We start from the raw sequence: 55,959 nt of genomic DNA, 5'->3' as shown, positions 1-55,959 counted from the left end.
TGCAACTGACTGAAGACAATATAATTATAGAACATGCACAATGTCTTTCACAGAAACACTAAACACCATCATGGTAACACATATGATACAAAAATAATGCAATAAATATTAATTTAACAAAAAATGTAAGAAGAAACAGTTATTTCAATGAAAAAACATAAAATGTGAAATGTAACAGAGAATTCTGGGAATGTCAATTTACATTCACTGTAACTTATACATTCTTTTTCACTTCCAAACACTGTTTTACTGCAGTAAATACAGTAAAAACCTGTATTTAACTGTAAAAAACGTTTTTCACAGTGTATAGTAAGGTAACTTACCGTTAACCAATTAATAACGTTTTACTGTACCATTTTTACAGTCTTTTACTGTTAAATTCACAATCATTTATTAGTGTTGTGAGGCCAATAAGACAAAGATAGGTTGAAAGAGAACAAACAAAACTTTTGAAATAAATAAATAAAAAAAGATGTGTAAGGTCAGTTCTTGTTTTTTAGCCAAGGACTGATCAACAATGCTCTTTTGAGTCATGCTGTTGTAATGCCACCAGTGTAGCGAGGTGTTCAAAGAGGTTCTGTTCATTGGTTAAATCAGTGTTTCATATCCTCAGTTTTCATTAAAAAGACATATGAATGAAATAAATGTGCAGATTAAGACAATTGTCACTGTTTTCATTTAGAACATGGAAAAAATCTAGGCATAATTACATCACACACAGAACACAAGTTCACTAACCAGTATTTTCAGGTTCAGCAGTGGTGTTAAAGCTTAAAAGAAAATGACCCAATTTAAGATTACAACAAGGAAATGTTAAGAGGAGGACGCAATCGAACAAGGTCAGCTGTGTTAATTATACAGCGGTTAAACGGCGTTTGTGAATCTAAAGACAATTTTGGGACTTTGAATTATTCAATAGTTTTAGGCACACAGTAGTGACAGCCACTTGAACACAACACAGAGTACAGCCCAAGCTCTGGAGGTCTTTTGCTTCTTTTTCTTGTGAGGCTGTGAGAGCGAAGGATGGATGGTTCACAAGGGACAAGGAGGAACATATCTAAACCGAAAGGAATGAAGAAGCACACATGGAGAGTGAAATGAGAGTGACAACAACAGAACTTATTACATGGGTTCGTGCTGATGAGTCTCTGGGTTGGAGCAGAGAGCGAGAGCCATATTGTGTGTGAGCGATAGGAGGTCTATTTTGCCTACAACAATGAATCTCCATGCAGTACAGATTTATGGGAGCTCGATGCTATTAGATCAGACATAACTTGGGAGTGTGAAGAAAAAAAGCCTAATAAAAAACCCAAAAGAACTAGGTTGCACCGTATTACAGAGTCCAGATAATAGGGAAAATGTGTCTTTTGAGAGCGAAAAGCATGAATCATAGGTTCAAGTTGACCGGAGAATAGCAAAGCTTTGATGGAGTATTTCTTGCTGACCGGTTGTCCTTGGCAGTTTGCATGCACACTCATTTCCAACTTTATGATCCATTAATCTCACATGGCACATAGGCTTTGGTTCTCTTTTGTAGAACCCTAGTTTAAACTTGATCTCTTTGCTTCAAACTAAGCCTTCAGCTTGAAGAGTTTTCTAGGAGTTAGGGCAGAAAACAGACACATAATACTATAAAAACACAGCAAAACATTTGTAAAATTAGTGCCGACACAATGTATTAAAACAGCAAATTTCCACATAAACAAAGAAACGTCTCAGATGACTAAAATCTTTAAAATAATACAAATTGACACATTGTATCTGTTAATGTTGCTCATGCTGAGCAGTGTCAGATATCTTTAGGCCCTGCTGAGACAAAGCCTGTGTTTACCTAAACGAAAGCAAAGGAAAAGAATACAAAGGCCTCAAATATAACCACCATCCCCCTCCCATTGAGTTAGACATCATAATAACATTATTGCTCAACTACAACATGCCCGCGGCTGTACTGTGTTTATGTCAAATGCTCTCATCCAGTTTCTTCTTTCCTATGACTCTCAGATATGCATTATTCAGTCAAGCCCATTGAGAGGATGAATACAAAAAGATCTCATCCTGTATGTGGCCTCCGGTTACTCTTGCTAAATAATTTAAAGACTTCCACCCACTCACTCATATAAACAGAAACATTACAGAAGGAAAGAGAGAAACTGACAAATACGCCCAATAACAGAACGAATGAGTGAGAGATAAGTGTCTACAGTAGTTTGAAAAAGTTGAATGTATTGGTGATCTTTTAACAAAACTAAAGCACATTCAACAAACCAAACCAAAAGGTGATTTCAACTGTTTCACATTTAAACTAATCTATTATATTAAAAACAATTTGACTATTCAGTAACAGGATTATACAATATAGACAAATAATAAAGGTTCTTTATTGGCATCGGTGGTTCCATGAAGAACATTGAACATCCATGGAACCTTTCAAATGCAGAAAAGGTTCTTTATAGTTGAAAAAGGTTCTTTAGATTTTTAAAATGTTCTTCAAAATGGTTCTTTTAAGAACTGTTCACTGAAAGGTTCTTTGGGGAACCAAAAACAGCTCTTCTATGGCATCACTGCAAAAACACCCAATTCAAGAAAAAATATAGCTGCAAGCAGCGATTACCGAGGTTCAAGTGCTTTAAGGCATTTAAGCACATATGAAAAAAATATTACAAATCATTTATTAAGCATTTTTGGCAAATATAGGTACACTCTTAAAAATAAAGGCGCTTCACGATGCCATAGAAGAACCTAAATGGTTCCATTAAGAATGTTTAACATCTGAAGAACCTTTCTGTTTTACAAAAGGTTCTTTGTGGCGAAAGAAGGTTCTTCAGATTATAAGAAGGTAAATGATGGTTCTTTAAAGAACATTTGACCGAATGGTTCTTTGTGGAACCAAAAATGGTTCTTCTATAGCATTGCTGTGAAGAATCTTTTAAAGCACCTTTATTTTTAAGAGTGTATACTGTAATTTGCCATAGAAATATGTTTTTTCTTTTTTTACTTTTATGACTGTTATAGTGCCAGCTGTGGTTTGATCTCCTAAAACTATGTTTTTTTAGAATCACCTGTTGCATGTGCTTACCAGGTTTTGTAAAGTTTTGAGTTTTTATTTAGGCTTTATATTATTTTTTTGATAATGATTGACTTAGAGAGTCCTGAAAATTTCACCACAGTGTTTTTTCCATATTGAGTGAAAAAAACATTTTCTTAATCATTTAACAAATGGTTTGATTGACAGCAGTGGTTCTAGAGGCAAAGTTGTTCAGAATGAGAAGGTCTAATATTTAATATGAATATCGTGAAAAAACGAGCAATGTACAATCGTTTACGCCCTTGAAAAATGAGATATCAGCCCCCAGTGGCGAATTTCTTTCAAATTCCTCCAGACCTTTAGGGCCATGAGTCAAACAGGCCCACCAAGTTTTTTTCCCATCGACCTTTTCTAATAGGAGCTCAAAATTCTCAAAATGTCCTTATAGGCACTTGGGGCAATTTGGACCAAGAGTGTGCACACTGGTTTTTTACATTGATAGGACAAACTGTTTTATGTTTTTTCCCCTCTTGTGCACCAACATGTGGCAAAGCTACTTAACTTTTTCTGACATCTGACCTCAGATTCAGCTCTTACATACGTGTTGTAATGTAAGTTTGCAGATGATATCATTCCAGTCAAAAGTTATAGCTGTTTTAGTCAGCCCTGCCCCTTTCAAACGTTTTGGCATTCCTTTGCTACGGAGAGTTGAAACTTTTTTTGAGAATGATTGATATCCACTCTCCAGAGAATCTTTCTGCACTGGTTTGATTCCGATCAGGTGAAAACCTGAGATTAGTTTGCAAAAGTGGGTTTTTCAAAAAATGCAGAATACCTGAAAATTTTGCCCAGGGTGACAGATGAATCCAAGGCATGCATTTTGATAAACAGGTTTAGAGTTACAGTATGAGCGATTTCATACTTTTGATCGCTGTAGCGCCCCCGTCAGGCCGATTGGGGCAAGCTTTGGTGACGTTGTAGACCATATGAGTACTACCATCTCTCCAAGTTTCAAGTCTGTACGACTTACAGTTTGGTCTGCCCAACCAGTTTTACATGGAGATTGCTGATCCTTGGCCATTCTAACAATTACAATGGGGTTTCAGCGCTACAGGCTTGAATTGGTATGTCATTCCTGAATGAATCAGCATTTTTTGAACGATTCCGTCGACAGAATGAATCATTCACTCACTCAACCATTGCTGAATGAATCAATGTTTTTAAACAAATCAGTTGAATGGTAAACGATTTACTAATGAAAACAGTCAATTGGCACCACCTACTGGTATATTGATGTAATCTACTGTAAGAGTCCATGGAAAATCCCCACTAACAAACCATCTGGCAGTTTGATTGGAAGGAGCGATAAACAAGTAAAATTATACAAACTGAGAAAACTTAGTTGTGGTTTTGGACTGTTTTATCACCAAGAAATTTGAGAACTGGAACTAATGTGTATCTAAATCACTGAGAAATTCAAGAACTGGAACTAATGTGTATCTAAGTAAAGATGGCTACTGATTGACACCTTGGGAAATCAGCAGAAGGTAGGTACAGCAACAGAAAGAGAAATAAGAAAGATGAAATGCAGTTCTGGCAATGAGAATCCAACTCTGTGATGTAAGGTGGGTCTTAGAGCTTTCTTGGTGGGCTACATGGTGGGTTTTAGTTTAATGATGGGGCCAAGCTCATAAATAGGTTGGCCAACCCCTCCTGTGGAGCTGGGCTTGATTTCAAACAAGCTTTTGATGAAAAGAGTCACCAGTCAATGGCACATCTTTCAAGCTTTTTACTTTGTAAAGGCTACCAAGTAAATGTCTGGCAGGCATAAACACTAAACCATCTATCCTTGTCACAAGTACAATCACTTTAAACTTTATCCAGGGCTTGGGACAAGAAACCACCAAGTAATCCAACATTAAATGCATTTTGGCAGTGAATCAGACTGAATCCCTGGACATGATGGGTAGGATACAAGGATTCAGTTGCATGGCTATCTAGATCTGGATCGAAGTAGGCCCTACTGACAGTAAGTAGTTCCTCAGTTGCCAATGATGAATGAGTGATCTGAGATTGCTCTGAAAGGTCTGTTAGGTGGTGAGATCAAACATATTAGTTAGACACTGACAATAAGAGGCTTTTTTTCTGTGCTTGTCTAATTGGAATGAGCTCATGGCTGTTTGCCGCTGGCTGAATGCTCAACTAAGGGTCAGTCTTGGAAAAGGCCACTGGCTCTGGTTCAGTCGGCGGAAGGGTAATTCTTTAGCCTAACCTTTTCTTTCCGTAACTGGAGACGCAAACACACACCCACAAACACTCATCAACTGACAATTTTGCCTTTGACTGTAATTGAACTTGGCTGGCGATTTATGCTTCTGACCTTTTGAAATAACACAGAGAGGCATGAGAAGGAGGCAGACAGACTGACAGAGAGAGAGCTGAAAGATTTACAATGAGCCATATTCTGTTCACACTGATTCTGAGAATTTCAAGCATTTGTACGTACATCATATATGTTACCCATTTAAGTGTTGGCAAACTAGAGGCAATGTCAAAACAGCTTTGTGCTGAAGGCTTAATTTGCTAATTTAATTTTACACTGTCATATCCGCTTTGCTACTCACACCAATTTGATAATCATGGCTGGATAGCAGTCCTGTGAGATCCATTCTCCATGTGAAGTGACACAAGGCTTTAAACAGTCATGATTTACATAACATAGGATGACATTAGATGTCTAAAAATAGTAGAGGGTTTCCATAGTGATACACTGCATGCATTGAGGAACCTGTGGTCCCAAGTTCAGCCTCCTTTGGTTTTTGGAAACTCCCGCACTCTGAGATAATTCTTCCTCCAAATTAATGAACTGATTTGCACGTTTTGTTTCCTCCTTGAAAATTCTGTTTTCTTCCAACATCTGAGGCACTGAGGATGCAGTAGATTACTTTTTTCACTCCAGACTGTTTTGTGAATGTCATGTCGTTATAGTGCTTAGCTAACATTTTATCTGTATTTGTGTGCATACGTTATAGAAGTATTTTAACATTGCAGTGTTTCATCCCTCTTTCAGTGTGTTTGGTTTCCCATATGTTTCTACTGACTGTTTATTGTTGTAGGTATGCAAAGAGATGTATCCACCTTATTTTTTCCAACCTGGTCTCATTGCGAAAATGCACCTCGAGGTGCGAAATACATGCCAATAAGTATACAGTCAAGCCCGAAATTATTCAAATTCTGACTTAAAGTTACATTTATTCAACCAGCAATTATTATTTTTTTGACCGAAAATGACAGGCTTCTCCCAAAAGATAATAAGACGATGTACAAGAGGCATCATTGTGGAAAAAAATATTTCTCAGCTTTTATTTACATTTGAACAAAAAGTGGCATGTTCAAAATTATTCCTACCCTTTGCAAACTGTCACAGTCTATGGGAAAATCCAAAGTTCTATACCATTCCAAATAGTCCAAGCTTTTCTAAATTCATCCTAATTACCCTGTTTCATTGGGAAAAGCTGTTTTAATCAACTCAACAGGTGAAAAACAGAAGCTATCTGCTGTTGGTTTGTGGACAGTCATGGCTAAGAAAAAGGAGCTCACTGAGGACCTGCGGCTGCGCATTGTGGCTGCTCACAAGTCAGGAAAGGGTTATAAGACCATATTTAAATGTTTTTAAGTTCCAGTGGCTACAGTGCAAAGTATTATTAAAAAATACAAGATGTTCCGCACTGCGAAAAATCTCAGAGGATGTGGTCGGAAGTCAAAAGTGACACCTGTGCTGGCCAGGAGGATAGTGAGAGAGGTAAAAAAGAATCCAAGGTTCACCACCAAGGCCATCCTGATGAATCTGGGCTCTGCTGGTGGCAACATCAAGGCAGACAGTCCAATGGACACTGCACACTGCTGGGTTCCACGGACGATGTCACAATGATGTAGCCTTCATTTGGCGTAAAATAGTTGAAGCCTTCAACCGTAAGAACACCATCCCCACTGTCAAACATGGTGGTGGGAACCTAATGTTTTGGGGGTGTTTTTCAGCCGGTGGACCAGGGAACCAAATCACAGTAAACGGCACCATGAAAAAGGAGCAATACATCAAAATTCTCAACAACAACATCAGGCAGTCTGCAGAGAAACTTGGCCTTGGGCACCAGTGGACATTTCAGCACGACAACAACCCAAAACACACAGCAAAAGTGGTGATGAAGTAGTTAGCAGACAAAAACATTAACGTTTTGCAGTGGCCCAGCCAGAGTCCTGACTTAAATCCAATTGAGAATGTGTGGAGGGAGCTAAAGATCAAGGTGATAGCAAGGAGACCCTCCAACCTGAAAGAGTTGGAGCTCATCGCTAAAGATGAATAAGCAAAAAGTACCTGTGGAGACATGCAAAAAGTTGGTCAGCAATTATAGGAAGTGTTTGATTGCTGTAATAGCCAATAAAGGCTTTTCTATTGATTATTGAGAAGGGTATGAATAATTCTGGACATGCCACTTTTTGTTCAAAATTAAAAAAAAAGCTGAGAAATATTTTTGTCCACAATGATGCCTCTTGTACATCATCTTATTATCTTTTGGGAGAAGCCTGTGTCATTTCCGGTAAAAAAAAAAAAAACTTGCTGGTTGAATAAAAGTAATTTTAAGTCAGAATTTGCCAGGGGTATGAATAATTTTGGAATTGACTGTATATCATTGGAATTTTCCAAAACAGAGAGAACTTCTAATCATTTTTGTACACGGTTATGATTACAGCTTCATATGTTTTGCTTTCCGGATGCAACAAGTTTGCTCTGTAGCTCAGCTGGTAGGAATTGGATTTAGGATGCAGAATCCTTGGGTACAAAATCCTGTGAAAAACATGACTCACGATGAAAGAGCTGAAAGATGAGAGATCGAAAAACTGCACTTCCAACGATTTATTATCATATAATCAATTTCATAAATATTAAACCTTTTTTAGATTATTAAAACTACATACTGAGTGACTGATATCATCTTTGTTATGGAAAACACTTGTTGGTTTGTATTGAGTTAGCAGTTTTATACCCTGATAGCACACGTACATCTCGGAGACGTCTGCATTTACATCTGCAAGACATCTGCAAGATGTAGTTTTCTCATCTGCAAGACGTCTATTGGATGTTTCCTATCAGATGTCAAATAGATGTCTATTAGATGTCTTTAAGATGTTTATGAATTAGAATGTATGTAAAACTGACATCTTACAGACGTCTGCCAGATGTTTGTACACAGCAGATGCTTTCCAGATCAAGAGGTCTTTAACAGACATCTTGCAGACGTACGTGTGCTGTGCTTAAATGTATTTTTTAAGATCTGAGGTAAACTATCTGTTGTTGCTTTCAGTATGGCTAAATGTGATGCAATATGATATTCAAACTCACATTAGACAATTTTAACATTAAATAAAGTACATAATCAGTACCTGAGATTATAAATGCCATTTGTATGTTGTTGCTCCAGCCGTGACGCAGCAAAACTTTGCTAAATTTCGCTAGTAGCGGTCGCGGCTAGTTAGAAAACGTCTCAGGTTACGTAGGTAACCCTAGTTCCCTGAGGACAGGGAACGAGACGCTGCGTCCTGGTTAGGACACTTTGGGAACTGCCTTCAGCGTGACTGGTTCTGAAGCTCTTATAAAACAACGGCAATGAACTTGACATTGACCGGCGCCAGCCCATGACGTCATTAACAAGGCGCCTACTAGTATAAAAGGGCGCTTGTGAATACAGCAACCATCTTTTTGTCTGATGGAAAGTGGGGGCCCGATGCATGGCTACGAGACGCAGCGTCTCGTTCCCTGTCCTCAGGGAACTAGGGTTACCTACGTAACCTGAGACGTTCCCTTCCGGAGGGAACTCTACGCTGCGTCCTGGTTAGGACACTTTGGGAACGATATACCCACGCCGCCATGCTGAGGAGTAAGTGAACAACTGACTGATTGAGGAGTCAAGAAGGAACATCACTCCCCACTACTTGGGCCGACGTCACAGCTAGCTCGGCCACCCAAGCACGGAACTCCTAGGAGTGGAGGCCTGATACTTCTAAGCGAGAGTAGGCCTACCTACACTCACCGCTAGTAGTGAAGCTTACCCTTAAGTCTTCATACTAGGCGGGGGTTCTGAAGAGCGGAGGCTCTAAACCAACTCTCTAAACGAGAGGAAGCCTAGCAACACTCTGTGCTTGCGGGGAACTCTGGGAGTGGAGGTCAGAGACCTAACTACACTCAACACTGGAGGTGATCCATGAGGCTCCAGGAGCCTAAGCAATAGAACCACCTAAGTGGAGTTCTCAGGAGAGTGGAGGCTTCTGCAAGAAGACTCTCTAGATGAGAGGAAGCCTAGCGACACTCGATCCTATAAGAAGTGCTGTCTGCAGTGGAGTTGGAAAAACCCAGGGTTTTTTAGAACCAACTCTAGAATGGGAACGGAGAAATACTGCGTAACCCATACCGTGTAGGATTTTTAGAAAAGAACCCAACCTTCGGGGGGAATCTTTACCACTCATGTGGATTTCAGAAAGTGCCCAAGGACTTGCGTGTGCACTTACCACTTCACGTGGGTTTTAAGGAGTGCTCAAAGCTTCGCGTGAGTACTCACCACTATTGTGGGTTTGAGAAGGTGCCCAGAGCGTAGCGAGGGAAACACCATATAATTATCACAGGCGACAGCAAAGCCTGGAGCTTCGGAGCTCTGTAAGAGTGGAGGTCTCAAACATAACCCATGCATGAGGGGAGACCTGACTACACTCACGCTTGTAAGTACAGAGGCGGAGCTTCTGGAGAACGGAGGCTTCACAGAAGACTCTCTAAAAAGAGAGGAAACCTGACAACGTTCAATCCACTAGCTCTTAGGAGTGGAGGTCTCAAATAACCCTTCAGTGAGGGGAGACCTAGCTACACTCACGCCTAGAGGTACTGGAAGCGGAGCTTCTGGAAAACGGAGGCTTCACAGAAGACTCTCTAAGGAGAGGAAACCTAGACAACGTTCAATCCACTAGCTCTTAGGAGTGGAGATCTCAATAACCCTTCGTGAGGGGAGACCTGACTACACTCACGCCTGGAGGGAAAGACTGGAAGCGGAGCTTCTGGAGAACAGGGGCCTCACCAGAGGGGAAGCCCCGACACGCTCAATCCGCCAGCTCTTTACGAGTGGAGGCCTCAACGCTCTAAGTGAGGAGAGACCTGGCTACACTCACGCCCAAACTTATTTTCCCTTTAGGAAGAGTGGAGGCTTCTGCAGGAAGACTCTCTAGATGAGAGGAAGCCTAGCGGCACTCAAACCTATAGGTAGTGCTATCTGCAGTGGAGTTGTAACCACCCAGGGGTGTTTAGAACCAACTCTAGAATGGGAACGGAGAAATACTGCGTAACCCATACCATACAGGATTTTAGAAAAGAACCCAACCTTCAGGGGGGAGTCTTTACCACTCATGTGGATTTTAGAAAGTGCCCAAGGACTTGCGTGTGCACTTACCACTTCACGTGGGTTTTTAAGGAGTGCTCAAAGCTTCGCGTGAGTACTCACCACTATTGTGGGTTTGAGAAGGTGCCCAGAGCGTAGCGAGGGAAACACCATATAATTATCACAGGCGATAGCAAAGCCTGGAGCTTCGGAGCTCTGTAAGAGTGGAGGTCTCAAACATAAACCCTTGTGTGAGGGGAGACCTGACTACACTCATGCTTGTAAGTACAGAGGCGGAGCTTCTGGAAAACGGAGGCTTCACAGAAGACTCTCTAAGGAGAGGAAACCTTGACAACGTTCAATCCACTAACTCTCAGGAGTGGAGGTCTCAAAATAGCCCCTCTAGTGAGGGGAGACCTGGCTACACTCACGCCTAGAGTACTGAAGGCGGAGCTTCTGGAGAACGGAGGCTTCACAGAAGACTCTCAAAAAGAGAGGAAACCTGACAACGTTCAATCCACTAGCTCTTAGGAGTGGAGATTTCAATAACCCTTCGTGAGGGGAGACCTGACTACACTCACGCCTGGAGGGAAAGACTGGAAGCGGAGCTTCTGGAGAACGGGGGCCTCACCAGAGGGGAAGCCCCAACATGCTCAATCCGCCAGCTCTTTACGAGTGGAGGCCTCAACGCTCTAAGTGAGGAGAGACCTGGCTACACTCACGCTTGGAGGTACTAAAAACGGAGCTTCTGGGGAACGGAGGCCTTCATAGAGACTCTCAGAATGAGAGGAACACCTGACAACGCTCAACCTCCCAGCTCTACAGAGTGGAGATCTCATACTAAATATACAGTGAGGGGAGATCTAGCTACACTCACGTCTGAAAGTACCCGGAGCGGAGCTTCAGGGGAACGGAGGCTTCACAGAGACCCTCGGATGAGGGGAAACCTAGCAACGCTCAATCTCCTAGCTCTATGGAGTGGAGATCTCACCCAAATATTTTTAGTGAGGGGAGACCTAGCTACACTCAACGCTTTAGAGAATACCAGGACTCACAGCAGGGCCTAAATGCAGAAAGCAGGGGCCCCGTAGAGTGGAGGCTTTGAAACGAATCTTACAGAGAGAAAAAAGCCTGACAACACTCGGTCTTGGTGAGCGGTATTCTAGTAGTCTAGCAGTCTAGTAGTCTCTAGCGAGAGAGATGCTCAAAAGTGGAGGTCTCGGTGAAACCCCACTGAGGGGAGACCTGGCTACACTCAACGCTACAAGTACATGAACCTACCTCACAGGATACTGTGGAGAGGAGGCTTCAAGTCTGAACGAAAAGAGCCTTACAATACTGGGCTTTGGCAAAGAGCACAAAGCACATAGCCGGCAGTTAGCGAGGCCTAGCAGGCCTACCAGCTAAAAACCACGAGTATGTACTTGTCAGCGGAGCACTGAGGGGAGCGAAGGCTGCAACTGGACGGTTCTCAAAACAGGGGAACGCGTCTAAGCATTCTAGGTCTAAACCGTGGGGGAAGACCAATGGCCTGACCTACATCATGACGCCACTAGGCGAAAGGAGGTCTTTGAACAGCAGCAGCGAAGAGCGGAGGCTCAATACAGAAGAACTCTCGATCGAGAGGAAGCCTGCAACACCCTGACAACGCTCACCGTGGCAGGACAGTCTGGGAGAGGGGGTGCTAACCAACAGAACTCATGCTAATGAGGGGAGCCCCACTACACTCAAACCCCTAAGTGCTAGCTGATAGAGCTTGTGAGAAATCAGCCTAAACAAGAGCCTGCATGAAGGGGAATCTTGTCGGCACAACTCTCAGAGAGAGGAGGCCTGAAAATCCCTACACTTAGGGCTTCACCTTCTTAGGGGGGTTCCTAAACTGCCCTCTCTCACTAAAGAAACTTCTTTCTTTCCCTTTTGACAGGGCCCTGGGGAGCGGGGCCTATAGTGCACTGACTCACCAAGAGAGGCAGCCCATGCGCTCAACCCTGGGTTGCACCTATCTTCTAAGGGTGGGGAACCTACCCAACCTCCCGGTCTTCACACTCAGACGAGCGGAGTCTGGAGAGACTCTTACCGCGGGGCGGGGTAGACTGCTGCCCCAGTGGATGGGTGAACATGCGTATGCAGGTTTGCCACATTGAGCTCCAACGGCGGAGGCTCCGGGCGAGAAACACTCGGTGGTGCTCGCTTAGGGGAGCCTAACAACGCTTCTAACCCCACAGGAGTTTAACAGAAGTGGAGGTCCAGACACTACCTCAGGAAGAGGGGAGACCTAACTACACTTGGCATTCGGGGACCAGGGGGCTCAGATTAAGGAGCCCAAACTAAGTCTCACCCAAGCGGAGCTGGAAGACAAACATGTACACACACATATAACACCCAGATATGTCAGTTCGTATACCGGGCCTGTCAGAATGCGTTAGTAACTTCATCATAGGCCCGGCCCCGGAGTCTAGGAGTAGGACAGGAAGGCAGGCGGCCGAGCGGGCGCGAGGGGCGAAAGGGAGGGACCTCAGGTACCCGACTCCTGCCTGCTTTGACGCCGGCGCTGGATCGTCTCCCTGAGATCCGGCTTCCTACGCCGCGCATCGCGCCTCCTCTGAGACCTGCTCCGTGAAGGTGGAGGGCCTCGAGCGGCCACACTAGCCACCTGGCCCTGTCTCCGGCCCTGGGGCCAGGACGGGCCAGGCTGTCTATGCTGGTCGGGTGCGGGCGTGGACCGGCGAGGGATGAAGGACTTAAAGGCCGCTGAGCGCGCCTTCGCCTCCCTGAACTTCTCCACCACCGTCTGTACAGACGTGCCGAAAAGTTCGGAAGGCGAAACCGGGGCATCGAGGAGAAAACGCTTCTCTTTCTCCCCGATGCCCGTCAGGTTCACCCACAGATGTCTCTCTGTGGCCACCAAAGCAGACATAGCGCGACCAACGGCGGTCGCTGTCTGTCTGGTGGCCCTCAGAGAGAGATCAGTGGTGCGGCGCAGCTCAGTCATCTCCTCCGGGGAAAGCCCCAGGCCCTGGTCCAGATCTTTTAGTAGGTCGGCCTGGTACGCCTGCAACACCGCTACAGTGTGCAGGGCGGCACCAGCCTGACCTACTGCCGCGTATGCCCTGCCGTTCAGCCGCGATGTCTCCTTGAGCGGCTTATTCGGCAGGGTTGGAGCCGTGAGTGTCGACGTCCCTCCCGAGGAAAGATACGCAGCCAGGGTATCTTCCACCGGGGGCATCGACACATACCCGTGCTCACGCATTCCCTGGACGTCAGCATAATTGACATGCTGATGTCTGGGAATGCGGGCCGAGTAAGGTTTATCCCATGCCTTCTCGACCTCAGCATGGAGGTCGGGAAGGAATGGGAGGCTCAAAGGAGGTGGCCTGACATGGCCAGGAAGATATCTCTCACCAGGCCTGCCGTGAGAGACCTCTTCCTGCGCGCGCCGCCACGGCAGATCTAACCTCGCGGCGGCGCGCCCCATGACGTCCATCAGCTCCTCATACGCGGGGCAGGAGGGCTGGATGGGCTCAAAAGACTCATCTTCGCCCATCTCAGCCTCTTCCTGCTCGCCCTGGCTAGCAGCCAACAGCACACTCGCCGCTGGATCTGAGGATGTGAGAGACAACACATCCTCATCCAGCAGCGCGCCCTCGTCTCCCGCTGACGAGCGCGAGAGAGACACTCCTCTCTGAAACTCGTCAGCGAGCTCCACCTGCGAACCCCACGATCTCAGCCGCCGGGCAGCCTCAGCTGCCGCGGGACCAGAGCCGCGTGGGGGAGGTGGATGTCCTGATCCCCTCGAGAATAAGGACAAACGAGAGCGGAGCTTTTTGATAGAAAAGCTCTCACAGTGTACGCACTCCGCCCCCTCAAGGACGGAGCGCGCGTGCTGCTCACCCAAACATATCACGCATAAATCGTGCGAATCATCCGGTGTCAGACTCCGCGGACACGGATCAGCACACTTCCTAAATTGCTTACCTCCGGACATTGCCATCATACTCACGCTTAGAACAAGGTGATCTGAAGAACAAAAAGATGGTTGCTGTATTCACAAGCGCCCTTTTATACTAGTAGGCGCCTTGTTAATGACGTCATGGGCTGGCGCCGGTCAATGTCAAGTTCATTGCCGTTGTTTTATAAGAGCTTCAGAACCGGTCACGCTGAAGGCAGTTCCCAAAGTGTCCTAACCAGGACGCAGCGTAGAGTTCCCTCCGGAAGGGAACTCAGATTAACATGGATGGATAACGTACCTTTTCACGTGTTGCGGCGTTGTACTGTATGTAGTTAGGACACGGTGTTAGAGAGCCACTCAGCGGACATTTCAAGTCAGAACTGCGGTGACATACAAAACGAACTTCACATAAAACGTGGTTGATACAGATGCTAACAATAAAACTAACAATAAATACATTTTTATACCTATAAGATAAGGTATAAGAGTGGGCACGTTACATACATGTATTAAACTATATCTACAACTACATTTACAAAGTACTCTTTCCAACCCTGCACATGGAATTAACCAGCTGATAAAAATAAAAACAACAGTCATGCAAGGAGTTTATTAATGAGCAATTTGCTATAATATACAAAGGAATTTCCTCTCAAACATTTCATTCACATTCACCCAGTACTTCAAATACACAAGTACTGAGGTGCACAGTAAATACTTCCCTTTCTGTAAAATATTCAAAAAATAGCTTGTTTTGAATTTAAATATTGTTCAAAGCTTTTTTGAGCTGGATAAAAATGTGCACAATGTAATATAATGAATATATTTTTAATGTAGTACCAAATGCAGTATGCAAAACATTTTCCTGACCCCAGTTTACATCTCGTATATCATGCAGAGAAGGCAAATCAATTCCAACCCAATACAAAATAATCATGTACAGTTTCTGTATGAAAATAGAAAAAGATATTAAATGCCATATACGTTATATGCAACAATATAATCATCCGTTCTGAAAAACAAAATTGTACAAAATGGTAGAAACAATCAAGGAATACTTACAACAATTATTCGATTCTAACTTACAAAAAAGGGTGATGAATGTTATGTCTTATATTTTTTTCTAACCATCCACTGACTACAGAACATCTATCTGCGTGAATTCATAGTTTGGTATAATTAAGCTTATAAGAACATATTGACAATAATATTACTAGAACATTATGATATTGCACTCTTTATTCATATCAATAACTATATTCAAAGTAAATGGAAGCAATGACTTTTCTATAGTTTTTGGATGTGCTAATTGCTAAATTCATTTTAGTGCACTTTGGACTGCATTTATAAACTCTGTGATGAACTTTGAGGAACTGTGTCCTAACATAAAGTAACCAAGCTACAAGGGTTAAGTGGTTAACTAGCACTACATCCCGTAGTTAAGCTTTCAGAATTAATATGGATTTAAGATGCAGAATACTTTGTATGTGCATAAAGAAACACATAACACTTTCTGACATTTGTGCAACAAAAAGCACGCCACACGGCACAATAAAAGAATCATTCATTGTCCGAGTAATACAGGTTAATAGACATATTCAGATATGAAATATCCATAATGATTGTAAGCAAGCAAACAAACTCACTAGGTAAAATAAAAACACTTTTTGAATATATTTTCATCTGTACAGATTGTTGATAGCTTGATAAAAATAAATACATTTTTCTTTTTTCGATTGCATTTAGTGATGAGATGAGATACATTATCAGATTTCCACTCTGAAAAGCTCAAGCTCAAAATTATTCATACCCCTGGCAAATTCTGACTTATAGTTACTGTTATTCAACCAGCAAGTTTTTTTGACCGGACATGACACAGGCTTCTCCCAAAAGATAACAAGACGATGTACAAGAGGCATCATTGTGGAAAAAAATATTTCTCAGCTTTTATTTACATTTGAACAAAAAGTGGCATGTCCAAAATTATTCATACCCTTTGCAAACTGTCACAGTCTATGGGAAAATCCAAAGTTCTATACCATTCCAAATAGTCCAAGCTGTTCTAAAGCATCCTAATTACCCTGATTCATTGGGAACAGCTGTTTTAATCAACTCAACAGGTGAAAAACAGAAGCTCTCTGCTGTTGATTTGTGGACAGTCATGGCTAAGACAAAGGAGCTCACTGAGGACCTGCGGCTGCGCATTGTGGCTGCTCACAAGTCAGGAAAGGGCTATAAGACCATATATAAATGTTTTGAAGTTCCAGTGACCCAAAACAAACAGCAAACGTGGTGAAGAAATGGTTAGCAGACAAAAACATTAACGTTTTGCAGTGGCCCAGCCAGAGTCCTGATTTAAATCCAATTGAGAATCTATGGAGAGAGATAAAGATCAGGGTGATGGCAAGGAGACCCTCCATCCTGAAAGAGTTGGAGCTCATCGCTAAAGATTAATGTGTAAAAATACCTGTGGAGACATGCAAAAAGCCGGTCAGCAATTATAGGAAGCGTCTGATTGCTGTAATAGCCAATAAAGGCTTTTCTATTGATTATTAAGAAGGGTATGAATAATTTTGGACATGCCGCTTTTTCTTCAAATGTAAATAAAAGATGAGTAATAATTTTTTCCACAATGATGCCTCTTGTACATTGTCTTATTATCTTCTGGGAGACATCTGTGTAATTTCTAATAAAAAAATTAAAAAAAACTTGCTGGTTGAATAAAAGTAACTTTAGGTCAGAATTTGCCAGGGTATGAATAATTTTGGGCTTGACTATATATATATATATATATATATATATATATATATATATATATATAAAAAACTCTTGAATGAAGGAACTATGGAAACTATTGAAGACTATTGAAGATTAAAGATTAAAGTTGCTGGAGACCAAGACTTCACACAAAATATTCTTAAATCTTTGCTTCTGTTTAGCTTTCTTCTTAGCTGCCTCATTTGGGTAAAAGCAGCCTATTCCATTTGCAAAAAAATATTTCGTATTGCAGTTTTACCACAGTGACATGCATGGTTTCTCCCACCTCTAAACAGATTATCACCTTTTCCTTTTATCATTTCTTACAAAAATATTCTCTGTGATTAAAAGCACAGTGTAATGTCACTGATTCAGTTGCTACCTCACAAGTCCAATTCATTGCTTTAATACATCAAGGCCTCTTTCCTTTCTATCATTGGTAATACTGCAGAAAATGAGAAGTGCAAGCTTTTGTGTCTTTCTTGTCGCTGTTGGCACAATGACACTGTGTTCTGTGAAAGTCTGACAGAACTCCAGCATTTGCTGGTGCAGAGAAACTTTAGAAAATTATTACAGATTGATTTGTAGCTATTTTTGTAATGACTGAGCTTTGCTTGATATACATTATACATTCATATCTCATTGATAAACAACTTAGCTACTTCATCCATCAACAGGCCATAGAAGTTCTGAAAGTTAGTCTTAAAATGCGGCATGAAGTCCATCCGCCTGCTTATGAACTTCTGTGAAGTATTAGTAGCTTGAGTCTAAGCCTGCATCTTGTTCAGTTGTTTATATTGTGTATTCCAGTAAGATCACAGTTTGCTCTGACAGTGTCCAAGATCAGACTCTCTCCACACGACTGGGGTCATATGCATCTGAAGACAAACACAAGTTATATTAGCCATTTTTGATTGAAAACCACAACAAGAGAATGGACATATCAAGGACCATCAATATGTCTAGCAGAAAAGCAGATTGTACATATCAATTTAGTCTTTTAGACTTTTTGGGAGAGAAATAAAATAAAATAGAACTGCATTGATTGTTTTGATCCATTATCTATTCTCTGCTAATTTGTGACGACAATGAGTATGATAAATCAGACCACGCTTCCCTCTTGTGGTGAGAAAACTCATTGCCCTCAAGTATTAAAACCAGTTGTTGTGGCTTGGCAGCTCATAATATTCATTAAAAAATTCCCTAATTTATTATCTTTACAACATTCTGGTACAGATGACCTCTCCTAGGGCACTACAGAGTGGACTTCACACAATACCAATACCACAATAGCATATAAACAACACTAATTTTAAAAGCAGACTAGTAAACAACAACTAAGCTATATACACATTTCTGAGCACAAAAAAAAGTGTAGAAATATCGATGGTTTTAAACATTTCCTGAGTAGTTGAAAAATGTCTTGGTCTTCAAAGGTATAGTTCACCCAAAATGAAAAATACTGGCATTAATTACTCACCCTCATGTTGTTCTAAAGACCTTCCCAGTAGGCACTCAATGTCATAAGATGTTGATATTTGGTTCAATTTCGGTTGCAACGTCGGGTGACCAAAATTCAATGTGTAATGTCAATCGTTAATTTGATGTCCAATGCCAACGTCAACTGACTTTAAGTAATAATACTGACGTCAATCTGATTTTCTTTCTCAAACCAAAATGCAACATTTGCCATGTCCAACGTCAAACTGACATTGCTGGGTTCATTCATCCTTAGAACACAAATTAAGATATTTTTGATGGAATCCAAGAGTTTTTGACCCTGCATAGACATCAACGCAACTGATACATTCAAGGCCCAGAAAGACAGTAAAGACATTGTTAAAATAGTCTATATGACATTAGTGGTTCAACCGTAATGTTATGAAGCTATGTGAATACTTTTTGTGCCCAAAGAAAACTTTATTCAACAGTTTCTTCTCTTCTGTGTCAGTCTTTAGAAGAATACCACGACGGATGTGTGTAGTGCTGCTGACACAGGAGGTGGCATTCAAAAATCTTAATTTGTGTTTTGAAGATGAACAAAGGTCTTATGGGTATGGAACAACATGAGGGCGAGTAATTAATAACAGAATTTTCATTTTTGGGTGAACTATCTCTTTAAGTATTTGTATAGGGTTCAAATTTAGACTCTGACCAGGACAAAACATGAGCCTGACGGACTTGTTCTCAAGACGCTTCCTGGGTTCTTGGGCAGAATTATTTTATTGTTAAAAATGACAGCTTCAAAGGCACCGCTTAGGTGCATTACCATGCAAGTCGTATTCCCGTATTCTGACAAAAACATTTTTTTTTGCTCTAAAACAAGCATTTTTTTAGGGAGTGCATTTGCTTAATTCTTGCTAATTTCCTTACAAGTAATACAGTTGAATCTTGCAAGAATCTGCAAAATGTTAATTATTTTACCAAAATAAGAGGGATCATACAAAATGCATGTTATTTTTTTCTTTAGTACTGATCTGGATAAAGCATTTCACATAAAAGACGTTTAGATATAGTCCAAAAGAGAAAATAGTAGTTGAATTTATAAAAATGACCCTGTTCGAAATACATACACTTGATTCTTAATACTGTGTTGTTACCTTAATGATCCACTTTTTTTTTTGTTTAGTGGTAGTTGTTCATGAATCCATTGTTTGTCCTGAACAGTTCTTCAGAAAAGTCCTTCAGGTCCCACATATTCTTTGGTTTTTCAGCATTTTTGTGTATTTGAACCCTTTCCAACAGTGACTGTATGATTCTGACATCCATCTTTTCACACTATTACAGAAGTTTCAAATGCTTACTGATGCTTCAGAAATAAAAACATGTATTATGCATTAAGAGCCAGGAGTGTAAATTTTTGAATGGAATGATTATGTGTACATTTTTCTTATTTTGCCTAAATATCATATTTTTTCATTAAGTACTGCCCTTCAGAAGCTACAGAAGATATTTACATGTTCCTCAGAAGACAAAATAAGTTAAATTTACCCTGATCTTCCAATTCAAAAAGTTATCATTCATGCATCATTCCTTCTTAAGCATCAGTGAGCGTTTCAACCTTCTGTAATAGTTACATATGAGTCTCTCAGTCCCTCAGTGTGAAAAGATGGATCTCAAAATCATACAGCCATTGCTGGAAAGGGTTTAAACACAAAAATGCTAACAAACCAAAGAATTTATGGGACCTTAAGCAGTATCTTGAAGAACAGCGTGCAGGACAAACAAGGAAGTCATGAACAACTATCACTAAACAAACAAACAAAACAAAAAAACAGCTGTGGATCATTTAGGTTACAACACAGTATTAAAATTCAAGTGTATGTAAACTTTTAAGTAAAATATCTTATTCAGGTCAGAACTAAATAAAAATTATCATGCATTTTGTATGATCCCTCTTATTTTAGTAAAAAAATAACATTTTGCAGATTCTGTAAGGTGTATGTAAACATTTGACTTCAACTGTATGTGCCATTTTTTGTGCCCAGGAGTTACTGTATATGCAGTCTTAAGCCTTACAAACTTGGCTGGAGTTCGGAGTACTCACCTGAAATAAACAGCTTGTCGTCATCTTCAGTTGCAGACATTGTATTATCCATGTCGAATCCCTGTGGCAGAGTGATCTCTCTCTTTGCTACCATGCCACTACGGGGTTGTGGGATTGGACATGCCATTGACTTTGGTGGCTGCCTTGATCTTGCTACTATCACCTCCTCAGCTGAATCTTCCTCCTGAGCACTTTGTTCATCCTCTTCTTGCATATAACTGGTCATGTCTCTGACTTCTCTGTTTTCTCTGACTTCATCCTCACTGTATTGGTTTTCTTCTACAAATGTTTCATCCTCTTGAGCTGATTCTTTTAGTTCTTCTTCCTTTTCTTCTAACTCTGTCTCTTTGGCCAAGGTGATCCTGGTGATAGTTCTCACTAATGAGTGAGAGCTTTCTTCCTTTGCATAGACGGTGTACTCCAGGGATGCTTGATCATTTGTGGGTGAGGGGGACAGAGGAGGTGGGCAATATGCCTGCAAGTCCTGTGGCGCTTCTGTTATTTCAGAATTAGCTGTCTCTTTCCTGTCTCCCCCACTTACACTAAGAGTCAATTCCTCATCCTCGGTCAGAGGAAGCGACAAACATAAGTTGCTTGGAGGAAACTCTGGCAGCTCCAACATTGAGGAGACTCTCTGGCTGTGCTTTTCTGGGCTAGGTATATCTTCTCCTGACTCTGGATCCCCTCCAAGTTCTACTTCTGACATATCTCCATGACTTTCCATAGACCTATCTGGCACTTCCTCACACTCTCTACTGACATTCTGTTTCTCCTGATTTAAGCTCATCTCTTTGGTTTGTGCTGCCAATTCTGGAGCATCTGTGGTTTTCAAATTTCTTTCCAACGGTTTGTCATCAACCAAGGCTTCAACTGGCACTGCAATGCCAAGTATTCTGGCAGCCCGTTGTTCAATGGATTCATTTTCAGGAATACCTTTGGCACACTGGACTTGGTACAGGTTACTAAGGTCTTCAGTCTGCATACTATTGGCCTTCTCTTGACTCAACAGAGTCTCAAGGTGTTCATCTGCTAAGGTCTTTTCATTACTCCAGCTTAAATAATCTGAATAACAATTGTCATCATCATCATCTTCATAATTAGCCTTAAACCTACAATGAAGACTCTTGATCACGTGGATACGCGAGGACTTCTCAGATTTAGTAACGTCTGTTTTTCCTCTCCCAGCTTCCTTCTTGTTGAGGGCCTTTGAGTTCAAGGCATTATTATTGTTCAAGCTTTGAGTACCTTCAGCAAACTCAGGGCTGTGCCTGCTCAAATCTCCGCTACTGTCTGATGACGTAATCTGCAAAGTCTCACACATCTCTGAGTTGTCTGAGGGGCTGGTTAGCATAGGTGACTCAGGACTCAAGCATGTAGGGGATCCAGAGGTCACAGTGTCTGGAATGGCAGTGTATACCGTTAAACCAACATCCTTAAGCAAGCACTCCTTTGGCACTGGGATATCCTGGCGATGTACTGCTGGATCATTGTCCCCCCTCTGCAGAATTTCAAAGTTGACATAATTATCAGTTTTGGTGACAGGTATCTCTTGCATCTGGCTGTCCAAGTTTACCTTTCTCTTGGAATTTCTTATACCTTTGTATTCTGGATGGCCTCTGTTCCCTGAATCAGATATTACATTTAAGTTATTGCTTTTCATTTGCATCTCTGTGACCTGTACTATATGTGACTGCTGGTCAGTTTCCTTCTTCACGTGACGTGGGGTGGTTTCCGATCTTGGATTATTGACATCTTTGTTTGTGTCGCTCAGCTCCAGAATACTGTTCAATGCCTCATCCAGCTCCTCTATATTCTGATCAACATTTGGATACTTCCCAGTATGATCCTGTATCTCCTTATTAAAAGACTCAAGCTCCCCAATAGCATCCCATTTGCGTCTGTTTACTGGTTTAAGCAAGAACTGTCCAAAAACTTCTTGAGCATCTGCTGTTTGGTTTGTCTTTCTCAGCAAAGGTTGACGGTCTGGAGATGCTGGAACTGATGCTGATTGTGGTAGAGTTGGGCTCCTTATACTTGAACTACTTCCAGTCCTAGTTCTGGAGAATGCACTGTTGCTGGAAGGGTTGAGATCCTTTTGACCTATCATGGGATATCCGTAGTTGGCACTACAGTTGGTTTCACCATCATTATCAGTGATCGTGTAAGAGGAAGAATGCTCATTTGCTGGAGGATGGGTATTTCTGGAAACTTCTGGAGAACCCGTCTGAGTTTCCTGGTTTCTGTACTGATCGCCAGGCCAGGATCCTGCATAGAACAATTCATTGTCTTGGCTTGGATTAAGTGACCTACTATCTACAATCTCTTTCCTCAAAGGGGAACTTTTAATGGATGGGGAGCTGCTGGACTGTATTTGTGTCTCTTTGCTTAATGTGTTTAAAAGGTTTTGGTTGTCATGCTGCACCACTGTGTTTTCTATTGAATTAGCCACTTTTTCATTGTTATTTGGGTCAGAGACGCTTTTGTTAGCTTGCATACTAATAGGAACAGAAACCAGGCAAAACATTGTCTCTTTGAGCTTCTTCTTTGAGTTCTTCTTGTTCTCAGACACAGTTTTTGCCTCAAATTTCTTTACTTGTGTCACTGTCTCAATCAAACCCTGGTTTGAGTTCTGTTGCATCGTCATCTGAAGAGCGACTATATTTCCATGGGTAGCTGGATGTCTGTTGCAATTTTGGTCAGGTATTACGTTTGAACTTTCTGTCTCTTTCAGCACCTCCTTGTGTATACTGTCCTCATTAACAGAGTCACTAATATTGCTTTTACTTGGTTCAGTACGGTCAAAGGATTTCTCAGTGAGAGGAAAGGCACTGTCATTAGACTTCTCAGATAAGAGGTTGACCGGAATCTCATTTCGGATGTTTCTGATTTTGTCTGCATCCGTCAACGAGTTTCCATCTATCCCTGCTCCTGAAATGTGTCTGACACGGGGGTCGTCAAAGGGAATGTACTGAACATTACCCATCCGTTCTTCACTGTAGCCTGGATACGCCTGTCTCCTGCAAGGCATACTTCTTCTTCCATCCCTGTAATGGTCTGGCCAAGCCATCCCAGTCTGCCTGATAAACCATTCCTGCACTTCTGTCATTGCAGTACCCTGCATATATGGGTCACCTCTATATTGGTGGTTACCCATAGAGATAGGATAAGTTCTGTGACCTCTATTAACTACAGGCTGCCTCCTGTAGGATGGAGGAGGGATATAACCTGGGGGCTCCACACCAGATCCAGAAAGCTCTTGCACAAAGTACTCTTGCCTTGAGAAGGGCAGAGGAGTTCTGTCTCTGGCACGAGGGGCAAGCTCCCCTGTGAGCATCTCTGCACTCCCACGCATCTGCTGGTGCACTTCATAAGATGGAGGTCTAAGCGGTCGGCTGAATCTGGGTTTTGACAGCGGTGCGGACTGTGCACCTGATCGGTCAGTCCACCGCTGCCTGTTCTCCCCATCACTAAGATGCCGTCCATGAGGGTCTCGTGCATGGTGGCCATTTAACTTAAAGCCTCCACATGAATCTTGCCCAGCAGTTGGTATGCTAAAGTACTGGAGGCTTTCAGATTGCAGAGCCATTCTGGGCAATGACTGGGACTTGTTTTTGGTTCTGGGTGGAACGGCTCCTTCTGCAGTCCGTGGCCTGCGTTGCTCTTGTGCCACCTCGTTTTCAGATGGCTGACGGCTTATGCTGGTCATTGGACGCCACTCCTCTGTTCCCAAACTTTGGTACTTCCTTTCAGCTGCAATTCTCCACTGGTGCAGAGCCATCTCTCTCTCCCTGGCACGTGCACTCTCTGCCCGTCGTTGTCTTTCACGGTTATGCTCCTCTGTGCTTAAGGCAGATTCTGGTCTCCGTTGCATGCCTTCTGGTTTGTTGGGAACCCCTCCTCCGCTTCCACGTGGGTCCCTGAAGTCTGCATAATCCAAAAGCACACTAAAGTCCTGACCTCTTCTTCGCCAGTAGGACACATCCTGCTCAGATCTAGGCTGAGAATGTATTCCTCTGTGGGTCTCAAAAAACCTGCATTAAAAACATACAGATGGAATTAGAGGTCAGTTTTGATATTTGATACTTTAACAGGCACTATATATATAAGACTTGAGGATGTCGGATAAAGGATTTAAGGGTTAGTTTACCCAAAAATGAAAACTGTGTCATTAATTGCTCACCCTCATGTTATTCAAACTCACAAGACCTCTATTCATCTTCATAACACAAAAAGATATTTTTGATGAAATCCAAAAGCTTTCTGAGTTAAGGCTTTAGAACGACATGAGGGTGAGTAATTAATGAAACAATTTTCATTTTTGGGTGAACTAATCCTTTAGTTTACTTCAATGATTTATAAGAAACATTCTTTAGGTTGGTGATCCCACTATGCAAGCACACTGGCAACATCAGACCAACACTAAAAAAAGAGGGGAAAGTGTATCTTGCCAGAGTTGTCAACAAAGCAGAGAACCTCAAAGGGGCAATAAATTGGGAGGCTTTAATGGTGCAAACAAACCAAGATAAATGAGCATTTTCTCTTAAGCCGGAACATGACCAACTTGTGTGGCGCAAACCGTTGAGTCAGCACTGAAGGTCTGTTCTCTCATCCAATATCAGCAGAGAACATATGATCTGCATGTTAAACAATCCTGACCTGCACTCATGGAAGGATAATCTAGCTTAGTAACAGTCGCAGCAGTGGAGCTACTTCCTGCCCTGAACTGCTGAGTCTCAAACCATGTGACATGCAATTACTTTAAAGTGCAAAAATGCACTATAGCTTGATAGTATGCCAATAATGCTGTCAAAAGAAATTAGCATCTATCTATCTATCTATCTATCTATCTATCTATCTATCTATCTATCTATCTATCTATCTATCTATCTAATCATCATATAAAAGAAAAAATGAAAATTCTTGTGTAATCTATTTCAAAGCAAATTAATGTCTGAAGCTGCTCTGCGACAATATGGCTGGCAAATGCAGATATTCACATTTATATGCATCATGTTTTATTAATAATGGTGTTACATAAGAGATTGTTATAAGGAATGGAATATTGATCTGACAAAGGGCTCATGGGACATGTAGTTTACTGCTGGCTCTGCCTGCAGAACTAAGCATGCTCAGTAGGGGGTGCTGCGGGCTTTCTGACAACATTTGTGTTTATTCCACTACGGTCCCGTGTGAAATGAGAGGAAATAAAAACCGCACTGCAAAATCTACTAAACATAGTTAATGAATTCATCGGCTACAGGGGGAGTGATGTAGGAGAGAGTGCAGGGAAATGAGTGAGACGGAGGAAATGGAGTACATGAAAATGTAGGAAGTACAAAGATTTCAGAGCATGAGATGGGGATGAAAGAAAGTGCAAACAAAAAATAAGAAATGCAGAGAGAAAGGCGAAGGGGGTAGAAAAAAGGAAAAACTGGGATCTGTCCTAGTGAGAAAGGGAAGTCCTTGACAGCTTCTACATTTACGTAACACTCTTCATCATGCAAGACAGCTTAAACCTCAGATCAAAGGGACGAATGAAAAAGAAGGAATGACAGCAGGAATACAAGAGTGCGGGGCAGAAGACGAAGAGGTCAAAAACAACTCATCAGCACAACTCACCCACTGTCCGTGGTCAGGCTGTCTTCTGGCAAACGTCCATCTCCTAGGTTACCGTTGTCCACGTCTTGTGTCCTCTGCTTCCTGACCCTGTTCTCGGCGTCACCGGGGAATCCCCTGGCAGGAGCTTGTCTGATGCCTCCACCGCTGTAAACATGGTCCCCCTCGTAGCCATTCACTCCACTGTGTCCTTTCCGCTTCTCAGCGATTTCACACCGGCTGTCGCTTCGCGTCGGCAGACATTTCTCATAGGTTGCGGGGTGGGGAGAAGACGAATGTGAGACAGGGACATTGTTGCTGTTCCTTTGAGGGACTTTGTATCCATGAGAGATGAGAAGGTCTTCCACGCTGTACATGGCTAAGCGGTGTGTTTTTGCTTTTAGTGGTGTGTGCGTATGTGTATGTGTGTCCGAGTGTCAGATGAATTCCGCTCCTAGTCCAGATGAGGCAAGCTCATGAACAGCTGCACAGGAGAGGCCATCGCTGTGAAAGAAAACGGGACAGAGGGGAGGGAGAGAGAGAAAGAGAGAGAGACACAGATGAAGTTAAAATTATTCTCTCTCACTCTTTTTCATAAGAGGATTGCTGCTCACAGCCAAAACAAAACGAGAGAACCACGAGAGAAATGATTCGTATAGCTGTCGTTCTGTCTATCCACTGACCCAGTCTTCTCTTCTCCCATCTGCCACCCTTTTCTCCTCTTTTCTCTATTCTCTATCCAGAAAGGAAAATCTCTCCAGATGACTGACTACCTCACGCTCAGAAACTTCATGTTACCTAGGTGTGGAATGTCGTAAAAAAACTCGAGCCACAATCCTGACTTTAGCAAACAAGTAGTACTTATAAACACTTCTGTGATGATTGCCAATTTTAAAGGATTAGTTCACTTTCTGAATAAAAAATTCCTGATAATTTACTCACCCCCATGTCATCCAAGATGTTCATGTCTTTCTTTTTTAGTTGAAAAGAAGTGAAGGTTTTTGAGGAAAACATTCCAGGATTTTTCTCCATGTAGTGGACATCAATGGGGATCAACAGGTTGAAGGTCCAAAATGCAGTTTCAATGCAGCTTCAAAGGACTCTACACAATCCCAACCGAGGAATAAGTGTCTTGTCTAATGAAGTGATCGGTCAATTAAAAAAAAAAAAAAATTAAATGTATATACTTTTTAACGACAAATGCTCATCTTGCACTGGCTCGACTTCACGCATTACGCAGTCATGTTGGAAAGGTCATGCGTGACATAGGCAGAAGTACCATAGGCTTTTGTTTACAAAGCGAACATGCAAAGAAAGTCAAATTCTCTTTACCAAAAATTGATTTTGAACAAATGTTTTTCTCCCTACCCTATCTTTTTGAACCGGAGTAGATAGACAAAGAACTAACCACTCGTGACCTTTCCAACATGATTGAGTCACGGGCACACATAGTAAAGCTAGTGCAAGATGAGTATTTGTGGTTAAAAAATATATTAATTTACATATATATATATATATATTTTTAAAGACCAATCGTTTATTATTCCTTAGCTTGGATTGTGTAAAGAACTTTGAAGCTGCACTGGAACTGCAATTTGGACCTTCAACCCAATGATCCCAATTGAAGTCCATGATATGGAGAAAAATCCTAGAATGTTTTCCTCAAAAACATTAATTTCTAAAAGACTGAAGACAGATAGACAGAAACATTTTGGATGACATAGAGGTGAGTGAATTATCAGGAAATTTTTTAAGCTGCAAGTGAACTAATCCTTTATTAGGATGCCAATTAGGAAACTCATTGATTAAAAATATAAACCTCAGTAAATTCTAATATGTAATTATTTGAAGTAGCTCCAAAGCAGTTTGTTTGGATCTTTGATTCTGTGTGAATCTTGGAATCTACAAGGACAGAAAAATTGAAATCACTAACAGTGTGGGCAGAACAGAACTGGTCCATTAAGGAAAACAGTTTAATGAAACTATTAAATAATGTCTTAATATAAGTGTGAAGTGTGTTACGATTTTAGATAAGGGTTGGAAAATATCAACTACATTTCTAAAAATTATTACAATGATGTAATTCAGAGTCTAATGAAACAATCTCATAGATCAACATGCAACAGAATAAACAGTAATAGGCCCACCAGTGAAGACGTAAGGTCCTTGCACACTAAGTCTGAAATTCTCCAAAACTTTTGCATGTTAAAAATAAATATGGCCTCACATTTACACACATTTAAACCCATTTTCCAAAATTTGTATCAGGTTCAATTTTCTGCTTTTTTTGCATTTGTAGCATCTTGAGAGGTGTTTAGACAATTCAGAGCCATCATGATGTTCTGTTCGTGATGAATTTTGAGGAAAAAACGTATACAGACATTTCGAACTTAGTGTGCAAGGACCTTTACAAGAACTTAGTGTAGTGTAGCAAGCAACAAAAACAAAAACTGCCTTGAAAAGACAGAAATGGAACTGTCTGAGTAAGACTAAGGAAAGAAAGGTTACCTAACCTGCTCTGAACACACACACACACACACACACACACACACACACACACACACACACACTCAGAGAGGGAAGGACAAAACAAAATTGCCTGCAATCTCTCTCCATTATAAGTATTACAGTTATTTCTTTGATCTGCTAAGGGTAAAGTCCAAACTGAAGCTTAGACTTCTACAGTACCTGAATGTTCTCACTACTCTGCATGCTGAATGATTCTGTAATCTATCCCTAAAACAAGCTAAAGCAGATTTTTTATGAACAAATACATGAATATTTAATTATAAAACAGTCAATGCACAATTATCAACTGCTTGCTATATTATTTGCTGACTTAAAAAAAATTCAGTCTCAGTTTTATAAACCACATAATAGTTATTTAAATATCAGGAAGTACTTCAAAAGATTAGGTCAGGCTGGTAGGATACAGCATTCATTTGGATGCACAGCTCTCTTTCACAGAATGCCAGAACGCCAGTATGATTTTCTCAAACCCATTAGTGCTGGAGGATTGAGTTTCGAAAGTGAAACAGGTAACAAATGAGCTGACAGCTTACACGCTGGTGAGAAGTCACGGGTTGAGTTTTTACCGATGGCATTGAACGTTTGCATGATGAAACAAATGCATAAACATTTTCATCCCGCGATATTTACTGAAAAATGAAGCAGGAAAAAAACCTGTCAGGTCTGTTTTGATCTAAATGATGTTTGTCAGAAGTCGAAGGAAGCAGTTAGCAGAGGTATGACATTCACATTTTCACACTTTCCAACCCAGATACTCCAGACTGATCCACATTCACCATTAAAGGCCCTTGGAGACAACTGCCTCTCACAGCATCATCTAGCACACACAGAGGTCAAAAGAAGCACCAAAAATAATGCTAACTTTTTTCTTTCTTTAGGTCTCCTCTTGCAGACACTCACACAGAAGAATTCAGCACAAACAAAAAAAAAGAGGGAGGTATATTTCCCACCTGTACTGCCACAGGGAAAGCCCTTAATGTGAGTTTTATCAGTGCCATCTGTTATCATTAGCTTTGTCTTTCAGAAACATTTAGGAGTCAACCTGCAAACCCACATACATATTTGAGTCTTACAATTTTGAAAAAATATGACAAATACTGTAAACTAAGGCCCAAATATCTTAAAAAATAAAATGTTTGTTTAAAGGAAACTCCAGGTATTAAGACTTGCATGGCTTAATATAAGAAAAATGATGTCTTTTATTATTATAAAATACTGATACAATGCCACATTGTGGCTTTTGGTTGTATTTTTCAGTCGAATGGCAATAAGAGAAGTGGTGTAAGTCTTTGTAAGCCTTTTCCTACCGATAAAAGGTGAGAAAAGAATGGAAAGATGACTGTGGATGAAAAAAAACTTACTAAAGACCCGCATCTTTGTTCTCTCCACTTTAGCCCTGATGCCTTTGAGGCTTTTAGTCGACCACAGCTACTGAAAGAGCTTACAAATGACAAGAAATGCTATTCTGCATCTTGGCAGAATGTAAACATGCCAACACTTGACACGCCGCAACCACTGAAGGAGTTTCTCAGCGTGGATTTCACTCAATTTCCAGGGGTGTTTAGACTTCTTGTGGGGAAATCAATGATACAGCATTTAGTTTAAGCCTACACTTCTATCCATCGCCATCTGAAAGCTAAAACCAAATGCTGTACCATAAATATTTCCCTACAAGGAGTCTAAACACAAGGAGTCATATATCGAGTGAAATCCATGTTGAGAAACTCCTTCAGTCGGCGTGTATACATCCTGCCAGGATGGCATTAGAATTTCTTGTCTCTGCCGTTTATAAGCTGTGGTCTTCTAAAAGCCTCAAAGGCATCAGGGCTAAAGTGGAAAGAACAAAGACGCAAGTCTTTAGGAAGTTTTATTTGTCCACAGGCATCTTCTCTTTCTTTTCTCCTCTTCTTATCGCTAAGAAAGCAGTGACTTGCATTGCTTTTCTTGTTGCCTTTCAACTGAAAATTACAAACAAAAGCTATACAATGGCATTGTATAAGCTTTTTATTTTCTGAGTAGTGTATTCCGAATTGTGTTACGGTAAAAATAGTAACAGGTAGCGCCAACAGGTAAATTCTACAGTACTTTAAACTCAAATTATTGAACATACAGTAAAAAAAAAAAGTAAAAATGTAAGCCTGTACCAAAAATCCAATCAGAAGGATCATTTTTTAAAATTGACATCCATTGATGTATGGTTTGTTGGGATGGGACAATATTTGGTAGATAAAACTATTTGAAAATCTGGAATATGAGGGTGCAAAAAAAATCGAAATATTGAAATTGAAATCACCTATAAAATCATCCAAATGAAGAAATGTACAAAATATTTTCATAGAATAAAAGAAAAATGGCATAAAAGAAAAATCTGTAATTTTGACCCATACAATGTTTTGCTGGCTGTTGCTACAAATATATCCGTGTGACTTATGACTGGTTTTGTGGTCCATGGTCACAAATGGTCTCAGGCCCCACATTATGTACATCTTCATCCCATAACATCGTAACAAAATTTAAAAGCCTAAGAACCAAAAGGTGGAAACAATTCAGGTCCACAGAGACTTTAAATGGCATCGAAATGTCTGCCTACTCCAGAGCACTGAAGTTTTAGCAATGACAAACTGCCGCTTAGACCATGAGTAAATTCATAAAATTGGAGATACGTGATCTAGACTACTTTGCTTTTTTTTTATTAATGACCTGCTTTTATGGCTAACACATGTCGCGAGCTAAAAATGAACAAAAGCACAGGCAGACGAGTGATGTCATGAGGCTCTCCTGAGCCAAAACGCCACAATAACAGTGAATCATTCGATTCCACTCAGATATCAAGAACTTTGGATTTCTCTTTCCAGCAATAAACACTTGGGACCACCTCTTTGTGCCAGTCACTTCCTGTAAAACTGTTTATTTGAGGCTAAATGCTAAATGAGGCTAAAGATAAAAAACCCTAAAGGCCATGGGCCTCTTACCTCAGACGAGACTGAACTCTTTTCCTGTAAAGACTGTAAGGTATGCCTGTGGAGCCAGCACTGCCTTCCCTCATAAATGAATCACACATTTTTAGATCTGGCCCGCCTCGCGCCCCCCTCACCAGCAGGCCTGCGGAGCCCAGAGCTGCCGCCATGACAGTTTGGTGTCAACTCTTTATTCTTAGACTTAGTCAGAATTGTGGTATGTTTGTGAAAGAAGAAGACCAAAAAAGAGCGCCTAATATAAAGACAAAGCATATTTTCAGTCGGAATCAGAAAATAAACTGAAATTTTGCTAAAGTTATTTTGCAAAAGTGTGATTACCATGTAAACCATACCTAAGATGGACTTGCATGTCAGCTGAAAGAGGCGAGGCGGAGTGAGCCATTACATTTGAATGATGAAGGATTACAAAAACAACATTTTGTTTTCTTTCAAAACCAATGAATCGTGCGTAATAAGTCCAGGAACATGCATTAAACAGTAAATAAGGTCAGTTTTGATTTTATGTTGACAGAACAACTGCGACGAAGCTCATGATGAACGACCTCATCAGACTGATGTCTCCTCACAGATTGCCTAATAACTGCCATAAACATGCACATAATGGCCGACGCAGTATTAAGCCTGAGAGCACAGCTACTGTACCATGACACAGCGCCGTCTCTTTCACCAAGTCGAATGTAAATAAGGCTTCTGAGTGTCACTAACCCAAAAAACATGTTTTATAACAAACAACACAATGTCCACCCTGTCCTATAAAAAGTTCTTTCAGAGCCTCACCCCATCATTGTTCAGTCCATCCACATGGACCTCCTACGCCGTCCCTTAACAGGCACGTGTTCACACTTGTACAACAGGCGCTTCATCGTAAACAATGTGACATCACAACTACTGACCTCTGCTTCCTGAGGATGTGCACATTTCTAGAAACGAGGCGGATGGGTTGAATAAGGCTGTCAGCCAGACATTGATACTGAGAGCCAAAACAGAGGATTTTGGGATCTACGTATCATCATTCTGTCAGTTATAACTCATAAGTTCTGAATTTTACTTGTTTGGTTCTAAACAAGTAGCTTGGCAAACATCTACACAATTTGTCTGCATCTCTGGTTCACCTATTCATTTATCCTACTTAGGGCCTCTTGTAGGCTGTGGGATAGGTTTCAGTAGTCTTCATTCTCTGCTACAGTATGCAAAGCAAAATATAAGATTATATAATCTTACAGGCTTTCTACAGTATGAGGGAAACGTCACTTTGAAGTAGTTTCCTCTAGAGTGGACATATTTTTAGAGCGGTAATATATTTAGTCGAATTTCGGCTTAGGTTTGGGTCAACAGTAATACACTGTATGAAAATGTGCTGGTAATTTACAGTTATATAGTATTTTAATAGAACTGTACACATACACTGACATTCAAAAATTTGGGGGTTTGTATGATTTCTTTAAAAAGGAACCAATGCTTTTACTCAACAAATAGAATGCATTAAATCGATCAAAATAAATGACAGTTAAGACTTACATATTGTTTTAAAAACAATTTCAGATCAATTCTGTTCTTCTGAACTGAAATGAGCATGTTAGAATGATTAGTGAAGGATCGTGTGACACTGAAGACTGGAGTAATGATGCTGAAAATATAGCTTTGCATCACAGGAATAAATTGCATTTTAAAATGCATGAAAATAGAAAATAGAAAACAGTTCTATAAAATCATAATAATATTACTTTACTGCATTTTGGCCAAAAGCAGTACAGTCCCCAAACTTTTTTACAAACTGGTAGTGTAACAATATGGAAAAAAACATAGCTGCTTGTCATACAGCAGTTTGCAATATTATTAGCACCACAATACTGATATAAACTCACGATTCTGACTTCTTTTTTCAGAATTGCGTGATATAAAATCAAAATTATATCCTGCAGAATAGCAGGATATAAACTCGCAATTGCGAAAAAAAGCCAGAATAGATAAAAACTCACAATTCTGACAATTTTCTCACAAATGTAAGTTTGTATCTTGTAATTCTGAATTTTTTGCAATCCTGAATTTATTTCACACAATTCTCACTCACAAATGTAAGTTTGTATTTTGCAGTTCTGACTTTTTTGCAATCCTGAGTTTATATTTCGCAAGTCTGACTTTTTTCCTGCAATCTTGAGTTTATTTCTCATTATTCCAACTTTTTTCTTGCAATCCTGAGTTTATATCTCACAATTTTGACTTTTTTATTGCAATCCTAAATTCATATCTCGCAATTCTGACTTTTTTTTCTCACAAATGTGTTTATATCTCGCAATTCAGATTTTTTTTTTACAAATGTGTTTATATCTCGCAATTCTGACTTTTTTCTCATAATTCTGACTTTTTTCAGATATGTGAGATATAAACTTGCAATTGCGAATTATAAAATCCAATTCTGAGGGAGAAAAAGACTGATACGTTTTCAGAATTGTGAGTTTAAATCTCACAATTCTTTTTTTTTTGTAAGATTTATTTTTGGCATTTTTGCAATAGGACAGATCAGAAGTGACAGGAAGCAAAGTGGGAGAGAGAGAGGGGGTGTCATTGGGAATGGTCCTCAAGTCAGGATTCGAACACAGGACGCCTGGAGCGCAACGGTGCTGTATGTCGGCGCGCTGCCCACAAGGCTATCGGTGCCGACATATCTCACAGTTCTGACTTAACTCACAACAGCATTTTGTAAATCACAATTGTGGAATATAAACTCGCAATTCTGAGAAAGAAAATGTATAGCTCAATTTTTTTTTTTTTTTTTTTCAGAATTGAATGTTTATATCACGTAAAACTGCCTTTATAACTCGCAACTCACAAAAAAGTCAGTCAGTTTATGTCTCACAATTTGGAAAAAGCCAGAATTGTGACTTCCATAGGAAGTGAAGTAAGATGTATTTAAAGTTATAGATTAATTTAGTATTCACATATGACGTCAGTGTTTTCAGATATTTTTTGATGGGTGTGATTTGATAATTTGAGTTGCCGTCAAATTATTCCTGCCTCTATTTTTACAATTGACAGATTTACAGTAAGCTGCATCTTTTGAGGAAAAACACATTAAGCAGCTCTTGTTTTGTTTGAGCTGCGGCCATGGAGATGACCATTTTGCTTTCTTTGAAACGCAAGTTTTCAAACAATAGACTACAAGTATGGTGTCACTGGCGACACTAAAGAAATGTTTTCAAAGTCTGGTAATTCAATTGGCAGAAGGACCAGAGAACCATCAAAGCAGGAAGTAATGCTTTTCCAGGCTGGGAACTAACCACAGTACCAAACCTACAGTACAACTCATAGTTCTCCATGTGTTCTACAACCCTGAAAAATTAAAATTTCATAACTTACTAAAAAAAAAAAAAAAAAGCACAGAGCTTATTTACAATAGACAGTGTAAAATCTAAATCCACATGCCGTCTTACTAAAATGTCTTTGATCAGATTTTAAAACAGTTTCCTGAAGAACTAAGATTCTTATTATATAAGTTTATTTGCTCATCATTCAAACCTAACTAAACATTTAAAAGCATAAGGTACCGTTTTCTTCTCTCAGTCCTGAAATGTGTTACCTCTTTGTATCAATGCCTGACCGTACTTTCAAGGTCAACTGCTTCTCTGTGTCTTGTGCTGATAATGTGGCAATTTAAACTGAACAGAATGGTCAGGACTTGAATGACCAATAAAACAAATCAAAATTTATATGTCTATTAAAATATATGCCTGTGACTGTCACTAATGGGTGATATTTTTCAATGTCATTTGAGACATTTATGATTTGTACCCCAATCTTCTTATTTTATGACAGGAAGCACAAAGGCCTTGAGGAAGATGATCTAACAAGAAATGTATTATAACAATTTATTTGCGAGGCCTTACAGCAGGTTCAATGATTTGACCAAGGACATGTACAAAAAATGCACGTCTAAAAATGCACTTCTGTTGCTTCTAAAAAGCAACAACCAAACACAGAATACGACTTATTTATTTTCTTAACATTGACGGTAAGTATGACTTACAACAGGGTTCCAAATGAACTGACCCGCATGGCTGTACACAATTAGAGTAAGGAGACTTGACTTACAGAGAGATGACGGTGACAAGGTTTATCAGTTAAAAACACTCTGATCAAAGGACTGGCATACATAAGCATTCTGCTAATTACGCTCTTATCCTGCCAAAGAATATGATCTCAAATGAAGGGGAAGAAGCTTAGAGACGTTTCAACAAACAGCACTGTGTTAAGAGCACAGACAGAAAAACTTGATGACTACAGACTGGCAAAATAACAGCCCACGATTTAGTATTAACAAATAATACTAACACACTATGCAGTGCTACTTCTGCTCATGACCTTCAAACCTTGAACAGTGAAAAAGGTTGCTGTTATAATCAAGAAAAAATAGAAGAAGCTGACCAGTGATCCTTATCGGTTTCAATTCCTCCCCTGAGCTTAATCATCTCTGGCTAATGCGTTTGACCAGAAGAATCTATACAGGAGCATATAGGAAAGTTCAGCAGTCCATCTGTTTTCCATATGAGTTGAAGGCGTCTAATGTATGACTTCATCATACGCAAGGGCTTTATACCAATCCTGTACCCTGCATTTCTTTTAATTACCATTTGGCTGCGATTTCATTGCCTTGTTTCATCTGCAGATGGTTGCACTTTGCTTGTTAAATGTTTATCACAAGCAAAAAGCTTCTGATCTTAAAGCAATTAAATTGTTGGTCCACCATCTTTCATTACTATGCAATATATAAGGAATTTGTGGGGGGAAAGCTCATCTTTTATATATTATTGCAGCCTAATGTCAAACAATATGCATAAACTCAAGCTATTGTAATCGATTCATGCAGTTTAGTAATATGTAGAACTTATGTTTTTGATAAATTGTTCTGAGGTATCTATATATTTCTATATACTATGGAAGATATTTGTGACTTTTTATCTCACAATTCTGACTTTTTTCCTCAGAGCTGTGAGCTATAAACTCACAATTGCATGTTATTAAGTCAGAAATGAACTAAGAGAAATAAACTTGCAATTCTGAGAAATGAAGTCAAATATAAACTCTCAATTTTGAGAAAAAAGTTGAAATTGCAAGACACAAACTTGCATTTGTGAGAAAAAAAAGTGTCACTTTATGACTTGCAATTGGAAGTTCATATCACGCATTTGTGAGAAAACTCAGAATTGAGAGTATATGTCTAGCAATTCTGACTTTATTTCTTGGAATTGTGAGATTATATCATGCAATTCTGAAATAAAAAGTCAGAATTGCTTGTTATAAAGTCAGAATTGTGAGATATAAACTCACAATTGCGAGAAAAAGTCAGATTTCCAAGATACAAACTCACATTTGTGAGAAAAAGTCAGAATTGCGAGTTTTTATCTTGCAGTTTTGACTTTATGACTCACAACTGCATGTTATAAAACAGAATTGTGAGTTTTTATCTTGCATTTCTGACTGTATTTCTTGTAATTGTGAGTTTATATCATGCAATTCTGAGAAAAAAAAGTCTGAATTGTGAGTTTATATCTCGCAATTCTGATTTATAACTCATAATTGCGTGTTATAAAGTCATAATTGCGAGATATAAACTTGCATTTGTGAGAAAGTCAGAATTGCGAGTTTTTATATCACAATTCTGACTTTATAACTTGCATTTACGAGTTTATATCACACATTCGTGAGAAAAAAAGTCAATTGTGAGTTTATATCTCGCAATTCTCACTTTATATCACGCATTTGTGAGAAAAAAGTCAGAATTGTGTTTTTATCTTGAAATTCTGACTTTATTTCTCATAATTGTGAGTTATCACACATTTGTGAGAAAAAAGTCAGAATTACTGGTTTGTATCATGCAGTTCTGAGAAAAAGACTGAATTGTGAGATAAAAAGTCGCAAAAACATTTTTTATTTAGTGGTGGAAACATTGTCAGAAGTTCTTTTTTTATATGATTTGTTTCCAATACCCCATAGGCAAGAACTGAAAATAAACTTACATTGATGTTGTCTATTCTTTGAATGAGCAATGGCCAAATATTTACAACGAAATAAATGTAAAACATTCATGAACCTTCATGAACTTCACATGAACCTATGCAATGATTTACCCTATGCCAATACAAAGGAGACTGTGATAATATTCTTTTTTTCTGAATGAGAGAACTCCATCCATTAATCTTTATTATGGAGGACTTGTCCGCTCTATTGATGTTCACAAATGAAACAACACTACAAAATCTGTAACTGTAAAGGCCCAAAAATTCCACTGAAATTACTATCTAATACATCTGAATGATTAACTGAGCAGATTTTTTTAGGCTTGGAAAGAATAATGTCATCAGTCTGCTCAGTTATGAACAGCCCTCACCACTTTATTCATTCAAAATTCCCTTTTGTGACCAACTGCATGTGTGCACCAGCGGTATCAGCACATTTCCACATTTCCAGGAAACAGACTCCAGCCTTTCTCCACGTACCACTAGATAAGTGATGCTCTGTGATTCAGCTCTCTTCCTCCTTCGTCCTTCCGTTGCCCTCTCGTTCCTTTAGACTTAAGGAATACTTAAGTAGACAGCTTTGAATGTACATGTTCCTTGTTCTGCGTTACTTGGTGAAGAGAAAGTTGTGTACAAAAATATCTTGAGTATTCAACCGAAATGCACTTTTCAATGAGCAAAACAGCCAAGGACTGTCATAATTACCAGACATCCACATCACAGCTATAACATGACAGTGGAATCCCCTTCAGCTGAGAATCCACCTCTTATATTACCATTATAGTCATCTTTCTAGCTACCAGTTATGTATATTAGTCTACCGCCAAACTTTCACTCACATTACACAAGTGTTTGAACATTTGATCCGACTGGCCTCAACTTGACCTATTCCCATTTTTATCGTGAGTGACCATTTGTTTTTTACAACAGCTTCCAATGTCCACAGACATATAACCACAAAATTCTTGCTTTTGAAATCAAAAATCTGTAAACCACATGAGGACAGACCTGCTTTAAGTTCCTTTTCAACAGCCTCTAAACAAGACCTTGGCAATCCAAAGGCTTGTTATACATTGTACCAATTCCACTCTGATAACAAAACATCACTTCACACAAATAATGGCTCATTCTAAACCAGACTCCTCTGCTCTGCTGGCATGTACACAAGTCAAGGTCAAAAGCACCACCGAAAGCAGCTCTTCTTTTGAATGGTAGCTTCCCAATTGAGTGGAGTTACCATCCGGCGCAGAGTTGTTGACCTCGCACCTCACTCTTCGCATCCCGCGAACTCACACAGGTCGCTTCCTCAGCACGTGAGACACATGCCCTTTGATGTTTTCCACAATCCAGCCGGTGTCAACACAACAGGAGGCTGTTTGTCTGAACTGCTGACACAACCAATAGAAGCTGCTTGATCTCTATTCACATTTAGGCCATAAGCATAATGTTTTCAGGAATGTCAACCACATAAACAGTCTTTTGCCCTCAACTTTTTAACTTATTATTTTCAAACTTCTTTTTGTAACCTAGACTGTATATCCACCTTATTTTTTGCGTAAGAGTCGGTGGCCATTTGTAAATGTTTGTTAATGTTTGGCTTTCAGTCTCCTCCACGACCAGCTATTTTTAGCTATACAAAACAGCTCGTTTTGCAGCTTGATATTGCAAACTAGTGTGTCTTACCATATTATTTTAATAATATCAAAGTTATCGTAAACACAATGGTTTGTAGTGCAAAACATTTTTACCGTTTACTGCGCTTCGTTAATATTCTCGTTATTTCCCTACGGCGGCTTCAAATAATGACAAAAAGTTTCATACATTTTTGGATGTTCCTATCGAATAACGCCTGAGCAGATGGCTGTTGCTATGTTTACATTCTGACAAACACGATTTATGTTAGCCCGCATAATTTTTCAACAAACAGAACTTATGTTTTTGATAAACTGTTCTGAGGTATCTATATATTTCTATATACTATGGAAGGTAATAATGACAATACTTACATTTTTGGATATTCCTAGCGAATAACGCCTGCGCAGATGGTATTATTATGGTTTTACCTCCTGACAAACGCAATTTATGTTAGCCACGCCCCTTATCGTAACACGCTGGGTTAATGTCTTCTGTCTTCCGTTTGTATTTCCACAACATGAAGGTAAGGTCTTACAAATTCGACATCTGCTTCAAACATTACAAAGCTCATGATAACTTAAGTTAATTCTTCAATAAGTAAATCTATGTCACAGCTAATTACTCTTCAAAACGAATTTTTAAAAAACTTTTATAGTTATTAAAAAGTTCTAAAACACAATTAAAACCTGTAAATATGTAAAATATGTAAGAGATATAGAAAAAATGATGAGGTTGGGCAACACCTCCTAACCCCACATTTTCATTTTATTTAATATTTTATTTTAGGATTACACGAGTGACACAAAATAAATGGCGTGCATGTACAGTGACATAAATGTTTGAAGCATTAAAAAATGAAACAGCTGTGGATATGAGCACTTTTGTAACAGCACAGTGAATCCGTGTGGACATAACTTGACATCAAAGTTATAATGGCATGTTATGAAGCTCATCCCTCTTCTGCACTAACAATCTGCTCATTTCACCCTTTACCTCGCTAATGTAGCACACATCTTGCGCACTGCGCCCGACCCCTAAGCACACAATTCACAGACAAGCAGCAAGCTGTCTGCCTTCTTAAGTATTTTTTTTTCCACAGCGGAAAGCAACAAATTAGCTGATAATCATCAATGCAATTCATCTCCGTCCTCAATTTCGTCCCAGCGGTCATTTATTCTGTGATAGATGCAGGGACGTTAGCCTACGGGACGATAGATGCAGGAGCCCGTTATCTCGCAAGTTCATCCCTTATGAGACGCTTCATCCCCTGCGTTTATTGAACGGGTCAGCGTTACTAACGTCAGCAGCTGAAATCGCGTTTAATTTTCTATACGAAAGCCTCGTCAATGAGGCTGTTTTCTCACATTTCAGGAAAATGTAACGTCTACGTACCTGAGATGTGCTCTTTTCGAGGTCCGTGTTTAGTTCGTGATGTAGTGTGTTGAATCCGCTCTGTGCTGAGCATATCTGAGGGAAAGGTTGTGCAGAGGAGAGGGAGAATTCAGCTCAAATGTGTCTTGTGTGGGTCGGCTGGCGAGGGGAATGGTTCCTCCCAGCGTGTGGGTAAACTTTTACTGACGAGACTGTAACATACCCCACCCACCCCAGCCCCATTCCACTATTACACAAACCCATACTGGCTTATTCATGCTGGATGATCTTTGATAACTACAAATGTTGAATCATTTTAAATAAACATAAACAAACATCTAAATAGATCACTTTTTTTATCCAGCTGAAGAAAAACAGTGGTTAAGGTTGTTTGCTCTCGCAGCTGGGCTGCCAGACTAAAACCAGTGAACATAGTTGGAAACCAGTTTAGAAAGCTTTAAGAGTTTATGGTTGGAGATACAATTTGAATTATTGATATATTCAATTTGACAATAAATGGTAAATTTCGAAATAAAATATGTTTTTAAAAATCAGCAATTTTAGTTGAAAATATAGCTGCTAGCAGCGATTACCGGGGTTCAAGCGCTTTAAGGCATTTAGGCACATATGAAAAAGACATTATTTAGTAAGCCTGTAACAAAAACCAATAATTTAAAACAGCATTTTGGCAAATCCAGGTAGTTTACCATAGATCTCCTTAAAACTTTGCATGCTTGTTTAGAGTCATCTGTCGCATGTGCTCACCAGAGTTCGTGAAGTTTTGAGTTTTCCTTTAGGCTTTGTAGGATGTGGGGTAAATTTGGACAGGCCCCTTTTTTCTAATCAACCCCGTTATAGCTTTCCAAAGGGTAAATTTCAACATTTTTTGATAATTATTGACCTAGAGAGTCCAGAGAATTGCACTGCAGTGATTTTTTTCCAGATTGAACGAAAAACCTAAGACTAGTTGGCAAAATTATTATTATTATTATTATTTTTTTACATCTTCTCAATCATTTAACAAACCATCTGATTGACAGCAGTGGTTCAAGAGGCAAAAGTGTCCGGAATGTGGAGTTTACGCACTTGAAAAATGCGATATAGCCCCACCAATGGCAGATTTCTTTCAAATTTCTCACAGACCTCTGGGGCCGTGAGTCAAATAGGCCCACCAAGTTTCGTTCCAATCAGCCTCCGTTAACCTTTTCTAATGGGTGCTCAAACTTCATCGGCCAATGGCAACCATGTTTTTTTGAGATACGCAAATGTCCTTATAGACACTTGTGGCACTTTGAACAAAGACAAAACTTTTCATTTGCACCTATTCACATTCACTTTAATACATATGACCAGCATTTAATCCAGCTGATCTTAATGATAATTGATAAACGGTTTGGTATATAACATTATTGGAAAGTATAGTTAGTGATTGAAATCATTATTGCTTTACAGTGTCCCAAGTGATGAATGAAAATCTTACCACGTAGAAGTTGGCAAAGTACTGTAATTCACCCCTGAATCTGAAAAGGTCAACAGCAGTATCAGTTTAGCCATATAAGAACAGTACAACAGGCATACTTTTTTAAGCACTGTATTAAACTGTAAACAGTACTACTCCGTTTTATTCTAAATTTGCTCAATACCTCATGGTGGTTTCCATTTATTCATCGATAACAGACTGGATGGATATTATGATCAATTATTAGTACATTCATTGCTTTAATCCTTGAAATCAAGGCATTTCTAGTTGTTTGCTCGCAACCCTTCAGTGATTCGAGTCAGGTTCCAGGAAAGTGTGGGCTAAAATATTTCCTTGGACGCTTCATGTAGTTCAGTAGCGCACAGACACACACACAAAAAAACACACACTCCCCCATACCTGAGTGTTTTCGTGGCTGACCGTTCACAGATGGAAAGCCGTTCGCTTTGAGCAATTTAAAAGTGCAAAAAGGCTGACGGATCTAATAATATTGACACAGATGGTACATATAACAGAATCCACACAAGACTTTTGGAAGAGGAGTGGGTTGTTGGAGTCTCAATGCGTGCTTCCTTTTTACTTCTCATTTTGAAATCAGTTGATCTGAGCTGTGGTTTACTTGTGTTTCCAGCGAAATCATTAAGTTTGTTTTGTGAGGTCACTCTATGCTTACACATCTGCTGAAGAAACTCTCAAGGTCAGGGACCTTCAACCGCTTCGATGTTTGTGATAACTCCAACCGCCTTTAAATTACCTAGTCGCGGCTTATCTGCTTCCTGTAAATCTAGCCATTGTTTAAGTCTCCCTCCCTTGCACTAAAGTTCAGATAAACAGTATTAAGGAAAGTCATAGCTTGTATAAAAAGAGGTAGCGTCCGGTGTACCGGCGTCCGTTTGGTGAAACAGAGGTAAAGAAAAAAAACATTTTCCTCAGACTGAATAAATCAACCAAAAGAATTCCAATAATTAATGAATATTAGTGCACCTGGAAACCATTATAAGAGTTAAAGCAGTGTTATGTCCAATAAAAACAGTTTCTTAAGACAGATATGTATTTTAAATCTAATGTGGATCGGTCTCTCACTGAAAATATCAGTCTGAAATTATAGCATTTTTAAAGGCTTTTATGCCTTAATATAACATAATAGATGTTTCTTACTAAAATATGTAGTAGAAAAACGATGAATGAGAGTTATGTTACTTCCACAACTGTTATGTTACAATCCACATTGTTTTATACATATTTTGGACTATGTGGGCGCCATTATTTAGATAACTCTGTGTGCTGCTGGCGCTACCTGTTACCTGGCACTAAAATCAAATACTGATATGATGGCACATTAGCCAGGTTTCCATCCAAAGTTGCGAATTTAACTTAATAAAATTGGAATATCGCATAAAACATTTGCGAATAAGCACCGTATCCATCCAACAAGTCAATGAGAACAAAATCGTGACTTCTTGGTAAACTGGCACTATATATCACTAAGAAGTAGGAAAAAGCCACCTAATATAATCATTTTCATATATAATAAATTACTTGCACCCCAGAGCGAGCAGACGAAACAATAAATGTGACCGTTGTTATCCAAGGTGGATGGGGCGGAAGAGGCAATTATACAGAAATACTTTGACAACAGACTTTGCTCTGACATTTAAGAATGAGCATAATAACATTTCAGATGTTGGGCAACGCTGGTTAGTCAGGTTTTGCCATCCGATAGTACAAAGTCACATGACTTTTTATCTTCACTGCTTTTCCTAGCGATTAGAAGAAGAGAAAAGAATGGCAAGATGCCTATGGACAAATAAAACTTCATAAAGACCCACATCTTTGTTCTTTCTACTTTAGCCCTGATGCCTTGGGGCTTTTAGTAGACCACAGCTACTGAAAGAGCTTACGAATGGCAGAGACAAGAAACGCTAGATGCCATCCTGGCAGGATGTAAAATGCGGACGCTTGTTATGATGCAGCAGGTGTTTCTGAGTGCGGATTTTACTCAATATCTGGGGCGTTTAGACTCCTTGTGGGGAAAAAACGATGGTACGGCATTTGGTATAAACCTGTAGGCTTTTTCAGTAGATGTGGTCATCATATCCTTATTTTATTTTCCGAGTTGTGTATTCCAAGTTGTGTTGTGGTAAAAATAACAACAGGTAGTGCCAGTACCTCACTGAGTGCAAACATTTCACGTCATTGAAATAATGGTGCACCCCATAGTTCAAAATATATACAGTTAAGGTCAAAAGTTTACATACACCTTGCAGAATCTGCAAAATGTTAATTATTTTCCCAAAATAAGAGGGATCATACAAAATGCAAATACTTCACATAAAAGACGTTTACACATAGTCAACAAGAGATAATAATAGTTGAATTTACAAATTTGTATTTGAACCCTTTCCAACAATGACTTTATGATTTTGAGATCTATTTACACTGAGGACAACTGAGGTACTCATATGCAACTATTACAGAAGGTTCAAAGTAAGGATAATGCATTAAGGGGTGTAAACTTTTGAACAGAATGTGAAGATGTGTACAGTTTTCTTATTTTGCCTAAATATATATATATTTTTTTTCATTTAGTTTTCATTCAGTTTAGTAGTTAAATTTACCCTAATCTTCACATTCAATAAGTTTTCATCCCCCAGCTCTTAATGCATCGTGTTTACTTCTAGAGCATCAGTGAGTGTTTGAACCTTCTGTAATAGTTGTGTATAGTCCTTCAGTTGTCCTCAGTATGAAAAGATGGATCTCAAAATCATAGTCATTGTTGGAAAGGGTTCAAATACAGAAAAATGCTGAAAGACCAAAGAATTTGTGGAACCTGAAGGATTTTTCTGAAAGACAGCAGGCAGTTTAACTGTTCAGGACAAACAAGGGACTATCACTAAACAAAAAAAAAAAAAAAAAAACACACAGCTGTGGATCATTCAAGTAACAACACCATATTAAGAATCAAGCAAATGTAAACTTTTGAACTGGGTCTATTATTTTCTCTTCTGGACTATATGTAAATGTTTTTTTATGTGATATATCTTATTCAGGTCAGTACTAAATAAAAAATAACATGCATTTTATATGGTCCCTCTTATTTTGGTAAAACATTTTGCAGATCCTTCTAGGTGTATGTAAACAAGTCTTAATACCCAATGTTCCCTTTAAGAAATATAAAGGATGTATTATCATACCATCATAAAATAATATAAATTATACTAAACACTGGATGTGTGTAGAATGTTTAATGTATTATGTCAAATGACATACAGACTAAGTGATTGCTAATTAATATCAGCTGAAGTGTTGAAATGTTTTGCTTAGCCTGTGTGAACAGGAGCAAAGGGGAGACGCTTGGCAGCCTGAAACAGAACACAAGGTAATGGGCTTTGGAGGACAATCAATCAGCTGTGATAGCTAGCATAGCTCCAGCCCCTTTAGCTCAATCATACACATACACAACTTGGCGTGGTGAACAGAGAGATTGTCTACCACTCAAGGTTTCAGTGCCTCTTGGCCAATGTGCTTCACCTTGGACTGTCTGCTCAGCTCTGATCTGGTTCACTTGGCATTTACAGCCTGTCAACTAGAAACTGTCAGACAGATTATTTAATTGGCTTCCAGTTAATCTGTAAATAGATCAAGGGGGCGCCTTTATACAAATGAAGCATGAAAACCTCAACTGCTTGACCAGACTATATCATCTGGTCATCTACATTAAATACAATTAAACTCTAAACTTACTTTTATATTTTAAAGATAAAGTAGGTGTTTGTAGGCTGACATACCTTACAATGCTGTGGCTCTCCCATAGACATCTTATTATTCTGCCAGACTGAATAAAACACCAAAATACAGACTTGTGGTTTCGAGTTGGAAAACATTGCAGGGGTTCGCTAGTTCCTTAATTGCATAAAAGAAAGTTTCCAAACGCAGATCTGCTGGAATAACCATAGCGTTTGTAGACGTATTCTTAACATCCACCGAAATCAGGCTCTGCACTTTTTGGGTCCAAAGTGAACCTATAATTTGGAGTGACTATTTTGAGGATTGCAGAGTGGCCTGTGGTGACTGGACCCATGCCACCGCAAAGCCAAATACCAGGTCGTGGAGTTATCCATTCCTCAGACTTGTTTGACCGAAACGGGTTGACTGTCTCCACACTGATTGTTGTTGACACGTAAGTCTATTAAAAAGGAAATTGAGAAACCAAGGGGAACATTTTTGAGATATTTTGGCCTAGTTTATTTGCATATGAGTTTGAGCAATGATTGAAGACTGCAATGCTGTTATTGTTGACAGAACTGATGTTGTGTGATACAGTAGGCTTTAAGACCACATGGTGAATCATTGTTATTTGACTAGAATTGGAGATTTAAATCATTTTAGTGCATGTGTTTACAAAATACCCAGTTATTAATCATTTTAAATGGCATTCAGCAACAATGAAACTTGTTATGCTGGTATATGCCACTTGAATGTCCATCACTGGAAACTTGGAAAGTCCTCTATCTAAATTAAGCAGGATACTGCTGCTGTCTGAAGAACAGGCATTGTTCGCTCCACATCTGTTATGGTGCTCCCATTTTTATCTCATGTACTCAATTTTTCCTTCAGGTTTAAAAAAAAAAGCTTGTGTGATGAGGAAAGCCATGATTTATGACACAAGTCTGTTTGAGAGACCAAACTTGGTAAGCAATTACAATATTTTAAATGAAAATATCAATGCAAAAAATTCTGTATTAATATTTATATTAATATTATACACATTTATTATTCTTTATTAATTTAACATTGTTTTTTTATATATATTTAAATATTTATCTAAATATTTTATTTAAATAAATATAAATTTCTGATCATTCAGCTTTGCCAGTGTTATATTTTAAATTATATAAAAATAGAAAAAAGTTATTTTAAATTTTAATAATATTTCAAAACATTACTATTTTACTGTATTTTGTAGCAAATAAATCCAAAAGCATATAACCCTATTTTTTTTAAATATTCATGCAAAAATACGTTATTCATATTTAGATTTATATTATATAAAATTATTATAATATAAATTAATATATAAATATTAATTTAACATTAAATTGATACAGTTTTAATTTATTTAATTAAATATTAATTTAAATATTTTATTAAAAATATCTGTGAATGTCTGATGATTCAGCTTTGCCATCACATGAATAAATTACATTTTAAATTATATATAAAAAAAATTTGTATGCATAAATACTGGATAAATATTTATAATTACATTAAATAAATATATTATACAGTATATTTGTTTATTCAAATATTTATCAAAATATTTGATTTAAAAAATATATGCAAATGTCTGATAATTCAGCTTTGCCATCACATCAATAAATTACTTTTTAAAATATATTAAAATAGAAAAATTGTTATTTTAAATTGTGATATTTAAAAATGTAGCTGTTTTACTGTATTTTGTAACAATAAATGCATGAGCATGTACATTTTTCTCTTCAAAATATTTTTAAAGAAAATATTAATGCAAATAATAATACTGTATTAATATGTATATTAATATTATATAAATGTATTATACTATATTAATGTTTTTATTTTTGTTTATTTAAATACTTATCTAAATATTTTATTTAAAATATCTGTAAATGTCTGATAATTCAGCTTTGCCATCACAGTTACATTTAAAAGTAATTTTAAATTGTAATATTTCAAAATATTACTATTTCACAGTATTTTATAGCACAAAAAGCATGTTAAAATACTTTTTTAATATTAATGCAAAAATACTGTATTAATATTTATATTAATATTATATAAATGTGCTATACAGTATATTTTCTTTTTTATTTATTTAAATATTTATCTAAATATTTTATTAAAAACAATTAATAATTAATAAATTACAATTGTAATTATATTAAAATAGAAAACAAGTTAGTTTTTGTGGAATGAGAAAAGCCATGATTTATGACATAATAGTCTGTTTAAGCCATTAAAATATAAAAATATATATGAATTCAAAAACACTGTAGTAATATTTATATTAATATTATATAAATGTATTATACAGTATATTTTTTTGTTTTTATGTCTGTTTTTTCCCATTTTACTTTTGAAATTACATTAAAATAGAAGAAATTGTATTATTTATTTTAAAAATTGTAATAATATTCCAAACCATGACTGTTGTACTGTATTTTGTAGCAAATAAATGCAAGAGAATAAGAGAAAAAAATAACCTTTGAACAGTAATGTATATGTACAGTATATGTATTTTTTAATCAATGTGTATTAATAGAGGGAGAAAAGTGTCAAACAAAAGGCTATGTACATAGGATATAATGGGAATTGTATTAAATAAAGAGTTAATATTAATATAATCTATTTAGTCTCCATCACACAATTAGTGGATAATCAAAATGATTTGCGCTATATGTAAACACCCAAACATATACTTCATAAGTATATCATAATTAAATTTACCCTTATGCAAAGACTCATTCTTCTCCACATCGACCAGAACAGATCTATAAAATGACTAAATCCTTGGCTACCACCTGTGCTGACAAAAAGCAATAAGTATATGTTTGAAGAGATCGCAGTATCACTTCAGCCACAAAAAGGGGTGCTGGGGGTGGACCAGGACATCAGATCAGAGACTAAAGGCGGAGCCTAGTTTATGTTTCCACCTCAGCTGGGGCATCTGGATATCATGAGGTAAGGAAGGACCACTGGTGTGGCAGAGGGGTTGCATTAAACATACGAGGATCATGTAGAACCCACTCACCTCTGAACTGTCTGTAAGAACAGCTGCCAGCTGTTGATATTAGGGCTCATGCTGATCTACTTTGATGTAGCACAAGCCCACAACCTCATACTGAGAACTTCTGTTCAAGAGCACTCTATAATGAAACACATCAGGGAGGTGCAGCTTAGTTTGAATCTATACAAAGAATTCAAGATAAAATCTCAATCTCAGTCGAATTTCCAGCCGAACGTCAGCTAATTAAACATCGCATCGTATGTCTAATGCACACAGAGAGAGAAGAATAGTAGAAAACTCAAACAAGCTGACCTAGATCCTCAGCACACTTTGTCATGTCTTGTTAAGTGCACAGACACATTGAACTGAGAGCTAGGAGAGTGATCGAAGTCCTCGGGGATCCGTCATCTGCCACCGTGAAATTCTGTGCCGGTGCACGTTATTACATAACTGCCATTCCGCCGTGGAATATGAAAACCCAACTGCTGTCCTTGATAGACAAGCACTGAACATCAAAGGCAAATGCGTGAAAATGTGATATGTATTTATGTGCGAAACAATCACAGACTCTCTGAAACTAATACATCTCCTTATCGTCATTCTGCCAAATGTCACGATTAGCATTTTTAGCAATATCCAAGTCATGGAAAAATCATAAAAAGGCCCGTTCGTTTAGCGAAAGGCAAATAAGCAAACACAATCATCCCAGTGCTGAAAGGATTCTGGAATGGGACCAACAGCCACGTGCCAGTGGCTGATTACGAAATCCTTCCTGTTTTAATAGGCAAGCAATGCTGAGCATCTGACAGCAGGCCTGATGTAAGCATAGATGGCTATCAGACTGACTAGACAGCACAGCTCACTTAATATATTCCACACAGACTCCATCTGCCATCATACGGTATAATATTACTGTAAAACCCATAAAAAAGGGAGGCTCCCTAGTGCAATTAAAATCTAGAGACACAACAAGTATAGTGCACATAGGCCAGGGTATAAGCTTTCTCATCCTTTGATTCTGATACACTTGCAATCGTATTCTTAAATTTGTGGATTTTAAACAAATAATAGGGAGGGATGTAGGCAGGGTTGCCAGGTTTTCACAAGCATGTCATTTTAGCTTGTTTTTCGATCTCTCATCTTTCAGCTTGTGTTTTTCACGGGATTTGTACCCAAGGATTGCGCATCATATTTGATGTGAAATGTCCACTGATTGGCATTAAAAGAGTGTTCGGTTTTTCCCTGGAACAGATGAACGCACATATGATACGTTTTACATGTACGTTTCATGCTTGGTTTGTCTCACCGCAGTTCTGACTTGAAATGTCTGTTGAGTGACGCTAGAACTCCATGATGTTTAAAAATAACATGCTTTCTGCACTACACTTAAACCTACCGATAGTATGAACAGAAAGCAAATGTGACGTAAAAACGCAATCGCAAGTATGTCGTTTTAGCTTGTTTTTCGATCTCTCATTTTTTAGCTCTTTCGCTGTGAGTTGTTTTTTCACAGGATTCATACTCAAGGATTCCGCATCCTAAGTCCAATTCTGTGCCGGCTGAACTTTTTTACAAGATGCAAAATACATACCGCCATGTACGTTTTGTGCGATATTTGGTGTGAAATATATGGTACGTTTTACGTTTATGTTTCATGCTTGGTTTTGTACGCGTCACTGCAGTTCTGACTAGAAATGTCCATTGAGTGGTGCTATAAATCTAATGTTCATGACGTTTTAAAATTACGTACCATCTGCACTACACCTAAACCTACCCGACAGTATGAACAAAAGCGAATGTGACGTAAAAATACAATCGCAAGCATGTCCTTTAAGCTTGTTTTTCGATCTCTCATCTTGAAATAACGCACCATCTGCACTACACCTAAACCTACCCAATAGTATGAACAAAAGCAAATGTGATGTAAAAATGCAATCATGTCGTTTTAGCTTGTTTTACGATCTCTCATCTTTCAGGATTCATACTCAAGGATTCCGCATCCAAAGTCCAATTCTGTGCCGGCTGAACTTTTTCACAAGATGCGAAATACATACCGCCATGTACGTTTTGTGGGATATTTGATGTGAAATATATGGTACGTTTTATGTTTATGTTTCATGCTTGGTTTTGTTAGCTTCACTGCAGTTCTGACTTGAAATGTCCATTGAGTGGTGCTATAACTCTAATGCTCGTGGCGTTTTAAAATTACGTACCATCTGCACTACACCTAAACTTACCCGACAGTATGAACAAAAGCGAATGTGACGTAAAAATACAATCGCAAGCATGTCCTTTAAGCTTGTTTTTCGATCTCTCATCTTTCAGCTCTTTCACTGTGAGTCGTGTTTTTCACAGAAATCGTAGCCCAGGATTCTACTGAGTAAGCTTGTTACATCTGGAAAGTGAAACATGGAGCTGTAATCACACCTGTGTATGAAAACAATTACAACTGCTCATTGTTTTACTGCTTCTAGTTGGAAACTGCAGTAATATGTACTTATTAGTATATGTATTTCGCGTCTTGCGAAAATGTTTCCACAGGTAAGTTTTCGTCACGAGATCAGGCATAAAAATCGCGTTTCAGGTTGGTAAAATGCATGTTTTTGCCAGGGTTCCCCTGGTAAAATTTGCATTCTCTGGGCTAAATATCACGTTATTGGGGCCGCTTCAACCTATGTAAAATAAAAAACAATCCACGGCAACTGTGTTAAAGTAGCCCAAGTCTGTGGGAAAAACGAGGAACTTGCTACACTTGATGCAGGTGAACGGAAATAGAAAATTTAATAAATTTGAGCACCACAACAAGATACAGGCTTGTAAAGTTAAAAGTATGTGTGATTTCCACTTTGCAGGCACCAAACAGAATACCAAAAATGCCAAATTCTGTCATGAAACTCTAGATGGCACAGGCTGATGGGTCCTTAATGCAAACTAATGATATTCACAGCATTAATTACTCGGCACAAGCTGATTGGTTCATGTTATAAATGCAACCAATGAGCTTGATGCTCTATTTAAATGGCTGGTTTGCATTCACTAGAGCAGTTCGCAGCGTGCTTTCGAAGTTCCTCTGAAATCCTCCACCTCCCCAGCTCCACCTGTTTTTATCTGCTATGGGTTATTAAACATTGTCATGGAAAAAAAAACAACCATGTTTCATAGCGTAATTTCACTTTGCATGCAAGCCACATTCATTTTATGAGATTTTAACAAGACTTTGCAGTGTGTGTGTGCTTGTATCTGGTTCATGCCCTTTATTTGTGCGCTCTGACGTATGGGTGCAGAACGGCATCGTGTTTACAAGCCAGTCTGAGCTTCAATACCACTGGACTGTTAAAACACACTCACCGCCTCTCTTTAACTCAAAAGCTTATTAACAAGAACACACACACACACACACACACACACACGCACACACTTTCACACAGTGACTGTGCCGACTGTTAGCAGACTGTGAAATGCAAACATTAAGCTCTGATCTGTCTGTCCGCTTGACTGATGAGAGCAGAGAGTAATAATGCTACATTTGCCACTAACAAAATAAGTATACTGCTTTGTGTCTTTTTTATTTGCTGAGACAGTATCTGTGAAGAACATAAATGTAATGGTGTAAATGTTTACTGTACAGTCAAACTGACCAAGGTTAAATGTGAGCGATGTCTCACAGTTCCGTCTCTCCCTCCACACAGGTTAAAGGAAAACAGGACAAAGAATAAGAAAGGGAGGTAAGGGAAAGGGGAAGGAGAGATAGAGAGCACAGAGCAAAGAAGGGAGAGCATTGTGAAGGACTCGAAAGCCAAAAGACATTCAGATAACCGCCATCTGGAGCCTAACAATGTTCATTTAAACAAAACAGGCACACAGAAACTTTGCATTCCACGTCGGTGAAAAATTAAGAACGCTGCATTTCAAAGTTAAAAACACAGCTGTGAGTTTAGAACGAAAGATAAAATTCCTGAGCGTCAGGAAGGTTGATGACATGCTAGTATGACTCGATAACCCCATGGCTTTCTCACACTGAACCGTATGTTACCCGTGACAAATGGGCTTTCCTCTGGTGGACTGAACCTTGAACCTCAAGACATCAGCATCATTCCTTCTGTCATCATTAAATGAATGAAGAGAGAAGGAAAAATCATTCCTTCACTTTCAGAGAAACTATGTTAAAATAAGTAACGAAAGAGAAGCAGATATCCTGAGTGAACATCAAACATTCACACATCAGAGGATTTGACGGTTTAAAGATGCATGACACATGTACGCACGCAAGACATTTTGGAGAGAGGCTTTATTTGGCCGTGTGCTTAATTTTCAGGAATCGGTCTTTCTTTACTGTTTTCTTTTCCTGGAAGTGCTCTTACAAAACAACTTGACCGTAATTCTCCAAGTCCACACCCAAACACTCCCTGCATCACACTCAACACATGTGAGGCAACTCTAGCGTATGTGTGTGTGTTTGTTTATGTGCACATAGGATTTTTTTTTTATTTAAAGCTAGAAAATAAATTTTTCGAATTAAAAATGTAACTTTCACTAATCAGATATAAAAGCTAATTGTTTAAATTGTTTTTCACGTGTTTAATTTTAAGTAAATTAACTGCCAAAATGTATAATATTATATAATATAATCAACTGTAATATTTATTAAATGTATTTTTTAATATATATATATATATATATATATATATATATATAAAATATAAATATTATAAATATATATATAAATAAATATATACATATATATAATTTTAAATAACTAATCACTAATAATAATACAATAATAATATTCACTAATCAGACACAAAAGCTAATGTTAAGACTAAATTTATTTAAGAAATAAATTAACTACCAGAATGTATAATATAATATAATATAATATGTATATACAGTACAGACCAAAAGTTTGGACACACCTTCTCATTCGTGTGTCCAAACTTTTGGTCTGTACTGTAGTTTTCTCAAAAACACAAACATGTACATTCATGTTGCTTGCATATTATTGTAGCCCAATATGTGCTGATTACAATGTAATCAGACTTTAGCCATTAATATGTTTTTAAGATACTGAAAAAAGCACAAATGTCAGGGCATGTCAAAACTTCTTCAGGGCCCCAAGACACCCTCAGACCCCAGAGGGTTAAAGATGGGTCGTGGCTCCGTAAGAAGCATATCAAGGTTCTGGAGTGGCCTAGCCAGTCTCCAGACCTAAATCCAATAAAAATCTTTGGAGGGAGCTGAAACTCTGTGTTGCTCAGCGACAGCCCCGAAACCTGACAGATCTAGAGAAGATCTGTATGGAGGAGTGGGCCAAAATCCCTCCTGCAGTGTGTGCAAACCTGGTGAAGAACTACAGGAACCGTTTGACCTCTGTAATTGTTAACAAAGGCTTCTGTACCAAATATTAAACATTTTTGACTCAAGTGATCAAATACTTATTTAACACAGTAATTCACAAATAAATTGTTAAAAAATCATACAATGTGATGTTTTTTTTAGATTCTGCCTCTCACAGTGGAAATGCACCTATGCTGAAAATTGTAGACCCCTCCATGATTTCTAAGTAAGATACTTATTGACCTCACTGTATATATATATATATATATATATATATATATATATATATATATATATATATATACATACAGTACAGACCTTTTGGTCTGTACTGTATACACAATTGTAATATATACTAAATATATCTTTCAAATATAAAAATAAATATTATATTTTTTTTCTATCTATCTATCTATCTATCTATCTATCTATCTATCTATCTATCTATCTATCTATCTATCTATCTATCTATCTATCTATCTATCTATCTATCTATCTATCAAATATACAAATATATATAATTTTAAATAGGACTAAATCACTAATCTAATATAGAGAAAAAGCTAATGTTAAGATTGAAAGAAAGTTTACCAAGCTAAAGTAAGTATAAAATATGTAAATATATATGATTTTAATTACAAATTTAAGGATCAGGTCAGATATAAAAAATAGCACTTGTTAACGTTTATGAAAAAAAAAACAGATGACATTTTGGTGCACTTAATTAATTTTTTTTATAAATAAGACTAAATCACTAATCAGATATGGAAAGAAAAGCTTATGTTAAGAGAAAATAAGTTTACCAAGTTAAAATGTGTTTCATGGGTTTAATTTAAAGTAAATTAACTGCAAACATGTAAAATATAATAAAATACAGTATAATAATTTAATATTGTAATATATATTTAATATATTTTAAAAACATTGAAATATACATTATATATAAATATTTTTATATATTTTATCTACCTATCTATCCGTCTATAAAATATATAAATATGATTTTAATCACAAATTTAAGGTTCAGGTCAGATAGAAAAAAATAGCACTCATTAAAGTTTGTGACAAAAACAAAAACAGATGACATTTTGGTGCACATAATTTTTATTTATTTATTTAATTAATTTAAATATGACTAAATTAATCATTTAAAGTTTAATTTAAAGTAAATTAACTGCATAATATGTATAATATAATATAATATAATATATACTGTATACTGTATATTTATATATATATATATATATATATATATTATATATATATATATATATATATATATATATATATATATATATTATATATATATATATATATATATTATATATATATATATATATATATATATATATATATATATATATATATATATATATATATATATATATATATATATATATATATATATATATATATATATATTATATATATATATATATATATATATATATATATATATATATATATATATATATATATATATATATATATATATATATATATATATATATATATATATATATATATATATATATATATATATATATATATATATATATAT

At 38.3% G+C, this 55,959-nt stretch overlaps 1 protein-coding gene across 1 annotated transcript; it reads right to left on the bottom strand.

Moving 5' to 3' along the window:
• Nucleotides 1-14,983: 14,983 nt before the first annotated feature.
• Nucleotides 14,984-26,926, bottom strand: jcada (junctional cadherin 5 associated a). Its single transcript, XM_073828767.1, has 3 exons — nt 26,316-26,926; nt 20,697-24,727; nt 14,984-18,027 (listed from the first exon to the last, which is right to left on the bottom strand). Exons 1-3 carry the CDS (start codon nt 26,666-26,668, stop codon nt 17,993-17,995), a joined length of 4,419 nt encoding a protein of 1,472 aa, XP_073684868.1. The 5' UTR covers nt 26,669-26,926; the 3' UTR covers nt 14,984-17,992.
• Between the last annotated feature and the right edge of the window lie 29,033 nt (nt 26,927-55,959).

Source organism: Garra rufa, chromosome 22 (genome assembly GCF_049309525.1).
Source record: "Garra rufa chromosome 22, GarRuf1.0, whole genome shotgun sequence".
NCBI classification, from domain to species: Eukaryota; Metazoa; Chordata; class Actinopteri; order Cypriniformes; family Cyprinidae; genus Garra; species Garra rufa.
Note: the sequence above shows the minus strand (reverse complement) of the source record. Positions and strands in the feature narration are given on the sequence as shown.

Excerpts from the sequence above, each read along its gene's own strand:
- jcada (XM_073828767.1), bottom strand. The coding sequence starts at position 26,668 with ATGTACAGCGTGGAAGACCTTCTCATCTCTCATGGATACAAAGTCCCT. Across the intron at positions 24,728-26,315 it reads AGCCTGACCACGGACAGTGG|GTTTTTTGAGACCCACAGAG; the intron begins GTGAGTTGTGCT and ends TTTTTAATGCAG. Across the intron at positions 18,028-20,696 it reads CGACAAGCTGTTTATTTCAG|ATGCATATGACCCCAGTCGT; the intron begins GTGAGTACTCCG and ends GTTTGTCTTCAG.